This window comes from Xiphias gladius, chromosome 6, assembly GCF_016859285.1.
Source record: "Xiphias gladius isolate SHS-SW01 ecotype Sanya breed wild chromosome 6, ASM1685928v1, whole genome shotgun sequence".
In the NCBI taxonomy this organism is placed as follows: domain Eukaryota; kingdom Metazoa; phylum Chordata; class Actinopteri; order Istiophoriformes; family Xiphiidae; genus Xiphias; species Xiphias gladius.
The window spans coordinates 15,963,827-16,033,667 of record NC_053405.1 but is presented as its reverse complement, the minus strand read 5'-3'; the positions used below and the strand labels follow the sequence as shown (position 1 = coordinate 16,033,667).

Below are 69,841 nucleotides of genomic sequence, written 5' to 3'. Positions count from 1 at the left end.
GTGCCCTCACTATAACCACTGGCAAAAAACACTGGCACGATTTCGTGTGAGAGATTGCATTTAGAATGAGTGGGCCCATCTGTATTAAACTGGTACAAATGACTAATCTGCGAGTTGTCTTTTATGCTATTTTTGGTGCAATTCCTTGTTCTGTAATGGCCTTTCTTCTATGTCTCTGACAAGATCAACTCAGTCCTCCAGACAGCGCTGGACCAGACAGCCAAACCAGCTCTTCCATCAGCACCTCCCACCCTCCAAATGTTCAGAAGCCCCCCATACCCCTTGCACAGTCCCATCCTCAGCCCTCCATACAGCCTCCCAGCGTGCCTCCCCACTCACAGAGCACCGGATTTCTCCAGTTCCAGTCCCACGTGCAGCCGCAGGGCCTCAGTCTGAATGCGCAGGCCCATGTCCAGGTAAATCACGGGCGCAGCCACAGCCCCAGCATGCCGCCAACATACAAGATCTCCACAGAAGACCTCAACAAGGAGGACGTCATCTTTTTCTAAATTCCAGACCTCTGCCCTCAGATCAAGCACTGATCACAAAAACAAAAAAAGAAAACAATTATGGGATGGTTACTTATCCCCAATCTACCACAAGGTCCGTTTTAAGGAGCCACTTAGATGCGATAGTGTGACGTTGACTGTATGTTCAGTGCGGGCAGGTGTGTTGTTATTGACTGTTAAGGTCAGGTAGTGTAAATATCTGTACAAAGCTGCAGCAGTCTATTGCAGAGAGCAGAGCCTTTGTCAGAGCTACAGTGACTCGCATAGAGAGGAAAAAATCCCAACATTTTATTCGAAAAAGAGGACTTGCTTTTAAACGGTTTCTTTTTTTATTAAATTTTTAGTTTTTTTCTTTGTCTTTTTTTAAACAGTAAGTACGAAGAAGGAAACTTTGCCAAAACAAAGGCTTCTTGTAACACGTATGAAAATGTTTAAATGAAGTTATAACAATTCAAAGACATTAGCTGCAACAGCTGAAGGTAATTTGACTGAAAGGAACAAATAAAAGCAAAACGGTTGGGTGCATTTCAGGAGACTCCGGTCAGGCTGGTTTGTGAAGCATGTATGAAGTAAGAGGTGCAGCAATGGAGCCCCGGCCTTAACCATCTGCTTCTAATGGACCTGGAACCACAAGAAATGATTCAACAGGAACTCAGAAGAACTCTTAAGACATGAACACTCTCTGCTCGATGTTTCATTTGCACAGTGTAAATACTCCATTCCAGACTTATGAATGAACTTTTCCGGACGAAATGTATGTTGTTTGGTTGTACACTTGTGAAGGTTCATTTAATTTAGTTTTTTCTTGTTCTCCTTAATCGTGCTTATTGCAGAAGGCTAACATTGTTGATTAAAGCTTTAGTGTTGCCGGTGGTTGTGAAACCTAACTTGGATTTGGTCAGCAGGCAATTTTTTTTTTCCACACTCTTGTGTAATAATGCTTAATTTCAATTAAGGGAGAGTTTGGCTTCTGGCAAGTTGTACTGTTTTTCCAGCACATGCAGAGTGAGAAAAACTCAGGGATGCCTTTCCTGTGTCTCTGTATAATATTTGAATTAATATCTGTATAGGCTACTCTAGGTCTGTTCCTGCATCTCATACCAGTAGCTCTCCTCAAAAACACTGAGGGTTAATCATTGATCATTTGTACTTAACCTAGCATTTCTAAACAGCATTTTCACAAATTGCCTCTTTGTTTCTGCAACTATTGCTGTTGGTCAGCTGTCTGATAAAAGGTCACTTTTTAATACAGAAATTTGCGACAGATTTATGGAAATTTGAGTATGTACTTTATTTAAATTAGCCTTCAACCTTTAAAATTTAAAGTTAAATGTTCCAGACTTGTATCTGAGCTGATATTTCTCCCGTTAGACACCCAAGAAATGAGCTAAACTTGGCTAAATTTGGCACCATTCAGTATACCTTGTAGACATCAAAAAGGCCTCAACGAGTTTGTCTCACCCTGGGTTACAATTCCGAAAAAACTCCCTTTAAGTGACCCTTCTTTTAGAAACGTATTTTTTTTGGCATTTTAGTGGAGCTGTAGTGTATTCGACGATTCATGACATTTCATGCTGTATGATGTTTTATGGGTAAAATTGACTTTGAACTGCTTCATGTTTCTGGTCAGTGGCAAAGAGGCGAGAAAATGGGGTAATAGGCCTAAAAGCGCACATAAATAATAATCACAACAATTACATTTTAGTTGATATGCCCTGAAAATATTGAAATCCACCATCATACTAATAGAAAATAAAACTTCACAATTTTGCACTAGTTGCTCCAGTAGAGTAAAGGCTTGCTTGTGTTATTCCTAAATGTAAACAGCTAAGATTATACAGGTCAGTCAGACAATGACAGCAAGGCCTAAAAGTTTATAATGGAGCAGAGTTTTATATCCCTCAGTCTTGTTGTTCTAAAATGGCTTCTGTATACATGTACAGAGTCTTCTAGAGAATCACAGGACAACCATAAAAGCTAGGAGTGTACAGTGATGAAGCATTTTAAAGTTAATAACTCCCCTGCTCAATCATCTTTGGCCCTAATTTTTCACCCAAGTCAGGAAATGGAAAGTTAATGTGATTCTTAAGTGTTTTTTTTTTTTCTTTTTTCTTTTTTGAAAGCTTTTGTCTCTGAAGATCATTTTGCTGAGTTGACAGTGTGTAAAATTGTCAGACCGGATTAATTTTAGCTAATCCGTCAAATCTCTGCGATAAATATGACAACGTCAGTTTTCATTGAGGCCCTCAGGTCTCATTGACAGTGTGTTTTATTGATTGCTGATGACATTTCATTAGCTGGGTCTTAAATCTCTGTGCCTAGAAAAACGGTACTGTGACGGGTGCAGTGGTGCTGCAGGACTATCGGCTGTTGTCCAAGATTTCAATGTTTATCTTTCTTCACAGGTGAAATATGGCGATGTCCATCCCATTTTTTTTTTTTCCCCCCTCTTTATGTACGTGAGATTCCTATAAATCCTGAAGCAGTTGACACATTAATGTGTCATGTGGCTCTGGAGGGGAAAATATCAGGAGAGCCTTTTGTCTTTGTATAAATAAGATTCTCTCTGAAGGTGTGATCACTAGCTGGAGTTTAAACAAGTTTACTGAGTGTTGATGTATATTATGTATATAAGTGTACATACAGTACCTGATCTCTTCTGCACCAGCTGCCCCCCTCCTACACATTCTTGTATTAGAAACAGATATTTGACATGAATCAAAATGCAAAAGTCAGCCAAAAGTCTGTTTGTGCATATGTGTATATAACCTTAAAATACACACATGGGTGTGTATGTACAATACGGTACGCCTTGCTTGGATAAACTCGTGGCAGTTTATGAAACCACCATCAGTCATTGCTGTTGTATAAATCAACTACAATTGAAGGTGTGTATATTTAATCTCCTGATGTGTGCTGATGTTGTAGCTTTGAAGTCGGGGTGCACTGTGTGTTGTCTTTGTCCAGCGTATCATGAGTGATGTTTCACCAGGATTATGTAGCAGTCAAAAAACTAAACCATCTCCTTGTTTCAGTTGGTTAAACCAAAGAGACATTCGGCTGACTGGGCTCCTTTCTGTGCTTGTGTATGAAGGAAAAAATGACACTGTTCTGGTTGGATGGTTGTCCACAAAGTGTTATTACTTGTAAAGAACATCCTCCAGGGAGTGTCCACAGCAAGTGTGTTTGCAGCACATTGTAGTCCAGTTCATATCCTGCTTCAGGTCTAATTTTTGGATTTCCTGTTTCTTTTGCAGCCTCATATCCAGATCACAAATGTCTCTTTATACAAAGGTGGACGTAATGTTTTGAGATGGTCTTGAAACTACTCAAACAATAAACTATAATGGAAACAATCAATCAAATAGGTACACCAGTATACTGGCTTAGAGTGGCACATCCTATGTCTGATTTATTTATTTTTTTCCTCCATGATCAGTATATGAGCTCACCTAACACTTGATCATCACAACGAACCATGGGCTGTTAATGTTCATGTGAACGTACTTTTGGTGGTTTTCACTGGGTGGAACCCTATAAAAAGAGACTTTCCAGACTTTGACAAAACAATCCCAAATAAAGGCCCCCTTACTAGCTTTGTTCACCAGAGCTTTCAACCATTTTACCAGGTCTTCAGCCAGTGCTTAAAAACTTAAAAGGCAACATGAGCGAAAAGTCTTAAAAGGGCTATTGATACCATCATGACAGCATATAGCTTGCATGTCATGAAAACTGAGCAAACTCCATCCACAGATAAAGACCATATGATTCGGTTAAAAATTCTAGAGAAAGCCAGTGAGTCAACCTTGAGTTGGGGTTGTTTTTTTAAAGAGTTCAAGAATTAACTTTTATTTCCATGTTTGTCCATTTTCCTGTATTTCCATGTCTCTCTTTAATTCTGAATGAGAGATGTTAGACAGCAGGAAAACTGGGCTGAGAGCACTTAAATTGTGCTCCAGGTACGAGAGTTTTATCTGTGGACTAATGGACCTCGACAGGAGAGGTGGATGCAGCCTGTCGGTGTCACCGTTTGGATCAACTCAAGTCTTAAGTGTTGTTTTGCTGTACTGAACTGCTTAACCTTTTTGCTCTGTTTTAAAACTTCAAAGCCAGTCAGTCACATCACTGTGTGTGTGTCTGTGTCTGCATGTCTGTGTGTGTATCTCTCTGTGTTTGTGCGCATGCTCGCTACCAAAAACACAGCGGAAACATTTCTAACCGAGTTGTTTTCGGTCATGTTTTTTATATCCACACACACTCGTACACACACATTGGACCTGTAACATGTAAATAATCATGAACATATTTTATTTCCTCAGCCAATTTTACACTAGTCACTTTGGATAGTAGAATACTTGAAGGGGAAAATGAATGTTTATAATGCTTATTATTATTGTCTGTCGAGTTTCATTTACCAAGAGCTGTCTAATGACATTTGTAGCACATAGCAAAACTGATTTTTGTATTGTTTTATTTTATTCACTGCAAGATGTTAGAACGACCTGTGGACACATACTGATGCCTTAGAGAGAGTTTAGTAATAAAAAGTCTTGAAATTATTTTTCTCTTTCTTTTTATTGTATTTTGAGTTTTTAAACAGTCAGCAGTCACAGTCAGCAAAAACTTTGGTTTGGTTTTCTGCATATTTGGACCATTGCTGTTTAGGCAAAAGTCAAACAAACAATGAATGATTCCCTTTTGTGTAAATTTGTAAATACAAAGATTGGCCCCCCCGCCCCCACCACACACACACACACACACACACACACACACAAACACACAGACACCCCACCAGAAACTACCACCATATAATTAAATTTCTACTCACTGCTCGTCAAAATAATCCTGACCACCCAATTAGCTAGCACTGTAGCTATTCCTCAGTGTCTAGGAGGTGCAGTAACAGTGTTATTGACCCTGTGTTTAGACGAACTAATAACAGTCTATTCGGAGACAAAGCTCTATTTTCAGGTGGTGTGGTTGTGGCTGGTCAATCCCTCTGCAGACCTTACTAACAGGAGGACTGCCGGTGCCTGCGTTATTGTCATTCTGGCAGGGAAGACGCTACAGTACTGGCCGGTTTTTATTGTCTGCTGTCATTAGTGGCTTTTCTCTGTCTCCTCTCAACAATTATTTTTCCAGGCTGCTTCCCTTGTGAAGGGAAGCTGCATTTGACTCCGTCTTTGTTTTTGTCTCGTTCCTTCCACTGCTCTGCCCACTGCATGTCTCCCTGTCTGTTCCCCTCTCATCTGATGCCTCGAGTCCATTTCAACTCAACCGCCTCACAGCTCAGAGGCTTTTTATGTGATGCAGTTTGCAGGAAATCAGGAGTCTTGGCTGTTGTTATTCTGTGACAGAGGCTCTTCTCACCACAGAGTTAAACAAATAAATGCTCCGTGGAGACAGACGTGCAGACGAACCTCCCCACAAGCTCATAAAATGCTGAGACAATCTTAGTTTGATAGACTCCGTCTCAGCAGTTGGGTTTCTTTTGTTTTTGTACCTCCTCTCAGATCTAACAGTTTCCTTGTACTTTGACGCCATGCAGGTTGGAATGAGCCATGAGGCTGTTAAAAGAGTCTAGCTTGGCTACTGAGTGACACCAGAAACCAAATTCAGGGTTCTCAAATTTTTTAGCTTGTGACCCCTCAAGATGAAGCAATGTCTCCTTGTGACCCTTGTCAACGGGTGCATGTGTTTTATGGGTTGTGAACAGTTCAGCCATGATGAATAATTTTTTCTCTCTTGTTTGAGTAATTTTAAGAAATCTGAAGAGGTAACATTATCCAGCAATTCACAAGAAACGAGACTAATAGTCAACAGCAGTGCTAGAGTCTCTGTGAGGCTGCACTTAAAAGATCAGTCTGGTGATATTCTGTATGTTTCTTTTTATCAAGTCCGATGAAAAGACTAAAACCACCAATGAACTGATCCTACTAGCCAGTATTCCCGTCGACCTCAGTTGTTCAAAAACTGTCAGAAACACATCAACGAGCCACACTGATGCACTGGGCATCATTGTTCCTTCATTATGATGAATACGAGCACTGTATGTTTGCTTTTTAGTCAATCCCACATACTCCGACCTGCTGCCGTAAGTACTCACAATAGCACTGAATGTGTACGGCTGAAAATAATCCCCCAAAGTACACTTGATATTTCTGTTTGAGTAACATTTCATAACTAAGTACATTGCCCAGCTGTTTTAGGAAATTATCAAGCCTTTTTTTAAAAGAAAAAAAAAAAGAAACTATACTATTTGTAACCCATTTTTAAAGATTTATGTCTTCAGTAGCAACAAATGAGCTTGGGGCTGAGTGCCACAGACAGGCATGTTGATATTGTTGGTTTTGGTCTTTTCATTGGATACGTTGACAATAACAAAGATATAGAATTTTGCCAGCCTTATCTTAGCATAGTGGTGCCTTGAGCTAAATGATAATGTCAACATGCTATTGTCCAAACGTCATATAAATCCGACCAATAGTTGTTGAGACATTTCCATTCAAGCCACAAATGGTGGAGCTTGTGGAGTCAGGGGATCACCACAGTCAGTAAGATACCAGGTCTGGGTGAATGGCTGTTCGAGATTTCATCGCTATCCATCAAATAGCTGTGGAGCTATTTCAGTCTGGAGAAAAGTTGTGGACTGACCGACTGACAATGTCATGGACCCACACTGCTAGCATGGCTAAAAAAGCAAAAATTAGAGAAATGTCTAAAAGGAAAGAAAAAAAGGATTATGTGCGACAAAAATATTTTTTTTCTGTTTTGGTATCTTGTTAATCTTCTTGCAAACTCTTGTGTGGACCTCTAGGTTGGGAACAACTACTTGTAACCTACGCCAGCAATGTTTCTAAACCAGACTTCATGCTTGGCAACCTAAAGCTTGCTGTTATTGCAAGTGATGTTATGAAGGAATGCGATTGATGGCTGCTTATCTGAGTGTTGTTTCATTGCTCCTGGCTGACACAAAGATCCTCTTGTTGAAAAGACACAAAGCGGACTCTATCTGTCCCCTTTTCTGACACCCAAGTTAATTTCAGAAAGATAGCGGGCAGTAAAACATGTCTCTCGGCCAAGGCTGCGTTAAAACTCAGTTTACATAAGCCCCTGGGCAGGCTGTGGTATATGCCAGAAAAGATAAAGCATTTTGATTTTTCTTCAGGTTGTAGCTGTTATCAGTGATAGATAAAGAGCAGTAAAGGTTCGGGGCCTGCAACAACTTTGTGTATTTACATCAGTGTATGTCTCCTTGGACACTAGATATTTCTCAAGGCTTGTAAAGTCTGAAATGTAAACTCGGAGTGATTTCATGCTGCCTGGCTCAGAGTTTTGCTTTGGATGAATGAGAATCATTGTTCCCCCCACCTGCTCAACTGATCTTCCATCTTGCATCAACAAAGGAAGTCCCTGTGAGGGAGGCAACAGTGAAAAGGTCTCCACAGAGAAATGGTTATGCCAGGTAGAAATCAGATCAGGTGGATGGCTATTGTTCTGCCAGAAGAGATGCCCCAGGTGAATTGAAAGGGGTAGACGGATTAGAAAGGAAGTGTGCTCTGTGCTGACTTGCCCCTTGTGCTCACAGAATTAGCACTCTGTAGTCAGCAGTAGCCCGGTGACTGACCAGTTTTATTCCCATGTGCCCGTGTGCTGATTACACTGCGTCAGGAAGTGATGAATGGCACCATTGTGATAGATCGCCATGCTCCCGAGAAGATTAAACACATTTGGTTCTCATTGAGTTTCACTGAGACAAATCTATTTTTGATTGCAAAACAATATTTAGTCCAAGATTAAAGGAATAGTTTGATATTTTGGGAAATATGTGTGAGTGTATTTCCCAAAATGTTGACTGTTTCTTTAAGAAAGTGTTAAAAAAAATGAAGAATTCACTGCTCTTGAACTCACAGGATATACCATTTATATAAAGCCCATAGTCAGTCCGGTTATTTAACCACCAATAATGACCCCCTCAACATTTGATGAGGTGATTCTCTGTCTGTATAATAATTAGCAATATCAGTTAAATTCAAGTCCTGTCCACAGCTTTAAGCACTTTCAATCTGTGTTTCAGGATGCAGTATTGTTCAGGGCAGATGCAGTGTGGGAGGTCTCTGTGGCATTTTCAGAGAAGTAGAAAGAACTTCTCTAATACACACACAACCGCACACTCACACACATTTCTGGTACCTAAATTCAAACTCTAGTTGTGCCACTACAAATAGCTTCCTGGCAGCTGGCACGGAAAACCCTCTTCCAAATCCACTGTGAAGACACGGGCAATTCAATTTCCTCAGTTTCGCACTGGAAAGACTCAACAGGAGCTTTGTGTAAAAGTTACTTTATCATCATCAAAGATGTTTCTGAAAGTCTGTGCCAAACATTGGGGAATATGTGTACTGCTTTCAAGAAAATGGAAATGCAAAGTGGAAAAAATGTTCAAATACATGTATATCAAATGTATAAGGGGACAAAAAAGCCTGCAGGAAGCCCTTAAATCCAGATAGTGATAATGAAGTGAATCTAAAGCTAGTAAAATGGAGCTTTAGGTAAAGCAGATGCACTTTTGTTGATGGTGCACTTAAACTTCTCTGTATTATGTTGAATAGCTCTCTGTGAGGATTTGTTGTCCCTTGCAAAGAATGTAGCTTGAGGTGGTGCACTTCAGTCCAGTCCAAGCCTTTCAACATCATCAAAAGAAAAGGAAAGTTGCCGTCTTTGTCTAAATTAGATGGGTTTGTGTTCTATATCTGTGTGCTTTGATATTTTCCTTGAGTGCTTCTGCTTCTTCAAAACCACCACAACATTATTTGTCCCTGATAGTCTTTTTATAATGTAACATCAGCTGATGGAGGAGAAAGGGGGAGAATTTAGGCAGGCTGCTAAACCAGAAAGATCCTAACTCAGCTCTAAATGGACAAACTGGGGTGAGTATAAGTGCGTGAAGCTTCTTCAACGCTTCCTTCTTTCATCTTGGAAGAGCGGAGCGCAGCAGAGCTCATCACAAGCGCCGCTCTACAGGGGAGATCTAAACACAGTCTCTGATTTAGGAGCTGGAACGGAGCAGTCGCCAGCCTCCCCCCAGAGCTGGCAGGGTTGGATGGCTGTCTGGCCACTGTTGATGAGGGGAGGAGGGAGGAGGGAGGAGTGGGGGAGTGGAGACCAGAAGACGCTGCCAAAAGCCCAAAAGGCCACTAACTGCTGTGACACCAAATACCAGAATAACACAAAGCTTGGTGGGTTTGTGTGCCAGTGTGCAGAAAGAAAGAAATTGAAATGAATAGAAGTTGAAAATTTGTTCATCTTATTTCACAAGGGTAAAAACAGACATGTCTTTATTGTTCACTAAAGACAACAGCATAAACCCAACACAAATGCAAAAAGAAAGGCAGGGCAGAAACACTTCAGAAGCCCAAAATTAGACTTCCATCATAACCGCTGCACGTAAGACTCGACCCAAAGGTCTCAAAAAGCAAGCCTGTGATCTAAAACACTGCAAAAATCAGTGTAAACTCTCAACATGTGAGTAAAAATGCCCCCCCCCGACTTTGATCCAAGTGTGCCATGGGTCATTTGTAACTATTTCCCTGTGTACCCAACCCTGTCTCCTACAAACTATGTGGATTTATTACTCATTTGTTTTGCCAAAGTTGTTGTGCAAGAAACAAAACTGCTATTGGACTGGGTCACCCAACAATGTTTTTCTCTATATTAAACAAAGTGGTATGTTCATGTACCACACACGGGTCGAATTGATGGTGGTCAGGGTGGATGGTTGGTGGTTAGGTTTAGGCAACAAAGGCACTTTGGTTAAAGTTAGAAGATCGTGGTTCGAGTTAAATATTAATAAAGAAAACACAATATGTCTCATGCCTCAACCCAGGGCTGACTTTTTCTATATTTAATTAAGAAAAAACATCCGTACCCAACCTTAAACAAGTGCTTTGGGTGCTAAAAACCAACAATAAACAAACGTTATTAATGCTTTTAACCAAATGAAACACTACTGGATCATCACTTCCAACGTATTAATGTGTAGTTTTAGTGTCGTAACTGGTTAAGTTGGAGCTCATTTTAACTACTTTTTATACAATGCATCAAATTTTAATGTTAATTTAAGTTGATATTAAGTTGATCTTTGTATGTAAAATCTTATTATCCAAAAATAACCAGTAACTAAAACTGAGAAATAAATGTAGTTGAATAAAAAGTCCAACACATCACTCTAAATTTAATTGTAGTGGAGTCGCGGTATAAAGTAGCATGTAATGGTAAGTGTATGAAATTTGTAAATAAGTACAGCGCTTGAGTAAATGTACTTGGGTACATTCCACCACTGGCACCAGTTGGTAGCATATGAGAGCAGCTGAAAGAATGTAAAGACAGGTAGAAAGAAGGTTGTGTAGCGAGGATTTAAAATTTAATGTGGTGTGTTTCTTTCTTGCCAGATAACAATGAGCTCCAGTATTACAGACAGAGATCTCTAATAACCCACACATACACACACACACACACACACACACACACACACACACACACACACACACACACACACACACGTGCATAGTGCCTCTGATTCACTGTTAAAAGCCTTCAGTCATCTGCCAAGGTTCTCATCACCTCTGAGGAAGAAACTTAACTTATGCAAAGGAGGAGAAACTATTTGCCAACCCAGTGAAATCACTCTTGGGTGCGCATACACATGCACAGCATACTGTAAATACACCCACCCAAGCACACATACAGTATGTATTTCTTTTTCTTTTTTTATCCGTGGCTCTTATTTCAGACCATTAACATGTCAAAGATTCTTGGCAGAGTGTTTAAGTGCATTAAGTAGGATAATATGATAATGCGACACGAGCTCCAATTAAAGCTCAGTCATCTTCTGATGTTGCACAAGAGCCTGTTCCACCACAAACAAAGGAAGACTGCCCTATTGTTCAAACACAGCAAATCTCTTCCTGTCTCATTTCCTTCTCCTCTATCTCTGTTTTTTTAAGATATATCTGTTACTCCTCCTCTCTTTCTGTCTTTCTTTTAATTATCCTTCCCTGGGCTCTCGGGGAAACGGCATCTGTCAGCCAATCAGAGCACAGCGGTCCGGCATTTGCCTTCTTTGATAGGACCAAACAGTTACAATCCTGAGCAATACACCTTGCGTGGAATCAGCTTCTCACTACTGTTTTATCATAAATCATTCAGTGTTTTGCTCTTGCTTGCAAGTGTTTGCAGTGACCCACCTCTGCTGAGCCTTTCCTCTGGACTGGGGTCTCATTTTCTGTGTATCAAAAGCAGAGTGAGGCTCTTGGGGGAATAAGAGGAATCTGAAATGAGATGCTGGTCACGGTGCAGCCACATGGCACCGTCCCCCCTACGTTCAATCAGAGCACTACACTCCCTTGTCTGTCTTTATATGTGTGCGTGCATGCATGAGTGTGTGTGTTAATACAGCGTGCGTCTGCTTCATTAGTTTTGTATAAGCCACAGTGCTCTGGTCTGAATGAGGAGGGAGGACGACACACGTCAGCCCCAGACAGAGACAGATGCTGCTGACACGTCCGAGTATCTCTCTATTGTACTTTTCATCCTCAGTGTCACATCTCATCTGAAGTGGTCAGCCAGACACGGTGCAACAGAAGGGGTCGCCTCAAACACACACACACACGTGCATAGTGCCTCTGATTCACTGTTAAAAGCCTTCAGTCATCTGCCAAGGTTCTCATCACCTCTGAGGAAGAAACTTAACTTATGCAAAGGAGGAGAAACTATTTGCCAACCCAGTGAAATCACTCTTGGGTGCGCATACACATGCACAGCATACTGTAAATACACCCACCCAAGCACACATACAGTATGTATTTCTTTTTCTTTTTTTATCCGTGGCTCTTATTTCAGACCATTAACATGTCAAAGATTCTTGGCAGAGTGTTTAAGTGCATTAAGTAGGATAATATGATAATGCGACACGAGCTCCAATTAAAGCTCAGTCATCTTCTGATGTTGCACAAGAGCCTGTTCCACCACAAACAAAGGAAGACTGCCCTATTGTTCAAACACAGCAAATCTCTTCCTGTCTCATTTCCTTCTCCTCTATCTCTGTTTTTTTAAGATATATCTGTTACTCCTCCTCTCTTTCTGCCTTTCTTTTAATTATCCTTCCCTGGGCTCTCGGGGAAACGGCATCTGTCAGCCAATCAGAGCACAGCGGTCCGGCATTTGCCTTCTTTGATAGGACCAAACAGTTACAATCCTGAGCAATACACCTTGCGTGGAATCAGCTTCTCACTACTGTTTTATCATAAATCATTCAGTGTTTTGCTCTTGCTTGCAAGTGTTTGCAGTGACCCACCTCTGCTGAGCCTTTCCTCTGTACTGGGGTCTCATTTTCTGTGTATCAAAAGCAGAGTGAGGCTCTTGGGGGAATAAGAGGAATCTGAGATGAGATGCTGGTCACGGTGCAGCCACATGGCACCGTCCCCCCTACGTTCAATCAGAGCACTACACTCCCTTGTCTGTCTTTATATGTGTGCGTGCATGCATGAGTGTGTGTGTTAATACAGCATGCGTCTGCTTCATTAGTTTTGTATAAGCCACAGTGCTCTGGTCTGAATGAGGAGGGAGGACGACACACGTCAGCCCCAGACAGAGACAGATGCTGCTGACACGTCCGAGTATCTCTCTATTGTACTTTTCATCCTCAGTGTCACATCTCATCTGAAGTGGTCAGCCAGACACGGTGCAACAGAAGGGGTCGCCTCAAACACACACACACACACGCGCGCGCGTGCGCATTTGGCTTATTTTCATAATTCTGTTTGGTTTGTCTATCGGCAAGTGTGTATATGTGCCATAGGGCGGGTTCACATCTGCCACACTCCAGCTCAGAGGCCTTCTCATCAGGCTGTAGACGATGCTTTTGAAGTTTTTTTTTTCCTCCATGCAGAAAGAAGCTTTTGATTGGAGAGGCAAGGGGGCTTTGTAACAGTGTGTGTGTGTGTGTGTGTGTGTGTACGTGAGTGTTTGTGTAAATGTGTCATCTCTGGCAACATGTGAAACCCCACCATGCCACCCCAAGCTATAGCAACCCCCCATCTTTGAGCCTCACCCCAACCCAACTGGGAATTAATCTCTGTTTTATTAATGAGAGTCAGAGGAAGTGGCAATTAAATGAAAAAAAAAAAAATCTCAGCTCCTTTGATAGAACAAAGGGCGCAGACACAGACAAAGAGAAATGTATCTTTTTGCACCACATGAATCCAAGTATGCCAGGCTTGCCTGGAATGTCCGCTAGGTCATGTCTGCTCTGCCCACAGTCGCTGCTCATTGGCTACGGTCAGTGGACGAAGCCTTTGTGTACTTTTCCGGTGAATGAAACTGTCCTTGAGTTGACTTTGTGACGTGATGGGAGATCACAAAGGATCTTCTGCCAAAGTGCATATTTCAGATGGTCCTCCCACCTCTGTTTGTAAGAGGGAGAAAACATGGGAGGGGAGAGGCATCTTAAAAATGCCATTTGTCAGTCAAGCATTCAACTACAGCATCTATTGTGGGCGTTGATGGAAGAAGTACTCAGATCCTTTGTTTGACTAAAACAATGCAGAAATATTCCATTATAAGTCAAAGTCCTGCATTCATTATCTAACCTATAGCAGTATTATCAGCAGAATATATGTAAGTATCAGACGTTTGTTAAGGTGCAGCTATTTTTATCTCCCTTAGAGTTAGGTAGTTTAGTCCAGTGATTCCCAACCTAGGGTTCGGGGAAGTAGACATGGAAAGTACCCGAAATTTAAAATTCTGATTGTGGGCTTGTTCCATCAACAGGAAAAGAAAACAAGCTTTCCTGTTCTCATTATGGGCAACTTGGAATTGGAATCTGTGGGCAAATAGCAGTAAAATGGCTGGATGTGTTTGAGCTTGAGTGTGAGTGCAATGCAGCAAACACATAGAAACTGAACTCATTAAAGGCCTGAATGCTGAATAATCAACTCTTTGACTGTCAGATCCATTGTTTGCCTGCCAGAACCAGAAAGTTTGTCTCCTCTCCTCTCCTCTCCTCTCCTCTCCTCCCCTCTCCTCTCTCCTTTTCTTCCCCCCTGTAATTTACTGGGTAATTATTCCATTGTGTAAACAGCTATTACTGTGGCCGAATCCTGGCAAGTCTGAAAGCGCTCTCCTGTCACAATGCTCACATTTCTCTCTCTCTCTCTCCCTTTGTCGAAGCCACAGGTCTTCACTGCACAGACGCTAAAAAATAGAAGCCGTGAAATTAATCCGGTGGAGAGAGAGAAAGAGAGAGACAACAGAGAGAGACTCAAATGTTGTTGGAGCAAGTCTGCAGAAAATGTAATCCACACTGATTGCAATTTCACACCTCTGTGTCAGGTTATAATGGCAACACAGTATTTTTATAGTAAGGCCTCTTGTAATAACGGAGCTTAGTTTTGAGAGGGATTTAACTCAGCTATTCATCATCTATTTGCCCATATTTTAAGTTATTGCGGCGTAAAGGTTTTGCCTCTGTATTCGTGCAGAGCTTAGCAGGGAAACTACACAAATACTGTCGAGGGTATACAGTGGGTACTACAATAGGTGTACAGTTACACTCAGTGGCCAGTTTTTGGGTACACCTATACAAAGCAATCTACTGCAATCCAATACAACAGCCCTGCCATAAGGCCTGACCTTAAGAAGTTTATAATGTGCAGTTAGAGAAACACCTCTCAATATAATGCAGTCCAGTGCAACACATCCCTAACGATGACCTCAAGGCTACAACATACAAATGAATTAACAATTCTATGACAACGTACACAAAACCTGAACAGTATAGGCATCATAAAAATAGACTTTATGGCAATTGTATTGGACTGGTTTAAACTGCACAGGTGCACTTAATAAAATCAACACTGAGTGTATAATAATATACAGAAATTAACATATTAACATACAGAGCCAGAGCGTCGCTTTCCCGTGAAAACAATATATCTCCAATTTTGTTGATTCGGAATTTTTCAGATAAATTGAGGGATTAGGGTTAAAGAAATTTCGTACCTCATAAACTAAATAAACCGTTTAAAAACCACCGGATTGTCTGAAAACACAACTGCTTTTCATGAGAAGTTTACACTTAAGAAGTACATGGTTTTCATAGAAGAGTGATGATAGTTGCTATGTCACATAACAGACTGTGTTTGAAATCAAAGCAAAATCAAACGACTAACAAGCATAATGTGATGGCTCTTACGTGTTTAATGTTAAGATAACTGCAGTTTATAGTCTTGCTTGTTTGTGAAGACTCTTTGAGGATTTCTTTAGGTCTGTAACATAACAGTATCTCACAGTGGCACTATACTATGATAGAAAATCCAATTCCAGGGTCACAACACTGTGCAAAGCTCAGTCTGCAGAGAAGGCTTTGATTATAGGTGCAGATTTAATGCGAGAGTTTTCAGGTCACTCTTTCCTCTTGGTGTTAGCCGACCTGTCAAGCTCCTGAGTCCCCCTCACACACACACACACACACACTTCCTGCTCAGCCAGCAGAGAGGAGACAACTCCTGCATTCGCTCCAGTGGTTAGGCTGTCTCTCTGGCTGTCTGTCTGTCTGTCTCACACTCTGTTTACTCCTTATTTGCTTACCCAGTCAGCTCTGAAACCTCAGAGCTGCTGCCAGCAACGATGCCAACAGCCAAAGCGGGGGGGGTGCAGAGACACATTCAACTCCACCCCCAGCATAGACACAGAGAGAAGGGGGACAACATTGTTCAGTAATTATTTATTCTTGAAGACTTGGACATGCTTGTGGTGATTTTCTATGTATTCATGCCAATAAAGTACAATGAAACTAACTTAATTTGAAAGTGGGACAGAGAGAGAAAGACAATATATGAGGGGAAGGCTGGTGTTTGCTTACAGAGTTTTGCAACCGGGGAGACTTATGTAAGAGCAGGAAGAAGTGAAGACGTGAAGGAGTGAAGTCTCCTCTCAGACAGTTTTTAAGATGTTGCTCCTGGTGGTATTTCAACTCTAGAACACACACACTCAAGCCTGTACCATACACACACTCCTCATCCGTCTGCCACAGATACCTACACAACATAAATGTTACAGCTCATCTTCATACCTGGTGGTGGCAATTCAAATATTTTCTTAATTATTACCCGGAAAAGAAAATGATGCTTTAGCATTAATACAATTTGATGAATGCTTCTACAGTAGAGTAAAAAACAAAAGACTATGTTACCAGATTTAGCTGACTTTATTTATCTTGATATAGTGTTTTAAGATTCAGAAGTAATTGCAGGTTTGTGCAGATCTGTCAGATCAAATCTGATTTGGCCAGAAGGTAAATATTGATCTGGCCGTCCACTTTGAGGTTTCCCTAACCAGCTTGCAGGGCCATCCTCCAGACCCCCTGGGGAAGGTGAGAGGAGGTCGATTCTGGCCTCAACAAGGCGTCTTTGTCCTCGCCCAGGGCAGGCAGAGGCCCCCGCTGGGGGTCTCAGGCCAGCAGACACACGCCGATATTTGGGTGGAGCGGCAGAGTGCAACGTCCCTGTCCGTTCCACCTCGCTGCCTCCTTTCTTATGGGTTAACAAGAAGCCGCAAGTGCTCCTCCCCCACCTCGTGCATACACACACACACACACACACACACACACACACACACACACACACACACACACACACACACACACACACACAAAACAAACACACCAACACAGACACAAATACACATTAAGCATAACTTAATATTCACACAAAAGCACACAGACACACCCACATGCACAGACACCCTAAATATCCTTCAGTCCAGGATCCAGATCGTTATGGCAGTTTGTCCTCTTTCTCTCCCTTTATTCTCCTCCCTCCCTCCCTCCATTTTTTTTTTTTTTTTTTGATTTGGCAGCCTCTGAGGTTCTTTTGTCTCCAACCGACTTTCAAATGTCTATTTATTCACCGTAGTTTAATTGTGTCGTTGGCAAGATCTGTTTGAAATTGCCCGGTTTGCACATTTTGCATCACAATAGGAGCCATTGACCGTCCTGCTCATCCTGCTGTCCAGTGCCAGGTCTCCTTTTCAGAGAAGGGTGTTTCATCTTTTTATGCACGTCTGCATTGTATTAAAAAATCCATAAATTAACCTTTGATGAATCCCTGTACCCACACTGGCACAAACATGTCCACATGCTTGACTGGACACAGCTTGTTTACGTCCAATTAAGAGCTTGCTTTGAAGTTTTTTCGATTGGCTTTGAAAAGATTTAACAATGCTGCGGCACAATTTCATTGAACTGTTTGTTTAAGGGCATCCCTTAAAGCTTTTATTCAATTTATCAAACAAGTCATGTGATTTTTGCAGGGAAACAAGTTTGTGTATATGGGGCACAGAGAATTTTGTCTGGAAAATTTTCTGTCAATTAAACTTGTAGACATTTAGAACATTGCACCCTTTCTTAAAATATTTAGGACATGATGTTACAGCACTCAACATATCTGAGGATGTGTTAATTTGATATTCAAATCACTTAGAGCACAACTTGCAAACAACTTGCAAAACATTCAGTAGGCTCTTTCCCTCGTGACTTGTCATCCTTCTGTTTTCCTCACTCTCGCTTTCTCGCTATCCGACACACAGACGTGCACACGCACACACGCACGCACGACACACTGATATATGTGTTGATCCATCAATATTCCTCTGACATCATCAAGGCAACTCATATCATCTCCACCAAGACAGAGTGGTAAGTGGAAATGGAGACGGCTGCTGAGTGTGCAAGGACTGAACAGAAGGATAACAAAGGTGAGGAAGAAGAGAGTTATTGTGTGAGTCCGCAAATGAGCTTTATTTTTTATTTCTGCCATCAAGGCCAAGTTTACATCTATCTGGGCAGGTGTTAGTGTTTCATGAGCCTTCAGGTGTACTGTCAGTCAGCATTGTTCAAACCATATTTTGTCCACAAAACAGCCATGTAACATGTTCTCAAATACAGCAATATTAATTTTTCAGCCATTACACTACCATGGGTAGTAGCACTGTGGAGTCCATTTGGCGTGAGCCAATTTAACTCAAGGTCCACTTACAGGCTTTTTCGACAGTGTTTAATGAAGTCACCAAGTCTTGGATAGTTCACCCCATAATAAGGAACATGATCATGGTTGTGAGATCATGGTTAGTTTTACCCTACTAATGATCTGCTGTTGTCAGTTTACTGTTTCCAAGGTCAAGGACAGAATTCAAAGAACAGGTGGTGTTTAAATCATCGGTTGCCCCATCTTCTGAGTGGCAGATGCTCTGACAACCAAGACATCACTTTGCTTTGAAATGAATAGATGAAGAATTTGGAAGTTGAAGTATTCCACAAGCTACTGAAATCCAAAGAAACAGGCAACATTTGATGTCTGATTTCAAAATGGAGGAGGATCGTTTAAACACCGCAGCAATAATGGCTCAGTAGCAAAGACGTCACCAACATCTTCAAACTTCGAGCCTCCAGGAAGCACATTAAGAGCCACCTCCCAGAATCTGAGTGTGGGTACATTCCTCTCTGGTTCTCCTCCCTGCCACTCTGCAAAAGCGTGCCAACCACACATATTCCCACACAACGCCCACCCTGGACGGCGCTGTCTTCTCACGTAGACTCTGCCGCTGCAGAATGAGAGGTATGGAGGAGCATCACCTGACTGACGCTGAGCATAATTAGCACATTCCTCAGGCTTTGAGGGTTATAATGTGTGTGCACATTTTACATGGTGAGTGCCAGGGCATCAGAGGCTTCACAAGCACTTCACATACCACATCACCAGAATGTGTGATATCGCTCTGACAAGGGGGCTTTATAAGACAGAGACTGCATGGACACACAGGAGGAAGGAGATGGGTGTTCCTGGTAAATACCAAAACCACTCCTAACCTGCATTTGGAAACTATTCGAGGCACGTGAAGAGTACCTGTGTGATTATCTGGCTGACCACGCTGTTTTAATGACACAGCTGACAAATTCCAGTCCTTCCCTGCAAAACAGAGGACAAACAACGAAATCTCTTTTCAACAAGATGACATTTATTGACAAGTTAGGAGCTGTAGAACATGAAGTAATAGATGGTGTATCAGTAATAGCTTAATATACCAGTATATTTGATATATTGGAAAACTGCACAGAAATATAGATTGTTGAGAGAGACATGACTCAATTATGTGCTACAAAAAGGATTTGATTATTCACACTAACCAAGCTGGCTTAAGACCAAATACAAAAATTAAGACCATTAAGAGATTTCTTTGTACAAACTGTGCAAATCAAAAGCTTCTACGAATTAAATACAAAGAAAATATACAAAGTAGACACACAAAAGACTTCCATTAAAGATACTCAAATATTATAGCTACAGAGTTACCTACTGTGGAAACACCTAGCTTTCGTTATTTAAATCCAAAATAACACTAAGGTTAGCTATTCAGGTTTTGGCAATATTTATGTTTTAAGTATGACCACTGCTATTAAGAGTGATCATATATTTTCACAATGTAAGAATGTATTCTAAAATGAGAGAGTTCTGTAAAATTGTTTATCACAAAACTAGTACATTCACAAGAAAAGTATTCAGAACAGAAAAGACATAAAACAAAAAGGTTACTCTTCCTTGCACACATACAGGCAAAACCATACATAACCCTGAGACACAAAACAAAAAAAAATGACAAAATCATAGTTTGAAATAACAACTTGAAACAGAAAAGTATCTTCTTCAGCCGTAATGGGACACATTCTGTCTTGCGAGCTTGTATATGAGGAGGAAGATACAAATTTAGCTCACCAAAATTGAGGGAAGCCCAAGTCCAACATCTAAAAATACAGACAGGAAGATTGTTTCTGTGCACAAAATCATACACTTCCCCAAATGTCTTCTCTAGTTCCCCATATGCCTGGCAGAGCGAAGGTCTAATTCAGTCTATCAGCAGTCCAAATAAATTACACCTGAGTAAATGCCCAGTGCCAGGAGGGGAGAAGAACCACAACAAAGGACAGCTGACTTTCCTCTTTAGTTCACTGTGAAACAACACGTCAGTGAGAGACACTAATGAGTCCTTTCAGAGTCTGTTAAACTGGTAATCTACCGGTGAGATGATGGAGTTTGATGATGGAGTGAGTTAGTTGAGCAGTGCAGGGCTGATACAGTCACAGTAGCTTATTTGACCCAGGAGTCTGGAAATCTGAGGCAGATGCCCAGAGCACACATCTGTGCTATCGGTCTGTGAAGTCCCTGCAGTATACATGGCAACGAGTCCAGCTCAGGCTTGTGGCTACATGGGAAAGTTACACAAGAACGGCGAGTAAACAGATCAGGTGGAAAGAAGCTGCAGACTTCCAGTCTCTTGGCCGTTTCCAGGGCTCAGGCCTTCGCTCCTCTGCAGATGAAGATAATGTGAATCAGGCTGGATGGAGCCACGGCAGGAATACACAAAACCTTCCTCTTCCTCCACCTCCTCCTCCTCTCTGCAGCCAGCGACGCGAGACTGCATACCAGGCACCACAGCCGATCTGGGGAAAGAGACAGAGGGAGATTAATGATTAGGTCCTGTGAACTCGGAGGAGCTGCTGTTGTCTGAGGACCGACCCCATGACCAGAGGGGCGGCCTGGACATTCCCTGGGAGCGCAGTGGAATGCAGAGACTTGGGTCCTCCGAGCTACACATCAGCTTATCACCATGCCATTCTATCAGGGTTAGCAACGTAGCGTTAATAATGCCTCAGGACGGGGCGTTATTTCACCAAAGTCCTCCTGGCATGTGGGATTAAGCTGCTCAAGCCATTTATGTCGCTAGGTAATAAATATCTGAGGGTGGCAGTGGAGAGGACCCCGCTCTGTAAAGATAAGCTTCTCTGGACTCAGATAAAATACATATTCCAAAACCCTCTGCCCATCTGCTTTGTCCAGACACAATTCATACTGCATGAGGCCTTCTTATGGTTCAATGTTCAAATTCCTGCATGTGTTAAGCACCATTTTTACTACAAACACTGAGATGGATTCTTTGAAATCACTCATCTCTGGCTCCCTCTGCAACCTCAGATACTTGAGCGTTTAGTTTTCCTCCCCTGCTGTTATGAAGGAATGTTCCACTGGATATTATTGGGGGAGGGGGGGGCCCAACGTGATGTTTACATCTAATTTGCATATTTTTGATGATAACTCAGCTGGAGCAGATGAAGAATGTGTGTGCTCTCTCTATTCTAGCAGCTGACAGTTACAGGCAGGCTCTGCTGGGGGCTTGTTTGGATAACCTAATGAGCTCTCATTTCCATGGCCGACAAAGCCGGCTGATAATACAGAAGCCTCCACTGAGCCGTACACATCTGTAACTGTTGTGAATACATTGCCTGGAGCATAACAGTACACAGGCAGAGCACTGTGCTACTGGAACAACAACATGGAGGCAAAAAGAGGTTACAAAAAGGCTTCAGATTAACCAGAAGTAGGAAAACTATCTGATTGTACATTAAACCCTCTAGAGGAATTACCGTGTACACAAATAAAAATAAATACAAAAAACATTGCTCCTTCCCCCATGTCAAACGGCCTCTAGGCAGAAACCAACTAGGACTGAGTTTCGACACCTTACTTTGAGAAACATGAACATTTTTTCCAAAAAAAATGTATGTAAAGCCATGCTTCAACATTTTTGGAAATATTTCCTTTCTGCCAAGAGTTATATAAGAAGATGGAAACATTCTCATATTTCTCGGTTAAATATAAAACTACAGCCAACAGCCGGTTACCTTAGCTTAGCATAAAGACTTGAAACAAGGGGAAAAAGCTAGCCTGGCTCTGTCTAACCGTAACAAAATCCACCTACAAGCACTTCTAAAGCCAATTTATTAACATATATCATTTGGTTAATCTGTAGAGTAATCTGTGTTTTTTTTTTTTTTGGGGGGGGGGGTACTTGACAGTACATTTGATCTTTACTGACAAACTACTGAAGTTCAATACCCAACTCTAACTCTGCTCACCCTTCCTGACCAAAGCCTGAGTAATGCACCGGTAGCAAGGCTTACTCTATCACATGCAACTGCAGGCCTGATGGAAGTTTCCATTGCTGCTCTCTCTGTGTGTACAGTACATGTACGTGGATCAAGGGCTGCCCTTCTTGAGACTCAGAGCACGCCTCTGAATCCTAAATCCTTTGATACAGATCAAAAAGGTCTCTCTGTTTTTTTTTCCCTCTGAGTTCTCTGAGGGCATTACTGAACTTCTTTTTTTTTTAAATTATCAACAGTCCAGAGGGGAATGAAAAACTTAGATTGTACTGTCAAAATGTATTCCACAGAGGTTATATGTCTGTCATCATCAGTACATCCATCAAACAACACCATCTATGTCCCACATTGCCAAACTTCAGCTCCCTCAGCTGCAACAAGGGCCCTGCTGTCATCAGAAATGAGCTCCAGACTGTCTCAGAGTCTCCTCATTATTACCTGTCATGTCAAGGTCAATTATATGCAACACTGAGCTGTACCGGCCACGCTGTTCACCTCTGACGCATATGTAAAACTACCATATTTATACTTATTATACTACCATACCATATTTATCCTGGTTTGCATTCAAACTTTGTGTTTTTAGTTTCTCGGTGTACCAAACTAGTCAAATTGACCTTCACAGATATGACCTCCCCCCTGCCAATAGGGAGTAAGATGTCTCGAGTGAAGAAGTGTGGGATGCCAACAGGTGGCGAGGTTATTAACCATAACCCAGAAAGTGCCCAGATGCCCCGTGTGTGCATCTTCAGTCTGTTCCACCGCAGTAATCAGAGTGTGCTGCTGTGAGGGATGGAGGGAGTCCATGTGCCCTTCAGCTGACCAAACAGATGGGCGGGGACTATATGAAGTGATTGGATCTGGCAGTCAGAGGTTTAACCTGACTTGGTCTGTCTGCTCCCATCACTTCTCCTCCATATGGGAATAATGCCAGATTGAGTTTGACAAAAGAAAATAAAGATCAAATCTCAAGATTTTCTGTGGTTTTAAAATGTCACAGTGTCTAGTGAAAGAATACATACACACCCACCCACCCACACACACACACACACAAACACACACACACAAACACACACACACACACACACACACAACGGGACTAGGTCACAATTAGCAAATGGACGACATTTGCATCATGACATTCATCTCCAGTTTTTTGTTTTTTTGTTTTTTTTTGTTTTATTGCACCTTGGACTCCATCTGCGAATTCTAGAGGCCCAATTACCCACAACACACTAAACCAAGGCTGAGTCCTCTTTCTTTATCTGTCCCTTGTGTCCAACAAGGCCTGTGCCATGTTTACTAATGACCACCTAGAATTCCACTGTATTGACCATCCTATGAATCACAGTCACTTCATTTACATGAGTTTGCATTGTTTTGAGGGACAAATAAAGGACTCCAGGATGAGCTGCAAGCATCTTGGTATTGAACCACATTTTGATGAATCCTCGAAGAAACTCCAGTTAAAGGCTGGAACAAAGAGCATCTCTGTGACTGAATACGTCCCACTTTGGTACTACTTCAGGGGCACAAATATTACATAATTCAGATTAATTACCAGGCAGATACCCTCTGTCCCATCCCAGCTGGCTCTCTGAAGAGGCCCCTGTAACTGTATGACAGCTCATCTCTTTTTAAGGGCGTAATCAAATTAGTCTGGGTGATTATACAGCCATTTTAAGCATCTTTTTCCCTTTTGCTTTTTGTTAGTCGCAGCGTGGAGAAAAGGCCAATAAAAACTCCATTAGGTTTATGCAAATTTAAGCAGCCGTGCCGAGAGCAGTAATGTGGAAGATTGATTACTCAAGGGACCGGAGACGAAGTGTGGGTGTGCACGTGCTAACTTTAACTGTGTATGTGTGTGTCTGAGAGAACGGCGGTGGGATCGTTGTTGTACACAGATGCCACAATAAAAGCCTCATTCAGCTTGTGTTCCTGGTGGCCCTCACAGCAAGGCATTAATAAAACATTAGTACTGAGTGGCTGGGGCCTCTGCACTCCTCCTCCCTGATCCCACCGTGACCTTTCCATTTTACAGCAGCTGTCTGGGGATGCAGAGAGCCCGCCGACGTCTCCCTCTGTGGCCCCCTGACCTCTCCAGGTGTACCCTATCACACAGAGCCGTGCCCACCTAATAAGTGCTTCAGTTGAAGCCGTTAAAAAGGAGAATGCTTCTTATGTCTGTGACTTTTTGGAGCAGAGAGGGGCGATGAGGAGGGAGGGATGGTGAAGGAGAGAGGGGGCAGAGAAAACAAAGGCTCAAGTGTAGATAACAGTCATTTCTGGGGCCGTTATAGTTCGGTGAACTTTGTGCAGGGATCTCCGGTTACATCCTGTCTGCCTGTAGTCTGGCACCAACAACAGTCCAGATTACACCCTGATGCTCTTCGACGTACTACCTCCAAAATATACATTAAAATTTACCATTTAAAACCTAGTTGCCAACTGCCAAGATTGCACAGAAAAAAGTCAAAATAACAAAATTAAATCTCTTTAGTTATTTATGTTTTAATTTAGAGAATGTTAAAAAGCTATTTACTTCTCCTGTCTAGACCATAACAAATAGGATCCATAATAATTTAACGTTTACAAATATTTTTCCATCAACACTGGGTTCTGGTTTGGCCTCGGGGTCTGTGGTTAGTCACATCTGGTGGAAAAATGCACAAGGCTACAAACTAGAGTAGGTGGTGACAAAAAGAGCAGGAAGGCTGGTAATCCCATACAGGCCACGCAAAGTGCCAGGACAACTGAAAGGCCTCCACCACAAGGCAACATTAACAAATCTTTATTAATGTGAATGCAGGCCACACCTTCATTCCTCCCAAATTAGAGTAAGGATGGCTGGTTTTTTAAAGGCCAGGCAATGCCAGCAATGTGACTGCCCCTGTGTGTGTGGGAGTGTGTGTGTGTGTGTGTGTGTGTGTGTGTGTGTGTGTGTGTGTGTGTGAGTGAGTGAGAGAGAGAAGTATGAGTAGAAAACGAGTGGTTTCACAACTGCGTAAAAGCTTACAATACTACTAGTGAATACTTGAACTGCTGACTGGTGGTTTTTAGACCCATCATAAACATGAAAGGAGGGACACACACACACACACACACTAACACAAACACAAACACAAACAAACACACACACACAAAATTATTTTCCTCTCTGATCCCAGCTGAAAGTTGACAGCCTCGGGAGCAAAGTATTTTTAGGAAGGCGTTAGTCTCAGCTGCCAAAAGGTGCAAAATATAGCTTTGCTTCTCCTGGTCTTATCCACTTAATCGCCTCATCTCTTTGTGTACATATCTGCGTGTACGTGTGTGTGAATGTGTCCTGCTCTGTGTCACTTTGTTGTTCCCTGAATTTCTGCCACTTCGCTCCTCCTCTCAAGCCGCCCCAAGTCAACCAGCGTCCGGGTAGTACGCCTGCTTAACAAGTTGGAAATCTGAGCTTTTTCCATGTCAGCTGTAATTAAAGGCAGTTGGCAGCGGGATGGTAGCTACCGTAACTGCTTAACTGAGTTCATAAGGATGCGGTGCCTTGATCTTTCATAGCCATCCTGTCTGCCTCCATCAGGCCGGAAAACCCTTGAGTACCACTGAGACAGTGGTTCATACCAGCAGCCTTTTCATGCTAGGCCCCCAGCTCCATCATATTCAGCTGTTTACTGTAGACAAATCACACATAAGCCTTCTGCTTCTCACTCGCAGCCGCTTAACTTTACTTTCAAACCTTTTGGCAGCATAGAAAGGAGCTTGTTTGGAGTCACTCTCACGTTTTCATGACAGGAAAAAGCAGCTGTTTGGCAGAACAGAGGGGAATAATTTAACTAAACTTCAGTCACAGAAACCGACCAATATACCAAAGATATTCTATTTATTTAGTCACACTGAAGGATTTTTTTTCTTGGTAACAACTAAGAAGACCTTTTTACTTTAAATTAAGCTGGCAAGGCGGCAATGAAAAAGATGCAATCCACAGAAATTTTCATACTATGATCATGAATTCCCTATATATTTACAATCTTCGCATCTAACTCTCAGCAAGAAAGTGAATAAGTGTAAGTGCTGCATAAGCCCACATTTGCTTTTAGTGACAGTGTTTGTGATCCTTCATATAAGACAGCAGCTTTGTGGCAAACAGGCTGCAATCAACCAGTGAACATACAGCACAAATTTATTACATAAGGACAGATATGTGCTTTGTGAGGCCCAGTGAATGTAGTCAACAAAATAAAACCCGGCCGTGGTTTTACTTTGAAATATTGTTATTCCGCTAAAGTTTAAACCACAAAAACATCAATAAAAGATGCAGGCGTCTGAGCTTTTTAAAATGCAAATCCAATGACTGGTGTAGCAATGAACTGTTATCATGCTACATTGCTATCACAGGACAGGCCTTTCATCATGAAACTTAAAACTAGCCCCCAAACCTCCGGGCACATGTAAGAACAACCCATAAATCTTCAAAATATCACTGTACTTCCTTCTCTTATTTCATCCACAACCCCCTCCATCCCTCCTGCCTCACCGGAAAAAGTGCGTTAAAGTGAAAACACTTCAGGAAAAATTAATCATCTCTTATCTCACATGAAGCTGTGAAAACTGCCACCTGTCCTTCCTTCAGGCAGTTTATGTCGAGCAATTCTTCACCAATATAGTATGTTACGTTCCAGTCGATCATATTTTCGTACCTTTGACATGGATCCTTCCTTTTTTCCCCACCTCGCCCCCCTCCTGAATTCCTGATAAGATTACTGATCCGAGCAGAACAGATTGCCCTGTCTTCTGTAACCACATTTGGTGCTAAAGTACATTTTTGTTAGTTTTCCTGTAAAGCTGTATCCTGTAAAGCACTTTATTAACATCATTTAAGCAAAGTTCTCTATGAATAAAGTTGTATTATTTTAATTAAAATAAGTCCTTGTATCCATAAGTCTACCCTGGAATGTATCTTTTTGAGGACATGTGTGAGGATAATGTGATCATGAAAGGTTGATACAAGCTACGTTTAGGCTCTCCTGTACAGCTCACCATAACCTTGTGTTCCTCTGGCTCCAAGCCCTCTATATGTTTAAACACCATGCGTCATATCACCTTTTATAACTTACAACTGTTCTAAAGGTACTGACTCATAATAGGCAGTCAGTTAGCACCCAGAGAGCTGGCCCTGCAGAGCACCCTGTCCACTTGCCTGACCCCCGCCTCCCCACCTTGCTCCTGTCACTGACACAGGTCTTGTGTCGTAGCTCTCCCTCTGTAATTACCAGCACCGCTGACATTCCTCCTGCTCTCTAAATCAGGACTTCCACCATGTTTATCCAACACCCAGCCATCATAGTAGCTAGATAATGTGTAACTGTAACCACTAGCAACCCTGACAACAGCGAGGGGTTTTAAACTGGCCTCATCCGGTTCAAACTGACATTCATGTGGCTCTGTTAAATAAGTGACGGTGTGGGTTAAACTGATTAAAGATATTCCTGTTTCTATGAAGCCGGTTCCCATTTATTGTGTGACAATAGAGACACTATGAATAGCACATATAATTGACCTCTTGTTTGTTTGTGTCAGTTTAAGGAAACTACAATTACTCACCGTAGAAACCTCAGACAGCGCGTCCCTCTATGCCGAGAGGTACTTCCATGTGCTGACGAAGGCAGTGGGAATGAGTGAGTAGGGCACACTGGTCACGCTGTCCCAAGAGTCTGACGATGGATCATAACAGTCTAGTGTCTTACACCTCTGAGCCCCAAAGTATCCCCCAACCACATATAGTCTGTTTCCTGACGCCACGGCGTGGCAGCTGATCCGTTTGGCTGTCACGTCACCAAACTTTGACCACTGGTACGTCTCACTGTTGAACCGGTAAGCAGAGCTGGCGGAGAATTCAGTGTCGCCGCCGATCACTACAACATGGTTGCCAACTACAGCTGCGGCTGTGTATCGCCACAGCTGCGGACAGGCGGCCGGTACAGACCACCGGTTCTGGCAAGGGTCAAAGCACTGCACCTTGGGATACTTGTCTCTGTTGACACTGGTCCCCCCGAAGGCAAAAAGTTTGTTTTTGGCACCAACGACGGCAGCGTTGCTCACCCCTTCTCTGAGAGGAGCCACCAGGGTCCATTTATTGGTCTGAGGGTCGTACTGTTCCACCTGTTTGAGAGACACAGATGGAGAGGCGGGGAAGGATCCTGCAAGAGAAGTGTGTCCTCCCACAACATACAGCATGTGGTCGAGCTCCGCAGAACCATGTCCGAATCTGGCTACCAACATTGGGGCTGCTTTGGACCACTCGTCATGTAATGTGTCATAGACCCAGACATCTTTGGAGGCTCCGTTCTCAGAGCCTCGCCCTCCGGTAACGTACACCTGAGGGACAGGCAGAGAAATCGCACTTTGAGTACAACTATTTAACGTCAAATGAAAATGCAGATATTGAAGCATATCTCACATACATACCTTGCAACCAATAGCACAGGCACTGCATTCTTTCCTGGGGCTGGGGATGTCCGTTTTGGGGGTGATCTCCTTGGTCTTGTTGTCGATCATGTAGACTTTATCACACATGAAGGTCTGTCCTCCCAGCAGCAGCAGCGCCTGGCTGACCTTTCTTGGCCGGGCACAGAACCCTGTTACAATACCGTCGTTCTGGAGGATCCTCATCTTACACCGCACGGCATCTTCAACAATCTCCCGGCCCACCTTGTGACACATCACCAGCTCCTCTGAAGCCACGTTCTTCAGCAGGTACGTTTCAGGGAGCAGCGCCAGGCGGACACAGCGCAGCAGCTCGGGCAGCTCGCTGTCCCTCCGCTCCATGTCTGCCTTAACCCAGTCAATAACGGCCTCGTACACAAGGCTCTCATCCTCCACCTCCAGTTCCTCGCTGAGAATTAGCTCCTGGACTTTGTCTCTGGGCAGACTGAGGAAGTCCTCTGTCCTGAATAGAGTAGCAAAGTTGGCCAGGCACATCCTCCACGACAGCTCATACAGTCTCTGACACTGATGGGCGTCTGACAGCAGCATCATCCCCAGACAGTTTGACTGGTGGAGGTTCTTTTCTAGAAACTCCGCTGCTGCGTCCCTGATGTCGTGGAACTGAAGCATGTCTCCGGCTTCTAGGAGTGACTCTGCGTTTTCCTCGTTGATTATGACGCGGGCCGAGTACGCGTAGTCAAGCAAGAGCTCCAGCACCTCCGGATGGAGAGAGTCGTGGAAGTTGACTTCGGCGTCGCGACTCTCCCTGAGCCCACCGCTGAACATGGCCTCAAAGTAACGGCTACAGGACGCCAGGACGGCCCGGTGACAGGGGAAGGAGCGGTTTCCGGCCTTCAGGACAACATCTGTGAAGACTTTCCGTTTGCGCAGCAGGTTGAGTTGAGTCAACAGGCTGTCGGCATGGGACGTCTTGTGGAAGAGTTGGATATTCATGGAGCCGGAACTCGAGCGCGACTTTCTGTTTTCGTGGTTACTGACAGACATCTTGACGTGGACCTGGAGAAGGATATAAAGAAGAAAAATATAAGCACACATGGAGAGAGCCATTTGCATTTGATTAATTCAACAGTTTATGATAGTTGGACAGGATAAAGGGATTTTATGAAAGTGCGCTCCTTTTGATGTGAACACGTAAACATTCCTCCCATAAACAAGACTCACTGTTTAACCCAGCACACTGTTACCGGAAATGAACTTCTGACTTTAGGGAGATGAAAGGAGATCAGATAAGAAGCACTCCCACAGAAAACCAGTGTGTGTACACTGTGTGCCACGAAGATTTACACTGCTAAACATAGTGTATATCAATGTCAAGACTCAGTTCTCAAACCTGTGACGACAAATGAGCTATGTTAACTTGCTCCCAATACAACCGTCTCAAATTAATGTTAGGTAAAGAAGCAACACCTGGGTTGTGTTGCCCTGTATTGCATCTTTCTGCCCCTATAAACATTTCAGGGCCATGAGTCACCTCCAGCCACAGCAAGAGCGAATAAATTCCTGCCAGCCTGTTCTGTTTCTCCGCCGGCTCCCATATAGGAGGGTGCAAAAGGCAAATCGTTCAAGCCCACATAAGATGTGACACCTATGACCAGCTCCTTAAAGGATAAGATTATGTAACCACTGTGCAACAGATAAAAACCCAATCTTTCTTTTGATCATCTTGCAGGGGGTTTAAAACGGCTTGCAGCTTTTGCATCAAGTGGGAGGATATTCTGAAGTGGAAATGTTCAAGCTGAATTTTAAATGTGATTCACTTTATTGCATTCTGTACTCAATTTCTAGTAAACGTGATTATGTAATAACAAGCTATTACTAACGCATTTCAATTTATCGTCAATGTTACTAGTTTGTAATAATCATGGCGTGGCCCGGTGGGTTCATAAAGACTGCGCAGAACTTGAAAACGACAAAATAAATATTTTCCGCTGAAGTTCCTCCATTGTTTCATAGCAGATAAATTTAAGTCGGCTATTCAGCCCCGCTGAAAGAGGGGGACGGCGGACTTCCGCGGAGGGACTCAGCGTGAAATCCAATTCGTTTTGTGCAGCAAATGTGAAACTCCGGTCAGCACTTCAGCGTGCGCTCAACTTTCCTCCCAAGTTAGCAGCAGCGGCAGCCTGCAGACCTCCAGCCCGCTACACGCAGCCGACATCAAACGGGGTCCGATGTTACACCCTGTAACTAAACTCCTCGCGTTTCGGACGCTGGAGAAAAGTCCGACAAGCACGGATCTTGGCGGTCGATGCTTCGGGAGGACTGGGCGTCTAGATGCTTACCTCCGCGGGAGCGAGGCTGATCCGGATTCCTTTATCTCGCTTACAACTTGTTCCGTCGTCGACCTGTACGGAGCCCCGGCTCAGTTCAGACGAATCCGCTTCCCGAGTTTGAAACTGCACCGCGTCCTGAAGTGCCGGGAAACGGTCGAGCCATCGGCGCGCGTCGCGAGCTTTGAGTTCGACGGCGGAAAAGGGGGGGAAAGAAAAGAAAAGAAAACAATGTGGGGGGGAAAAAAGTTAGTAGCACGGTTTGTCCTCAGAGAGCCACGCAGCCTGCAGCGGAGCAACGAGCGGAGCGAGGAGGAAGAGCGGAGGCAGGGGTAGTGTTCACTCTGGCCCCTCCTATTCCTGCCGCTGTTGTCCAATGGGCAGAAACACCACAGAGAAAAGGTTGCTCTATTCTTTACCCAAGAATCGATCGAGGATAAGACCCGAAAAATTCAAAAACACCTGCCCCTGTATGTTTTAACCAGCCGGCTCTGCTCCGCGCTCTCACTTGGATCCGCACACGGAAAAGAAAAACCTCTGATGCGTCACCGGTATCAGGGCAAAGCGAGTGTATTTGTATAGGCACATTTCAACAGCAAGGCAATTCAAGACATGAAAGGGGCATTGGGGAAAAATGTAAAAGAAACACAAGTAGCCGATGCATAGTACATTTGTATTTGTGTAGTAGCCTATATATATATATATATATGTGTGTGTGTGTGTGTGTGTGTGTGTGTGTGTGTGTGTGTGTGTACTGTATATACTATATGGTATTTGATTTTTACTATTCGATCTAAATTTTTCAATTTCACTTTCATTACTTTATTGCTTTATGTCTGCGCTTTGTAAAGCACTTTGTAATCGCTGATTTTGATAGGTCTATATGGCTAACCTAATTATTATTATCATTATTATTAAAAGGCGAGATAAAGGGACATGTATAAACATTATAAAAACAAACAGAAGATAAAAATCAGTTAAATTTGGACTAAAACTGAGTAAAAAGAAGGATGGTAAATTACAGCGCCATTAGACTACAGTTATAGATATGAATGAATATGCCCAAATTATATTTAATAAAAGGCTGTGGCAAAAATAAAATGAGCCTTAATTTGAGCCTTAATTCTAAAAGAACTGAGAGTTGGAGCAGACCTCAGGTTTTCTGGAAGCTTGTTCCAAATATGTGATGCATGGAAGCTGAGCTGCTTCTTCATGTTATCAGAAACAATGCTGGTATCACAGCCGAGTACATTTCCTTAGACTCAGAATACATAACGCTGTCACAACCCGGGTCCAAGCACTACATGTACAGCAGACAAGCCCTGCTGAAGGGCCTTTGAGTAAAAAACACCGGCCGAATCCCCAATAGTGTGCTCCGCATTTTAGGAATACTCAGGTTGTGACTTCCTCCAGCACAACCAACGGTTCAGAAATGCCTACTGTAAATTTTATTGAACAATATGGAGGGCTGAATGTTGTTTCAAAGCAATTTCCACACTACCAGGAATAAAACTTGGGGGAGAAATGAAGCCCGAAGCCTTGATTCATTTATCATTTTGTTGCCCTAAAAGTACTGAAATACAAAAAATAATCGTCAATAATCATCTTAAAAAATACCCACCATGTGTAAGTTTTTAAGTGTAGAATGTAAACTCCCCCCAAAGTCAACAAATTCACAAAAAAAATAAAGGAAAAAAATTTAATATTAACCCTCTTACAAATGTCCTAGTTGGTAGCTGTCGTCCAGGCTTTGTACCTCTGACTTTTAGCAAGTGAAAAAAGAGAATATTCTTCTATGATACAAAGTCCAGATACTAATGCTGACAATAATCATTAAGAATGTTGACCAGCATCCCCCCTCGCTATGAAAGCACCAGGCAAAGCGTTGCCCTTGCTCCCGAGTGCCAGCTCTACATAACCAGCGCTCTTAATGATCATATGATGGCAGGTTAAAGTCCTGCTGAGGACCATGAGATCGTTTCTCCAGCTGAATTCCTGGCATTCTCTGAAGGATTTAGGTACTCGTGGGGTTTATAGGAATTTATCAAGAATGTCCGTCAGTTCAAGGCAGGCTATCAGGACAAGAATCAGCTCAGTCAAGAATCAGCCAACTCAGCCTGCACATACAAGGAATTTCATGGTCTGCTTAAAACATGATACAGACATTATAGTAAAAAGTAAAAGTAAGTGGCATCCAAATACTAATTACATTTAAATCTAAAAGTATACTTTAAAGAAATGCAACACAAAAGCCCCTTTTTCTGTGCAACAAACAAATAGTTCTTTGTTGGGACACGTCCCAACATGTTTGCAGGTGTAATTAATGACATAATAATGGCTCGATTCCATTTCAGGAGTAGTACGAGGGCCCTGCTGCTGTGCGTTCTGGCTCTACGGTTTACGGCAACACTTAAAAGCAACAGAGGCATTTTTAAATTTAAATTAGTTGCTGCTTTGCTTTTAATGCTTTAACAGTCCAATTAAAGTCAGCAAAGGAGAAAGAGTGATAGTCAGAAAAATAAATCAACATTTATTTTAGGGTTTAAAATGAGCTAATTTTTACTCCAAGAATAGAGGCTCTGAGCATGATTACTCCCTCTTAGAACTCACAGACTGGGAGAGACTCTCCAACACCGGAGTCAGTGCCTGCACTGCTGAGGTTCTACTGCGTCTCTGTCTTCCTGTTTCTCACTCCCTCTTACTGTCACTCAACAGCTGCTTTTGAAGATTAAAAGCTGCTGCTGTTTCTTGACTGTTAAGTGTGTGCGCGCGTGTGTGTGTGTGTGTGTGTGTGTGCATGCGTGCATGTGTGCGTGTGTTTAAGAAAAAAAGAGAGACAGCCATCTTTCCTTTTACCCCCTATTTCCAATTGTTCCCTTGAAAGGGACTTAAATTTGAGTGCCACTCATATCTCAAGTTTCCAAATGTCTTTTTTTTTTATACACTTTGAAGTCCCAAAGTAACCACTGGTGGTCTTGTGTAACCTCAGAGTTTCACACCAATAAACACACACATTAGTAATTGACATTCTCATAAGCAATTGTTGCTGGTGCTTTTTGAAGCCTCGCAGCTTACTGGGCCAAATGCTTTCATACACACAAGTGTGCCTACAGGAGATTTAGAATTTAAGAAGATTAGATTAATGAACTCATGACGGTAATCTAGGGTTAATTCGTTTTGCTGCACTTTAACCCAACCCTCTCCTCCCCCCATGCAGCCCCATGGCTTGAAGCCAAACTGGTCTGACGGCATATGTGTGGGTGTGTGTGTTTGCATGTGCATTGTGTAACTGGTCATTAATTACTCTTAGGCAGGCACGCCACTAATAAGACCCCCCACATTTACTCCTCAGTCCCCCCAGCATTGCCATAAACCATTCACAGTGTTGGCTTAGATGACAGTAACCGTCACTGCATTGTTGCCCGCAGACTCACTGTACCACGTGTTTGTTCACTCAGGGCAGGTGGTCGCCTCAGTGAGGTCATCCTGTCTGTAACATAAGGAGTGGAGTCCTGGGATGGGGTCATCCTCACGCTCAGGCCATTACACCAAACAATGCAGAGGTTCTTATCACTTTCTATTTATGTAGTTGGCTCCTGCTTCCCGTGTAGTTTTAGTTTGAAGTGGCTTGGTTTATCTACCCAGGCAAGTTGACAGGCTTAGTCAAGTTGGCGGAGCAGTTTACAGTAACAGCCTTGGAATGATTGACTCATATTGAGTGAACACAATATACATATGCAATGTATAAAAAGAATATGGCCATTAAAATTATGCACAGTTGTATGTGCATTATTGTATTTTTAAAAATAAATATAATTTTCCACCACAATTTATATATGAATTATATCATAAAAAACATTCAGCTGAAACACAAAAAACAAATCCAAACAAAATAAAAATAGTATCATACTCATTGCATTATTCTTTATGAATAAGAGTAATTGACTATAAAATTGTATATATTCAATTATTTATTTACTGGATCAAATAAGACATAACCTCCACATTGCTGGACTTCACCAACCCTTACTCATGATACAATGCAATGACTGGATAAGCTATACTTGGTACAAACAGTATATGGAGGATAGATCTTGTATGTTAGAACTTTAAATTTAAAAAAAACCCTCAACATCTAAATCCAACAACATATGCATTAAATATCATGACGTCGTTTTCTAACGATTGGTACCTTTGGGTATCATAATTCACTCCGTGGGAGACTCGACACTCATTCAGTGGAGTGTATCTCCCCCGTGTGGCAAACATGCATGCGTTTGCGTGTGGGATTTTGTCGCCAAATGTGAGGAAGCTGATTTTGGGGTCAGTGGTGAAGTCGAGACAATTAGTGGTTATAGTTTTGGATTTGGGGCGAGCCTCCAGAAAATGAATGCAAGTCAAATTAATGTCACCAAAAGGGACCGAGGCCAACATGTGTTGTGTGTGTGTGTGTGTGTGTGTGTGTTTGGGGGACGGGCTCTATGTGTATATTTGTTGCATAAATGTGTCTATTAAATACTATAAACACATGTGTTTAAATATACCTCACAGAAAGTGTTTTTTGGAAGCCGGTAACGCAACCGTGACCGCAGACCAAAAACTACATTTCCCATGATTCGGGAATTGCCCCACTCGGAAATGACGTATCCAGTCTTCCATCGCTGTCAAGGGCATCGAAAACTAACGTTAGCTAACCCTAGCAGCGGCTGTCCACACGTGCATTTAACGAAGGTCGATCAAAGCCACCGTTTTCGGTATCGACTGCCGTGGAAATGGACGGGTTCGGTTCAGACTTCTCGGCTGGAGGATCAGGCGGTAAAATGGACACCGGCGTCATCATGGAGCAGGTGAAGGTCCAGATCGCGGTGGCTAACGCTCAGGAGCTGCTGCAGGTAAATCCGTGGGGCTAAGCTAGCAAGACTAACCTGAAACTTCCTACATGGAAGAGCAATGGCAACTGCAGTAAAGTTTGATAGGGATGGTATGAGAAACTTTATTAATCCCGTCATAACGTTACATAGAGATTTGATAGCAAGTTAATGAAATATAACCTATAGAAACACGTCTGCAAATACTGTGGACACAATGTAACGTTCAAGAACCTTGACGCTTCAACCAGATCTATCTTTAACCCAGTTTAATTCTAAATGTCTCAGGGTTTTTTTTCACAGCTGTCAGTAGTAAGCTAAGTGTAATAACTAGCAATATCTCCATTGTGTTTCAGAGAATGACAGACAAATGCTTCAAGAAGTGTATAGGTAAACCTGGGAGCACGCTGGACAACTCTGAGCAGGTATGTGTCGGACCATGAAAGATGAGCAGGTTTCCTTGCAGAAGCTCGAACATTATATCGAAAAAAAACAGAAGAACATTAATCTGCAACACTTTTCATTATGGAACAGACATTAGTCTTTTTTTTCCCCCTTAACCAAAATTCACTGGTTCCAGCATCTCAGAAGTGAGGATTTGCTAAATTTTTCGAAAGAAAATATGTTAGTTGAAGCATTGGAAAAAAATCCCACACTATTTAACAATTTGAGGGTTAATGCTTAAAGGCGTTAACCTCGCTGTTCTTCTCCTTGCAGAAATGTATTGCCATGTGCATGGACCGGTATATGGATGCCTGGAACACTGTGTCCCGAACATACAACTCAAGGTTACAGAGGGAAAGGGCTCGCATGTGAACATCCCTCTCTTCACCCTTCCTCAGACTGCTGCTTACAGTGAGGGGGAGCATAGGGCACCGTCGGAGGTCACGAGCTGTGCACAGGTGTGTTGTGGCAGCAGCACACCGTCAACGTCTGTCATCATACCTCACAAACAGGCAAGGAAAGCCTGTGGACTCTAGCCATAACAATGTCTCTGTGGACATTTTGATTTTGCTCTGAGGAACAGTTCAGTAACCAACTTTGATTAATTATGTTTTTTTGTTATAAATAACTAATTTTCTGGTTAACAAGTAAACATGCATTGTTAAAAGCTGCAACGTGCACAGATAAATTGGGATCTCTGATTTGCTGATCGAAGTGGATGTGAGTGTGAATGTGTTAGCCTGTACATGTCAGCCCTGCGTCTTGTGCAGGCACATTGCATGCTGGGATATGCTCTAGCCCCCAGTGCTCCTGAATAGAATAAGCAGTTAAAGAAATAAATGTATTGTTGCAACATGTCATTTATAAATTAGTAAACTTCAGCACTATGGCCTTTTTTTTTTTTTTTTGGACATATTTATGTAATATTATGTATTCACTAATATTTGGCTTCAATAGAAACGCTTATTCAGCCTGAGATCTTCCTGCCATCAAACTTAGACTGAATGCTACTTGTTTTCAATAGCCTGTATACCAACAACTGTAAACAGGACTGAGATCTCTTGTCACTACAATTTCCCTGTCAGGATTGTGCCCAGATTTGTTTTCCATTCTTTTCATTGTGATCTGCTCAGAGGGAGACTCAGTATTTGTGCCTAGAGAATAAGCAGCACGACTGGAACCCTTAAGGGACAACACAGGCTTTCCTTAACATGCTGTTACTCTAAAAGATTTACGTAAAATAGCCAGGAAGGATAGAGGAGCACCTTGGTGTTTTCACAACCGTGAACCTGACATTAACAAGCCTCTTAACAGTCCGATATCAAAGTACGCCTGGAGAACAAAACTGTTTTGTCTGACACTGTTTTCTAGTTGTCACTCTATATGCCGCCCTCTACAGTAGTGGGCTTTTTTCAGCAGGGTGTACCTTGCTGTAGACAGGTTTTTTGTGTGCAGTTTGTCAGATGTCTGTGTACCAGAATCCCTTTTTTCTGTCCTGCTGACTTTGTGTAGGAAAGTAAGAACCAGAAAAACACATGAACATTATTTGCAGTGTGATTGGAGGTTTGACTGTGAGCAAATGGAATGATTTTCATGAGAATAAAGCTTGTCAATCAGGTTCTTCTCTTGTGTTTCTCCTCAAGAAGAGTGTCTGTCAGGTATATCAATGAAACTCATGAGTTGCCTATATCAAATTTAAGTCAGAAGGTGAATTGCTTAAAGCTGATTCCAATTCCACTTTTTTATACAAAACTTTTTTCCCCCAGAAAAATCCACCTTACACTAGCAATAATTATATTGAACCTTTGTCTTATTTTCTAAGAATAGTTTAAAAAAAAAAAAAAGATGAGGAAATTTACTCATAAATGACCCACATATGTTTTGAACCCAACACCAAAAAAAAAAAAACTCCCAACACGAAAAACCAAAAAAACTCCCAACACAACACCATGTACAGTAAGTTTAGCGGTAAGGAAAATAAATACCTGAAATAAATACTTTCAATCATGCATATTTCTAGCATTTTGTCTATAATCCACAGTTCAGGATTCTCCTTACTTCTTCGGTACATGTTGAAGGAGACTGGTCCCAGTTCAGATGATTGCACAATATTACAAACAGCACCCATGACCAATAGATCACACAGGTCAATACTGTGGTAACTGAGTATATGTGTGTGGCTTTTAGCATGACTTAAGTCCTTGTACAGTACAACTTTCTGAAGATGTATCAAGAAAATCCACATGGTTTGTCATTTCTTTGCAGGTTCAAATGCTCTTTTAGCCTCTTCAGTAAGGCAGGTATGTAGATATCCATTTCCTGACAGATGTCACTCGAGTGTAAACCCCTGGAAAACCTATTCGCCCACATCCATGTCCCCAGCTGGTCACTCCAGCAATAAACCACTGGCCAGAGCGCTGACGACAAGTCAGTGGCCCTCCAGAGTCTCCCTGGATGATGGAGAAGGAAGGATAAAAGGGGAGAGAGAGAAACAGTCCTGTTTTTGTTTCCAGTATATACAAGAGAATAAAATAACGGATTAAGGAGGAGTGTGGGAGAGAAAGAGCAAGAAATACACAGCAGGTACTAAGAGAATGTCACTTGGATTGCTGCTGAGGTGCCAGGTGCTTTGACCGAGATAGGAATGCATGTGGTTTTCCTTACATAAGAAGATTACAGAGAGGGAGTGGTTGAGAAGGGGGGCTCAGTATTTTTAGGAAAGTAAAGTCTACTCTCTCCCATCAGATAAGCATCTCTCACAGAAATGCTGGAGTGTTCCCGAACAAGCAACACTTGGTTTTCTCCATCATGTTTGAACCATAATTTTAATATCCGACAAGTATTTTTAAACCACAGTTTATTCATATGCTTTTACTTTTTCAAAGAAAAGTCCTAGAAATCTCTGAAGAGTGAAGGGCAACACTTACGTTGCTCTGAGCTGGTTAACCATCCACTGTAAAAAGATTTATTTGAGCCATGGCCGTATTTCCCAGAGCCCCTGAGCACTAGTGTAATCTTGGTCAACAGTCTTACCACTTGATTTATGCCAAGACTGGACCAGCCAGATGTCTGGCCCATTTCAAGGTTGGGAAAAAGGTATTTGTGTCACAAAGTGTAATGTACAGCATCTTACCAAACAGGTGTCCCTGCCTCCCTCCATGTAACCAGCACACATCATGTTAGGAGTCAGCACGTTCCCGTAAGACTGCTGGCAGTCTGCCTGGTCAATGATGTTCACTGCAGCTTTCTGCAGCAGGTTGGTCAATGAACCTGGTGAAAAGAATAATAATTTTTTAAGTTGGTTATGCATTTTCACAAAATCTCACAAGTCTGTTTGCCTTAGTCTGTAGAGTCATATCAATGTGGCAGCTTTTTTGGTCCTCCGGTGTTCCCTTGCATTTACCCAGGTTTCTCAACTGAAACACTTTTTGAAATTTCACGTGGACAATGGTTTCCAGTCATCCAGTTTGTTTACAACATTATGCAGTTGTATGATGCTTTCTCGATAACTGTGTCTCATGCCAGTGTCTTCTTCTCTCACCTCCTTCCCTCATGGATCCCCAGCCTGTGATGTAGCACTCTGCATCCTTAAGGAAGTGGTGCACCGGTGAGGGGAGACAGACAGACTGGATGGTATAGGAGACGGGGGCCGGGACCGCCAGTTCCAACAGAGCCACGTCATGGTCCATGTTGGTGCCATTGAAAGCTGGGTGAATGATGACCCTCTGGATGGGGATGACCAGGGCTCCTACCCCAGAGCGCAGCACAGATCCCAGGCTCACAGCCCAGTTGGTGGGGCTAGGATCACTGTTGTTATAAATGTTATAAATGTAAATGTGCGGTTTAAGTTCACTTGACATTTTCAGTTACTGTCATGCAGTAATTTTAGAAGTGGGTTATGTGATTTTTAACTTGCTGCTTTGCTAAAGCATGTAGTTTCAGTATGTTTGTGTAGGGTGATACTCAGTGTTGAGATCTAGCTAAATACACAGTACCTTTTGAAGCAGTGTGCTGCAGTCAGTAACCATTTGTAATGAATGAGTGTGGCGCCACAGCGGTGAAGTCTCTGGTGCTGTAGACTACCAATCCAAGGCCACTCCCCTCTTCGAGCGGTTACTCCCCCCACGATCCTGTGGGGGCCCAACGCAGGACGCACACCACAGTCTGAAACATAAAAAACACCTCAGAAGCGTTTCCTTTTAGTTATGTGTGTAGTCTTCTTTATGCATTCGATATAAACCTACCACAGTTTCTCTCATCTGCCTGGTTGGGGCAGTCAGGGATTCCATCACACTCTGGGTTTACCTTGCTGATGCAGGAGGTGGCGCTACACTGGAAGTTTCCACTGCAGTTCAAGACTGGAAGACATGATGGAAAAGGTGGCTTGGATATTAGGATAAAAACAAATGAGTGGGTTCCATATTTGTGATATTGTATCTATAACGGACTTCATTCCATTTCTCTAATAAGAAGTTGCTTTCAGTATGACATTACCATTTAGTGTTGGTGCAGGCGACACGTCCATGGCTATGGTCGCGGGTACTGGCGGTTGATTAAAGCTCAGTTCTGTCACAGTAACTGGCATTGAGGAAACATACTGGGAGTAATAATGGACCAAGCTGGGATTTGTGTGGCTTAGAATCCAGTTGAGGAGCCTGGTAACACGGGAATAAACCCCAGGCCGGTTGATCTGGGCACAGCCCACACCCCAGCTCACCACCCCAGCCAGGAAGAACCGCCCCGGTTGCCCCTCACACACCAGGGGCCCTCCAGAGTCACCCTGCAGGGAAAAAAAAAAGCCCCCTGATTTTTTGATGCAGGATGCAGCATGTCCCGTACTAACCTTTTTTTTTTTTTCTTTAGGAAAATTTTTTAATTCCATTCTATGATGTTCAAACTAAAAACAAGTGGGACAAAGGTTCAAATTTCCATTTAGGCAGACCTGACATTTATACTAGAAGGGATCCAAAGTCACCACCAGATTCATAGTTACTGTGCGAGGGAAGGAAATATTTCTGTACCGAGATCAATTATGTGTATGAATGTTATACTTTCTCATTGTGTTATTTGGTAAGTAAACAGTCCAGGTGAATTTAACTGATCAAGCTGTATTGAGAGGTCAGGATGGGGCCTTCACTGGGGAAGAACGTCATGCTTTCTCCTCCTTATAGTACCAGCACACATCATCATGTTATGCTGATATGCAAATGACAAACAACCTACAGACCTCTATTTTTAGGGTGGGACCAGTGTTAACACACAGTTTTAGCCCTACTTATAGTTTCAAGGTAGAACAGGAAGAACAGATCACCAGTGTATGTATACAAACTCTGCCCCAAGACAAGAAAATATTGTAAGAAAATGTAAGTTGATAGCTCACGCTATTGGAGCTATCTTATGTGAACTGTTTTCATATAGTTGCAGAAAAAGCACTGACCTGACACGAGTCCACCTTGCCCTGCAGGAATCCGGCACACATCATGTTGTGAGTTATGGATCCCCTGTACACAGACGACTTATTGCATACCTTGGAGTCGATGATTTTCACCACCGCCTTCTGCAGCGTCGGAGGCACCTCAGCTAAACAATAGCACAGCACAGGACAGCTGAATTACATGCAGTCCAGCTGCACTGCCATGGAAATGGTTGAGATTAACAAACGTGTTATATCATTATTTCTTAAAGGAAAATAAACAATGTCTTTCGAGAATATAAGGATGTGCTGTAAATCTAGAATAACTACAGTACATGTAGAGCCGGCTGATCTAATAATATAATACTGTGATGACCAGATGTCATATGAGACTTAAGTTGTTGTAATACAGTTTAAATGTTATCTTTTCCTTTAAAAGCTTGTCTAATAGTCAATGCAGTTTCTGATTGTTGTAGCAAAGTGAAATAAACATAAAATGTCTTGCCTTCTTTGGTTGTTGTATCCATATTAGTAATGATCTTAGGCTCGGAATGTCTGAAAGCTTCAATAGTCATCCCCCAGATATCAACATATTATTGATGCCATGGCATCAGATCTGTCAGTTAATTCCTTTTCACTCTAAATTCCGCATCTAATGTTGTGTTAAAGGTGTACTCCTGCGTGCAGTCTCACCGTTAAACTGGTTTAATGCACCCCACCCAGACACCACGCAGCTCTGGCCTGGAGCAAAGACGTGAGATGGAGAGGGCAAGCAGACAGGCTGGATGAAAGAGCTGTAGGTGAGAGGGGTCTCCAGCTCCAGCACAGTTACATCATTGTCAGTGGTCATGGGGTTGTAGTCCGGAGACACAACCAGTGTCTTGATATTAATTGTCTTGGACTCTGACTCCTCACCGCTAACCAGGCTGGCCCCTACCAAGGCCGTCCAATCTCTGGGGTCATTGTCCCTAAAAACAGAAGAGAGAGAGAGACAACAAAACTTTTAAAATATACATGCAAGTCACTTCATGGCGCAATTTACGGATATTTAAACTTGCTTTGCTGATTGACCAATTAAAATGAACAAGTCAAATTCTCCCTTAAATTTTGAATGCTGCTGTTATGCCACTGCTTGGGAGATTCATAAATAACTCTTCACTGACTTGGAAAGGATGATTGCTGCCTACCTCTCAAAGCAGTGTGCTGCACTGACCAGCCAGCGCTCGCTGATGATGGAGGCTCCACAGGTGTGGTGTCCAAAGAGCCTCAGACTGACCTGCCATGGCAGCTCCCCCTGCCGAGCATCCTCACCGCCCACCACCCGACTCCCCATAGCTGGACGTGTACCGCAGGCTGAGGGGGGAGGCGCAACCATATGGGTAAGACGGAGAGGAAGCAGTAAGGGTTTTTCTTAGGGGAGCAGTATGTCAGTAACCTCAGATATGACCAGTATGTTGTGTTGCAGTTGGTAGTAACCATGCATGCTTTTTTTTTTTTTAGTAATATCACTCAAAAGGACAGAAATAAAATTTGTAGTTTGAAGAGTCATTAACCACAACGAGCTTCATCAGATCCATCTGCACAGTCAGGGATGAAGTCACACTCTGGATTTAATTTGGTGACACATTCTCCATTGTCACAAGTGAAAGTGTTGTCAGGACACCTGGCTGGAGAAACCAGATGACAGAAAAATGGTGAGATGAGAGTTAGACTAGAAGGTATAATATGAACAGGTGAATCAAAAGAATGAAAAAGAAATGAGAACAATCTTTAGAGAGGAAACCCCAGATCTGTATCAAACAGTATGTAATATTGACGATTACTTGATTTAACATAAGGTTGCTTTCCAAAACAAAAACTACTACTACAGAAATACTCCTACATCTTAAGCTAAGTATAAACGCATAGTTACAAAACTTAAAAAAATAAGTCTGTTTTTCTTATCTCATGAAAAGTTAATGTTTTGGAGAAACATGGTTTTAATAGGAAGATGATAAGGTATTTAGGTAGAAAATGGATGGCTGTATTTCAGTGCAATTCAACTAATACCAGAGTGGTTTAGGAGTCACAGAAAATTACATTTAGCACATTTGTACACAGTTAATAAGTCGTCTAACAACGATTGCCCTAATATGAAAAACACAATCCATGTACTGTTCTAAGCAGCTGTAAAAAGTTCCTGATTACCATTTGATGTGGGGTAACTCACCAATCATCTCATCTCCAATAGCATAAAATGACTTCCCACTGGCACCTAGGAAGGAGGAGAAAACAAAGCCTTAGATCCTACGAAGACCGCGGAGGACTTATGACAATGTTTGTCACTCCCACTACACACATCTTGTAGGGTCACAGACAACTGATGGCAGTGTAGTTTTACTACCCAGTAAGATGATAGTGTCGATCTGTCCAAATTCTGGCAATTCTAGCGGTTTCCCGTGCATTACTGAGCTGAGCCCTGCTCTCAGCAAGTCCTGAACGAATTTGTCTGAATACTGCTGGGCCTTTGAGACCCTGAAGACCAGTCTGAAAGTCACCATCACGCCACCGTTAATGTTACTGGGAAGGAAGAGCAAGAGCACAGTGTTTTTGTTTAATCTCCTTGACTCTTTTTCACTTGGAATAAATGATCTACCTTAGTTTAGCTCTTACCTACCCAAAGGCAACAATACTACAGTCAACATAGTGATGTGATATTGACGAGGCAGTGAAGACATTTTTAATCTGCAAGAAAGTGAAAATAAAAAATTTAGCACATTTTAAAGGAAATATTGGCCTCTCGTCAGGATGACAGGGAGGACTAACCTTAGACTTTAGAACTGAGGACAGTACTATGGAGAAACTAGAGTTCTCATCCTGCAAAACAGGATCATACTTCAGGCCCCTCAGCTCCACTGTCTCCATAAAGTAATGCTGCTCCTGCACCAGGTATCCTGGAAACAACAGAGGAGAAATGGTTAATACTTAAAAAAATGGCATCTGTAATTAAAGAATATGCATGCTTCATAAAGCTTAGGAGATAATAGCTGATCAGTTTAAAAACAGTGGACTGTCGCTTTACAGAGTAGTCTAAATGATTCACAAAGTATTACACCTACAAGTATTACAAATGAAAAGTATAGTCTGTGATTGTGTGGTGACAGTACTGCTTGCGGACCCACCAATAAGCAGGCCTACAAAGACTCCAATAACGAGGAAGAAGAGGAGCAAGGCTATGAGGGTGCTCCTGCAGCAGGCAGGGGACGAAGACCACGGCCCTCCTCCTTCATCCCTCTTCACCTCCATGTTCGATTCACAGCACCAACCTCACGACTCACATTCCACTGTCTCCAGTATCATCACGCCTGACAGATAAAATGATCCGGGCCTGGCAAGAATACAGTAACAACATCTGTACTGGGTATGTCCTAAAACACACTATAATATAAAAATTAGAATGAAATGTCATTGATGCTGGCACATAATACAATCGTGCAGTAGAGGCTGAGCTGGACAAAAGGACTGAAATCAATTTCACAATGTAAATAAATATTTTACGATATTGATATATGGTATATCATAATATGAAAGATGTATGCAAAAATCACATTTATACACTGCTGCGCATTACATCAGACAAACTGTTCGAATCAGTAAAGCAAAATCTTAGATGATCAATTTTCAATTTTTCAAGTAGCGTTGAAGCATTAAAAGACTTGTTAGAAACGGTAGCAAAATGCCTAATGCCTATAATCATCCTCTGAAAACCGATGAATCCTGTACTGAATAATACAGAATCTTTGCCCACTCCTTGTGATATTTAGTATATCGATAGGCTACTCCATTTAACGATCCGCACACACGACTTTGTTATTCACATGAGGAATATTCTACAGTAACGGGTATGGTGTTCCTAAAGATAAAAGGAATTAGGTCCCACTGGTTTGTGAAATTATCACAACAATGCAGTTGTAGCCAACTGGGGAGACACATTAAATGGACGTAAATCCAGTTGTGCGTGTCAATCAAAAGAAAAAGAAAAAGTAAACACACGCATCAGAGAAAAGCTTATAAATATTAAGCAGTAATTCTGTTGTGGAGGAATTGGCTGAGATTGTAGCTACGGGTGTGCGTAAAAGAGACAAGAGTGGCCATGTTGTAAGTCAGATGTGGAAAAAGATCAGTCAGGCAAACACACACACAAAGAACAAAATAAGAACAAGAAAAAGGTTCCTTCACGTTTACAGGTGACGAGATTCAAATGCATCGACGCATGCCGTGAGGACATTCACTGCACCAGCACCTGGAGTCACGCACGGGGACTCTAGGTGCTTCTCGCGGTGGGGCATCTAACAATACAGGCTTTATGTTCGGAAGCAAACTCACTCACCTCTTCCCTCTCTCATTCCTCCGAACACCGCTATTCGCGATGCGCCGCAGTCCTCAGCGCATGATTGAGTGCGCGCAAGAACAGACACATGGATGGAAGAGGACGGAGGACCGGACCGAGGCGCCAACTATTTGTTCCACCTGCCCAGGGGCGTGCCGTGTCCGTCCCGCAGGTAACTCACCTTTTCAGTTTGCTTTAGGAAGTCGATTCGCCTTCAGAAATCCCCGGCCGACCCCCCTCCCATCGATCTTGATCCCTTTGGTTACACCCCGATGTGCAAAGGCATTTCTACTGTCACCTCAGAGCGTCCATGATCGCTGGGTAAATAACAAGCATCCCGTACTAATTTGCTGGCTGGAGAAAAGTAAATCCAGGAAAAAAAAAAAAGAGATTAAAAAAATTTACATGCTCTTCAGTGGAGCTCAGTTTCTCCCTGTAGTTGCTGCCAGTCTGTGATCCGCTGACACGGAGACTGAGCAGTAGAGGAGGGGCGAAGACTCCTGGAATTCTGCCTTTTTTACTTTTGGCTGCAGGTCCCGAGCTCACAACACCTGGCAAACCACTAGGATCGTTTTACCAAGATTACAGCCTCTCTAATAAGTTCAGGTGCCTTTACTGTGACTTTATTAACCTACAGCACGTAGGCTGACAGTGCGAGAGGAAATGATATTAAATAAAAGCATATTTAAGGCTTTTAATTCACAATGACATGATACTGTAGAAATAATTAATTTATACTCACATATCTGAATAATAATAAGTGAAATCTGGAGCCCAGCTCAGGATGTATTGTTCCTAAGAAAAATAGTCTTCAGAAATAAATTAACCTGTAATTATTTGTTTAGTAACAGCCTCTCATTTCAAATTACTCAGTGAATTTCAATTTCAATTTTAACAAAAGTACATTTACATGTCCTTGGTCTGATGTAACAGCCTATCCTAACAAAGATATATCAGTTTACTTACATTATTCCCCCACCCTGCTTAAAAACACTTCCACCTCAAAGCAGTTAATACCACAAATGTCTCTTTGTCGGTGTGCAGACAGGCTTGAATGGCTTATCTACACACACACACACACACACACACACACACACACACACACACACACACACACACACACACAAAAACACTCCCTTTATTCCTCTAAACACTTTTAAAGATCAAGAGCTACTACAATTGCAATACATTCAAAATTTCCCCAATCTTTCACTGACTCTGGCCTCAAGAAATGGAAGGTCATGGGGCTGGTGAACATTGGCCAGTTATTCAAAGGACAAATACTAAAATCCTTTCAACAACTTCCAAGTCCAGAATTTTCCTGCAGAGGATTATATAGATATCTACAAATCAGACATTATCCTCAGATGAGTAAAGAATGGGAAATACATATTAAAGGAACCATCTGATGTAGAATAGCTTTTTATAAAATGTGACAACAAAAAGTTGAAAAAAGGAATTGTTTCAATTTTTCATAGGGTATTGAACATGATTTCAAACAATAAAGGTTGAGAAAGTATAGAATCCTAGGAACCTGAATTAAATACTGCTGATTCTTAAAATGAAGGGGAAAAAAAGAAGGTATTGGAAGGTCAAAACCAGATAGTTCAGAACTCCTGCCGTAACTGCTAAATATGGAAACCCTTCAGGATTAATGTGGAGAGGTTGTGGCCAGCACATAAACCTTTCACACATATTATAGGGCTGTCCAAAACTGCAGGGATTCTGGCAGAATGTTAATAAGGGAAACTGAACTACTTTTGGATATAAATTTAAATTCTGATCCATAGCTATTCATCCTTAATATCCCCTTGGCAAATCAAATTATGAAAGACAATTTATTCATTATCATTATTATTAATATTATAAGGTCCATATGGGTGTTTTTTTTTTCTGGCCAAGTTAGGCAGGAATGACACTGAGCTGCAGAGTAATATATGACAGAGTGGACAGTGGACGCACAGCTGGGATGTTTGACTAGAGACTGCAGGTGAGTTATGCAGAACTTGTGCAACTGTCAGGGTTCTCTGAATCACATTTAAATAAAATCACTGTTTCTTTAATCTAGTTAAAGAATCTTTAATCTAGTTCCCAATCCACTCATGCTAATTGTACAAGAACAAGGGAGAACAAAACTTACGAGACCCAAGATACATTTTCATTTTATTTTCTTATCAAAAAACAAAGAATAGTAAAAAGTTTACTTTTTCTGGATAAAAAGAAAACAGTACTGTTAACACTTCCCAAACTCGTGGGCTCTTTACAACTCAAATCTTTGAAAATTTGCACACCAGACAGAAACAAAAATGAAGTGCTTCTAAGTGGCAACAGAAAATAGCTTTGTTGTATGCATAATTACTGTTATGATTAAAACAAATTAAAACAACGAAAACCTCACAAAATATTCAAGTGTGTGCATGGTTGTGTGTGTACATTTGTGTCTGTAACACAGCAGGCAACCGACTGTGTGTGTTAGCCGTCCTGCTGCTGTATGAAAGGGTTTGGTATGGCCTCCATGCCGTCCTGAGGACAGATAAGCACTACGGAGGTTCCTCTGCAGACCACCAGCCCCAGCTGCCTGGTGTCTTCTGTCAGCTTCAGCTGGTCGTCTGGATCTGGATACACAAGGGTTCAAGTTAAAAGTGTTTTTCTTTAAATCAGTATTGAATTTCACTTGGAATGCAGAGCCAAAGACATTTCCTATTAAGCCACTTGTGCAACCTGATTCAAAACTTGGCTTCAAAGAAAATCATCTAACCTTGTATGAGCCACTATGCTGCATGTGCCTCTCCTCGTTTCACCCTTAATAAACAATAATCATGTTGCTGTTTGTGTTGATTATTTAAAGTTCGAGGGCCACAATGGACTTTATAGTGAATCTGGTAGCACAGTGTTGCCTTACGTATAAGCAAACATACCGCACATACTGTACCTTATAGGAAGTGACCTAAAATACAATTTTCTACCAGATCTGGTGCACATATGAGGCCTGTTGACCAAAGACAATACAGTTTGATATAATCTCAATTTTTGTGTTTATGTAAAAAAAATAAATATTAAAAAAGTAGCGATTACATGTAAATGAAGGACTGCAAATATAGTTATGTACCTTACTTAGAAGCATTTGTTTTATTTTTTGATTTTAATTAATTCTCCATTCTTTCTGAAATAAAGGTGATGAGAAGAATCATTCACATCTCATAATCTGATCAATTTCAGCCAGCAGCATTTTTCCAAAGTAGACACATTGCATTGTGAACATAAGCCCTTTATATAGGCCAGCGGACGACAACAATTTAAGATTTCAAGGTCCACAAGCTGACAGCATTCAATACCCATCACGTTTTGGAATTGAAAGTGCCATTTTCCTCAACATACATGGAAAATAGACACCATCATGTACCCACGTCTTATTTTGACTGGCAGAGCCGACACAGCAATGGCACATAACTGCCATACTCAGCACAGACATCAGTGCCGTTGTTGTTACCGTAGTCGTTTCAGTCATGTGTCAAAGTCTGTTTCCTCTTTCAAATTGTGTTTCCCGTAGTGCTGAATTCGGTGGCTACGATTAGGGCATAATTTAAGGTTAATGACAGGGTTATGGTTCGCCACTGCTGAGCTTGCTTGTTTGTTTGGGTAAGGCTTAAGGTTGGGTTCAGGTTATGGGAAAAACAATATGAGGGCGACAGAGACTAAAACATAACACTAGGTTTCACATGCTGGTAGAGTTTGGAACTGTGTATGAAACTTTGTTTTCTCCCAGATGGAACCTGTGACATCCTTCCATACAGTTTCTTTATTTTCAGTGTGTCTTTCTCACAGCCAGCCCAGTCCCGAGCCCAAATTGCTCCAGTCCTCATCGCATGGATAAAGTTCACACTGACCGCGAGGGAGGGTTTGTATCCACTTACCGCGCATATACTCGATTGTGCCGTCCAGCACCAGGTTCAACAGAGGATCAAAACCTTTCAGGACACCGCTGGCTAAGAGGGAGATATACATCGTTAAGCTTGCATTAGTCAAGAACAAATAACTGGCTTCAAGGTAAACAAAGCGCACACATGTAACTTTGGCTTCTCTTTTTACTGGCTAGATTGGTTAGCATTAGACTATTAGCAGGATTAATCCTCCTACCCTCTCGTCCTCCTTGAAACTTCACACGAATCGGCTTGTCGATGTATTTTGACAAGTCGAAGATGCTCTCCTTTTTCTTCTTTTCTTTATCCTACACAATGCAAAAAGACAACGTTGTGAATCACACATGCGCTAACCGCACACAAACACTACCACAACCCGAGATTAGCTTCGCTTGGCTAGCCAGGTTAGCAAATGCCAGAGAAACGCCATATGTTATACATGGAAGAGCGGTTCCACATCTCAGGCCAAGTTCGCAATAAACAATTACTGGCTAAGAATAAACCCGAGAATGTTTATGGGAGGACGGCTGGAAAGATGTTTGAATGAAAGCGAAAACCATACGAACTCACCGCCATGTTAGCCGTGCGACACGGAAGTTAAACTTTGACCTCAGAAATGTTTCCCCCAATCAAATCGTTGAGCGCCTGTAGCTGACGTCATTGGTTTGTTGACTGTTAATTTACCGAGAAAGAAAATGAGATAATGATCAGAGTTTAACAATAAAAAATAAATAATGATAATAGTTATATTATAAGTCCTTGGTCTGTCTATGTTATAATTAGCATCTGTTTTCAAACTGACCTCCTTTCCCTTGTGTTCAGCCAATAGTCAGTCAGGGGGAAAGTCTATTAATACCACCAGCTGCTGTGTTGTAAACCAGAAGGAGGCCGAGCCACTGTGCAAACTACGGCTGGCGTGGCTGTTTGTTGTGTCATGGCCTGCAGAGCTGACACTGAGCCGACACTTCAGAGCTTTAGATTGACAGTATTCTCTGAGCAGATGAACCAACTGGAGGAGGATAAATCAGCTTTACATGTGAAAGACTCTGAGCCTGATATCCCTGATGCTACTCTACAGGTAGAAGGTGAGAGTTTTTATGTCAACCGTCAATGTCTGGCCCACCAGAGTCCCTACTTCAGGGCTCTGTTCTTTGGCTTTGGTGTAGAGAACAGCAAAAGGAAAGTTGAAATCAAAGGTGTGGGCGTGCAGCCTTTCAGGGTCTTGATGGAACATAGCAGGACATTCAGGCTGGCTTTGGACAGAGAAAATGTTCTTGGGATCCTTGAGACTGCAGACTTCCTCCAGCTTGAGCGAGCCAGGCTTTTGTGCTGCAAGTTCCTGGAGCGTGAGCTGCACCTCAGTAATTGTTTGGGAATGATGGCTTACGCCTGGCAGCTGGGCTGCATACAGCTCTACACCGTAGCACGACAGGTGGTACTCACGCACTTTTCTGCTATCGTCGCTGAAGAGGACTTCCTGTCCCTATCTAAGGAGACCGTAGCAGATCTTCTCGCCAGTGATGACCTGGCCATCCAGACGGACGATCTGGCCCTGGAGGCCATCCTACGCTGGGTGTCATTTGACCCTAAACGAGAAGAACACTTTCTGGACCTCATTGAGCTGATTAGACCTGAGTCTCTCTCTTTACCATTTATCACTGAACTTTTGACCCAAATGAAAAGCTCTGACCCAAGGGCCAAGCTCATCTGCATGCTGAATGAACATTTCCCAGCAACTTGGTCAATGGGCAGGTCAATGAAGAGGACCAGGGCCAGAGAGACCCTGTTTGTTCTGGGTGGACCTCACGATCAGGAGCAACAGGCACTGTACCAATTTCACCCTCTCAGTGGTAGATGGCAGAGCTGCGCACCTCTGCAGAGGAAGAACCTCACACAGTACTCGGTAGCTGCAGTAGGTAATGTTTTGGTAATGAGAATAATGATGCTCACGATAAAGGAGATGAGGATAGTAATGAAACTGATGATGAGTGAGGGACTGAATGTGTATTTCTTGTCTATGTACAATATGTAAATACAGGGTATCATCAGTCATCTGTTTTTAATCTTACATTAAAAGGCAAGTAAGCTATTATAACACATACACACTGAAATCGTCATGTATTTTTAGGCATTAAATTTTGCATATTTTCTCATTATGTAGGAGACAATGTGGTTGTGACAGGTGGTTACTTCCGGGAAGTGCTGTGGTTCAGCGTGGACTGGGTCAGGATATACGAATGTGGGAACCAGTGCTGGGTGGATGCACCAGCCCTGCAGAAGTCCAGGCACAGCCACTGCTCCATGGGGCTGGACTCAGTACTGTATGTCCTGGGTGGAAGTACGGATGAAGGGCTTTTGGCCGATGTCGAAAGGCTGGTCCTAGGGTCAGTGGAGGGTTGGGAGGAGGTCAGCCCCATGGTTAGGGCTGTGGAGAGGGCAGCCACTGTGGCTCTGGGGTTGTGCATCTACGTGGCGTGTGGCCTGGATGAAAACGGAGAGGTGTATAATGGAATTCAGAGGTATATGGTGAAAGAGGATCAGTGGGATGTGGTCTCCTATTCTCCATTTCCACGGTAAGTGAATTTCCAATGAAGCAATGACTTCTCTGCCCTTCTGTCTGATATTTTCAAATTGAAGTTTCTTTATCAGTATATTGTTTCAAAATAAAAGAATTTAATGAGCAGAATAATTGGTCGAACCCCCCCCCCCCCCCCATAAAACTTCTTTTTTAACCTATTACTAGATATGACCTGGTTGCAACTGAGCTCAACAGTGCCCTCTACCTGTTCGGAGACCAAACCTTGCGTTTTGACGTGGAGACAGATGAGTGGACTGTGCTGGAGGAGAAATATCTGGACAGGAAGTTTTTCTGTGGCTGCACCACTGCCAGCGGCCAGATATATCTGGTCAGTGAGAGGAAGTGTAACAAAGCATCCTCAAACATGGTACTGATAGACCCTTACATAGACACTTGCATTGAGGTAGATGATGCCATACCCTGCCCTGTGCCCCTCAGAGGGTGTGTGACCATGAGAATGCTCACGTGATGGTGTGTGATGTGACTGACTTAAATGCATTAATCTACTCTACATAACACTATATGTATTTAGGCATACCAGAAATGTCATTCTTGTCTTGAAAAGCACTTGTCTAATAGATTTTTATGTAAGAGGTTGTGATTTCTGGGTGAATAAATTCAGAAATGAAAAGCTGTTTCATAAAAGCTTCAATACAAAAATGGACTGAATTAACACATTCAAAACTAGTAAAGCAGACAAAATAAGGTATCAGTGCTATCATCTTCAATAGAAGTAATTTATTAAAACTTTTCAACTTCCCACACAATCAACAAAGCATCCATGTACACTCATAAGAGAACAGTCAAGTGTAACTTAAGTGGAAACATGACATTTGCTTTTTGCTAGTTATGTACTTTATATCTATCTTTAATAAAAAAATAATATCGTCGGGATCACAGGTGTGTAATTCAGTGGATCAGCCCTTTAAGTGCTTTACAACTTCATCATTTTAAATCCCTATTAAGTCCCTCTTCACAGTCAGACACAGCTCCTATCACACTTGTCTTAATCTAAAATTAGAAGCAGTATGTGGAGACATCAACCACTTAAAGAGTTGCCCTTACTAACCTATGTAACACCAGTTTTCGGTAGTGAATGACATACTGTGTATGAGTTTAATGCATACTATGAACAATATCTCTGTGTTGCACTGTACTGATGTTCAAGAACCTACAAACACTGAGCCACACAACATTACAGACAATGACTCATGTCAGATCTGGTTTCCAGTATGTTGGATAAATACATGTTAAATCCACTGACCTCTAGTATTAGTCATATCAAATTATGCGCTCAATGTTTTAAAAAATGATTAAATCTCTACATTTAACAAAGACTTTTCTTCATCTGAGCCTTGTAGACAACGTCACTATTTAAAATATCTCACATTTCACTAATGCCTATTTGATACCCATACTCCTCATGGCTTACCCAGATGCTACCAGCCTCACCAACAGTCCAAGCGAAACATTAAAATAAGTCACAGTAAGGCCTGGTTCATGTGTTTGTCCAGTAAAGATAATCCTACTAACACACAGAGCATAATATCAAGTGCTTGTCACAGAATAGCGTAAAAAAAGCAGCAAAGGCACAAAACAAAGTACAGTAGAGCAAACCTTTACAAATACCTCGTTGAGAAGTCATGAACAATGAAACAGAAACACACACACATGCAGTGGGGTCCTAGGAAAGTGGTCTCAGACTTTTGGACCCCACTGCACATCTGATTTAAGCCCATATGTCTAGGAGCAGTAGATTTTTCTTCTAAAGGCATCATTTTATCAGACTCGGGGAGTGTCTTCTCTACAAGGATTTGTTCTTCTTTTTTGCACCGGGGGGCGCCACATCTCTTCTAACAATTGAGCTTAAATCTAACAGACTAAATCAGATCCTATCACAGAAAAATATAACCTTTTAATTCCTAAGGAACTTTGATGTATTCTACCACAGATTAAAAGAATATAAAAATTGCCTGTTGAGTAAATGGTTCATAAAAATAGTCTATAAAGTGATTTGTCAACAGGTTTACTACAATCAATGTTTTTAATAGTCTCTGTACAATCAATTATACTGTGTATGTGGATACAAAGCTGGGGGAGTGATTTACTACCTCATTTTAGCTTCAGTTTGCTCTGTTTAAAACATATTATTACACATATTAGATAACAGCTTGATTTTGTATAAAACATTTCGTTTGTCCTGTTGACCAAACAAAGGATAACTGAATTATAGCACATATTCTATCCTAAGGTATTTACAAACAAATTATTATAATACAATGAAAACAAACAGCATAAATACAAAATCTAGAAAAAAACAACACGTGTGATTAGATGTAAAGGAATTTTTTACTGTCTCCTTGTTTTGCCAATTAATTTCTCCAATATGCAGTACTATGGGTGGCAGTAATGATGGCGTTTCTTCCTAATCTCACACTGGGTGTGCAGATTTACAATCATCTGTGCTTCTTCGTCCTGTTTTTTTGAAGAAAAGTAGGATGCAGACCTACCCTGATCTGAAATCATCAATGGACCTTGCTGGATGTACACAAGCCATATGTATGTATCATGTCAGAAATAAATTCATCTCCATATTTTTCCAGTGAGGCTTTGTAAACGAGACAGGGCTCCACTATCTGGCTTTGGGCAGTCTGCTGTTTATATTCCTCTGGTTGGTCAAGTTGTTCAGGACGCAGTTGTTAGCCAGTGATACCAATTTTGAGTTGATTGCACCCTTCCTTTGCTCCCAGCTGCATTCGTCCCCTTCTTCCTCAGGCTCCTCCTCTTCCTCGTCATCATCCACCTCACTCTCCTCATCACTGCGTTCATCACGCTCAACCTATGGAGAAAAAATAAAAGATGATGAACAGTTTTGTAACCCCTGCCCCATAATTTACTGGTTTAACAATGTACTACTCTTACCTTGCCCAAGAACACAAACTTGTAGACCATGCGCAGAATGAGATATGCCCAGAAGATGTGCAGGGCTTGCAGCACTAACAGCAGGGCGTTGAAGAAATAATAACCAAAGAAGGGCTGGAAGAATTCTAGAGACACCACCAGGGTTGTGTGGACCACTCTGTAAAACAAACACAATAACACACAGTCAGTTTTGACAACAACAAAAATAACTTTCAAAAAGGAGGCGGTTGGTGATGCAATACAAAAAATTAATTTTGACTTGCTACATTATTGCTAGGACACAGATTTCCAAACCAAATGACCACTGCATAAAAATTTTGCAAGTTTGAAGAACAATGTGATATGACGTTATCACATTCCAAAAAAATAGCCCAACTTATTCTGGATTGAGGCTGATTGAGGCTGATACGGATGTCAATATAAAACATAACAATATAAATAAGATAGTATTTGTTTCAAAACATAAACACATATCATAAACAAACATCCTAATAAGGATCCCTTAGATTTTGTCTTCAAACTACTGTGTCCAACATACACACTCCGATGGACATTTTACTGTAGACAAATCAACTTGTCAATGCTCAATGGTGGACAAACTATGTACTGGTCACACTGTTTCTAGACTACCTCAATCTTGGTTTGACATTTCTGCACTGTAATTTCTTGTTACTTATCAGCTGACACATTCACCGTCACGAAAATAGTTGCAATAAACTGAGATCAGTTGATGTAGTCTCCTACCTGCCAGGAAACACCACCAGCCTCGTGACGAGGAAGACAAGAGCGAAGATGACAAACAGTGTGTCACATGTCCTTGTCCAGCCGGCATAGTGAAACATCTTAGCAGACTTTTGTAAGAAAATGAAAGATAAAAAGTCCTTGTTAGTTATTACTAATAGAGCTTATATCTATTTGAAGTACTATCCACAATGAGTCTCTACATATGACCAACACTGACCGATGCTGTTCCCAGAGCAATTTAAGGTGGGTGGGCAACAAAAGCTTCTGTGTTTTATTAAAAGAGATTATGGCAGAATTCAGTGGATGGTTATACAAATAACCTTTTAGATGCAGGATAGTCTCCCGGTCTGCTTACAGTACCTACCCTTGACAATCCAATCAATCTTGATTTGGCATTCACTCCACTACCTAAATGTTCAAATGTTTAATGGAAAAATTTAAGCAATGGAATAGTTTATATTCTAAATATAAAAAAAGAAAACATACTTTAAATGGTGCCTGCTGTCTAACCTGAGGTGGAAATTCTAGTAGTGAAAAAAAAAGCTACAAAAGGAAATTTAAAGCTTTTTCTCCAAAATTAGTTGCTCATCATTGGAATGTGATACCAATTATAAAATCAATGCCAGGACAGAGATGAATGAATTCAGGCAATTGGATCCAGAATAGACTTTCAAAGGCCACAGCGTGATTAATATAGACTAATCATTAAATAAATTAAGGTCACCAGTTGCTAATCTACCAAACAGTACGCTTCTCATTAACATATACCTGGCTGTACGGAGTAACTGGCTGAGTACGACATCCACATTATTGTCCCTTTATGACTTACCAGAGGCCGGATGACACCCAGTCACGGCTGAGGTCACTGCCTAACTCTACATATTTCCTCAGCTCTGAGATGACACTGACAATCTCGATTTTCAGATGTTATCGGTGAAATGTGACACCCTAAAAAATCAGTGTCATAAAATTAAGAACAATGGACCTGTTTTATCACTGACGGACTAGCAGGTAAGAATTATTTCACAGGGTATTTTTATTTTTAGCATAGACCATAATGCTTTTCTGTGACAGCTCTGTTCATACCAGATGCATGGGCATAATGTGTTTGGGTTTAAGGATAGGAAAACGTCTGCAATAAATACACAATGGCTGTATTCAAGTCAGGTTCCCTTTGTGCAATTGTTTTGGCATGTCAAAGCACTGCGTGAATTCATTCAACTTTCAGTTTATTTTAAATATGTATTTCCTCCTTCCCTTTGCTCCATTTAAAAAAGGACACGATTATGATTTTCTGCCTTATTTTCTCCCCAAATATATTATTGACAATCGAATGAGGGAGGTGCAGGATGGAAAAGAGATGTCTTTCCCAGGATGCAAGTATTATTAAACTTATCAGTTCCTACAGATTGAAATTCAGGTGTAGTGTTTTACCTCAAGAAGGAAGTCAGAAGAGTCATGCACCAGCATCACCAGAGTGCCAACTCTCACATAGTTGGCACAGTAGGAGAAACCAATGAGGAATATGGTGGCAATGTGATGAATTACCTGCTCCTTGAAATCCTGGAAGACACACATGAACACACATAGACCACACAGCATGAAAAGGACGTACAGTAGCCTGACCACGACCTCACCAGCTCTCCATCTGTGGTCTTGTTCATCAGTTGTGCCCCAGTGTTGGACAGCCAGATTTGAACGTTGTCTCCAGCAATTTGTTTCTGCATTTGAAGCTCAAATATCTCCTAAAACCGCCTTATTTTTTCTTACAGGCTTAAGGAAATTGCCTATAAAAGCTGAAGCAGCAGCAGCTGTAACAAAATGGTTTCCTTAAAAAAGAGAAACATGGAAAACAGCTGAATTACAGTCATTAGATATTGCAGTTTATGCATGAAAATACAGTTTAGCAATACAGCAAAGTGTAACTGAATAGTTTAGAGCAGACTCAAATGTTTGTTGAGTTCCTTTGGATGGGTCAGGGGTAAATCAAGTTCTTCTGTTTTTATTTCAGGGAATTTTACAGTATGTGCTGAATCTGTCACGAAAGATTTTAAATCCTGCAAAACTCAGTTTTAAAATGAGAGCAAATGCGAAGCAAAGTTATGATGTAATAGCAGATAATCCAGTGCATAATCAGAATTAAATATAATCATGCAAGAGAAAAACAAGGTTTGGATTAAACTGCAAAACAAAGGACCATGTGTGAGTGATGACATTTAGCTTTTTGGTTTTGACCATTTGACTAAAAGTTCCGATCTCAGGCACAAATTTAGAGGAAAGGCAGAATAAACCATCTGAAAAGCAGCAGGATGTTGCTTTGAGGGTATAAGTTTGTGTGTGTGTGTGTGTGTGTGTGTGTGTGTGTGTGTGTGTGTGTGTGTGTGTGTGTGTGTGTGTGTGTGTGTGTGTGTGTGTGAAAGTGGGAAGGTACATCCTTGAAAATCACACTCACTTTTCGCTTGACATCCACAGAGACACACATAAGCAGTGACAAATAGAAACCCATTTCCAGGATATAATACCAGTAATGAGCCTTGGCCACGGGCTAAAGAATGAGAGAAAGAGAGAAACAAGTCAAAATTTATATGCAGTGCTATTTGGCTGCAGCAGAAGCATTTCCACCATCCTGCTTATCTGTGTAGCCTCAGGAAAACATACTGTAGATCTAGTCTGAAACTTTTTACAGGCACCAAAGCAGAACACTCAATAGTTTGCTTCAGTTTTGCAAAAATGCATGTTCTGTTCACTATATGCTGGTTCAAAAGCTGAAAGAGTAGAATGAACTGACAATGCAGGCTGACTTTGGCCCCTTCTGCATGTGCAGTAGTGGTGAATTTGAGCAAGTATCCGGTGTTTCCAAAGCTCTTGACGGTCATCTAAGAACTGCTTCACATTCCCGTAAGTGTCAACCTGCTCTGTAAAATAGCAGTGTTTTTATTCAAGGGAAATGGTGGTGTACTATCTTAAATCAAAACACCTCTTGCAGAACACAATGTAGGGAAGTTGTCTGAGGCATTTACCCCTAAAAACACATCCTTTCTGTCTGTCAGCGACCGCAAGACCTCAGAAACGGAAAAAAAAGGTCAGTGGCAGTATTGCCTGCAGGAGCTGTAATCAGTCAAACTGCAGACAGAGAGATCTGTGGCTTTGGATTTTTTCTACTGTTTTCCGTTCTTGGTCATGACCCCGCGGGGGAGGGCTGGCTTCCTATGTATGCCTGCAGGAATGCCGACCTGCAGGCATACCTAACTGTCATTAGCACAGAGAGATATTAGCTTTTATTACTCAGGGTAAAAAAAAATAAAATAAAATAAAAATAAAAATATAGAAGCATAAATGCATCATTTCAAATCATGCTGTTTCCTGCTCACCAGTTTGGGATATCCCCTCCAACACTCTCTGTGATCCCACAACCACGGAGTCTGGAACATTGAGGAAACAATAATTCACATGAAACAATCTGTAGCCTGGATATTATTTAAATCTCGCAGGCAAGCAGAAGGTAATACACAATGTAACAATGATAACAGCTAGGATTATGAAGCACTAACTGTGCATGTATGCACTTCACTAAATCCACCACACTCATGTCCAACAATAATTCCAGCATCCTCCTATTTATATTCATCCACATTGCATAAATTGTTTGCAAGTGTAACTCAGTACAAGGACGTGGTTATCTATGAAATGAAAAGCAAGTGACCAACTGACTTACATTAATTAAAGAGCCAAGCCCGGCTGTGAACGCTACCAGGTAGAAAACGAACCGCCAACTGCACAGATAAAAATGAACCCCGACCTTTGTTAGAGGCTATGGAATAAATGATCAAGAACAAACAGAAAAAATAGACAGCAACAAAGGAATGTTGTATGATCATATATTCAGTATGACACCTGACATTTGAGGACTGTATATTCCCAGAAAAATCCTTTAACCGATCAGTAAACTTCAGAGAAAGCACGAAGTTTCCTTTGCACAGATCAATCACTTGGTGCTGTTTGGCTGAGAGCAAATCTACACAAAGTGAGTTTTAATGGTGAGGTGCTCTGCTGTGTTACAGCTCCACTTGAGTGAACCCTTCCAAAACGTTTAACCTACTGCAGCTTTAATTCACATGAAAAAGTGTGTTCAGGAAAAAAAACCAAACAAACAAACAAACAATCAAAAAAAAACTCACAAGGCTTCACAGAACTTTTTGGTATTGCTGGGTCGGTCTTGATTCCTTCTGTGTCTGAACCAGGTCTGGATTTTTCTCTGTGAGAGTCCACAATGCTTCCCCAAGCTCACCAACTCGCTCTGAATACACACAAAAAAAGAAATATATTCGCACACAGGGTCTGGGTGCACACCTTTATATACAGTCATTGGTGCACATACTCAGGGTTAGACTGAATTTTGCACTGTATTTAAATTAATATTGCTTCATTACTTGTATACATGTCATACATGTATATTACGGGCCTGGGCACCTTACTGGTTACTCTGACAATTGTGTTACTACTTCATTACAGGAGGATGTATATTGTACCTGCAACATGGATGAGTCCAACAATGATAAATGTGCTTAATCTAACCACTTGTTCTGTACTAATGAGCCTGTAACAAGACTACTGTTTGTCTGATGTTCCCTGCTCTCTCTTTCTGAACCCTGATACTTTCTGGGTTCTGTTACCCTTGAAAAAATCCTTGTGCTGAGTGAAACTTAATTACAAGAGTGTGTTTTTCTGAGTTAGGACAAAAGAACAAAACACACATGTTTTCATTTAGCTACACTGGCTATGTGTAGCACTCATATTATATTAAAGGATAAAATTGGCAACAATACTGAGAGTGCAATATTTTCTCCTGACAGTGTTGTGCAGATGCCTGCATGAGCCTGTGGCCTGGCATCTGCACATGCACATGAACATACACAGACACACAACACAAAGCAGTTCTCATGGAGCTGTGCATTTTCATTTGATATGTCAAGTCAAGTCTTGTTCTGACAGGTCCACAACTCTGCTTGTCCTCAAAGGAACATTGGTGTCGCAACGCCAAATGAAACCAAGAGGAGGGGGTAGAATTTTTGACGTGAACCTAAACTTCTCTGTCACTTGTGCACACCTTTTCACTGATTACGGGAAAGGAATAAAAGTGTCTGCACAAAGAAACGATAGCAATTATCTAGCAATGACATTGTTGTTGTGGTATGCAGAAGTTAACGTGCTTTTCTAATTAGCAGTTTCACAAAAGGTAATGACAAGAAAAAGGTAATAATAGTAAGTGAAGGGAACAGACAGCATTCTGATGGTTGAGGAAATTACATTTTCTCACACGAACACAATTAACATAACACATTTAAATGTCCTGTGTAATGAGTAATTATTGTACCTTTGTAACACACCCAACCACTGAGCGTCAGTGTGACTCATGTAAATTAGCTAAGTCTCGCTGGGGATTTCCTTTTTAAACAGTTCCTTGACAGTGGACAACTCATCCAAATAAAACTGGCAAACAATCTTGCTCTTCAGTCATGACGCAACCATACCCAGCACACACTGACAACACACTTTTGTCAGTAACACCCATGCATCTTCACATCTATCTTTTCACTTTCTTTATTTTGGTATGCAAATGTATGCTAACCTCCATATGCCTGCATTGGTAGAGTGTGCATATTCCTTCAATGTTCATGACTATTACAAACACACTAAGCATTATCAGTGAGAGCCTGATGGTAAGAACTCGCATTAAGCTTTAAATCAACACTGCAGCATAAATGTGGAGACGTGACCTGGTTTGACATGGAGAACTCCTGTCAGACACAGTTTTATCTCCTCCAGTTGTAACAGAGGTTGTGCATTTGGATTCAAAGGTGGGGGGACACAATGACCACAATGAATGATCAAGAAAAACTACATTTATATTAATCTAGCAAATAACACTTTATGATGAAATTGGTTATCGTGCTTATAATGGTAATCTTAAAAAACTAGAAATGCTGCATAAACTGCTGTACCATTAGTGCACTAAAACTACTTACAATCACATTTATAATAGTATAATTCTGTCCAGTATGATTTATGCTTATTAACATTAGCATTCTGTTCTTTTTTATTATGGCTTTTGCTACAAATGATTTCAATGACTTTTTCTAATTTTGATCTTATATTGTTCTTAGAATGACTACAGAAACTACAGATGATGAATAGCCTTTAGGGTAACTCCATGAGTTAATGAATAAATGAATACATGAATGAATGAATAAATTAATACATTTGCACTGTTACTAAAAAAAGCACTTTACTGTTGTGAGCCGAAAGGCACTCGCTGCTGCTTGTAAAGCTTATTCATGTGTTAGCAAGTTAATAATTGCAGGTATAGGGGGCAAAATAGGATTTGGAAATTACTGGTTTGAGACATGACAGATTTTTCTATCATCAGCAAAAAAGGGAAGGCAGAGAGAAATACAAACTTGTGATGGTTGCCGAGTGTTCTGTTTGTAGAAGGTCTCCAGCTTTGGTACAGAAGCTGCTCGAATCCGAATCCGATCCTTCACACCTAAATGTTTGCTGAATGGGACGGCGATGAGCCTGACACGACAGAGAACAGGAGATAAAAAAGAAAAATTAAAATTTATTTTCTACATCAACTTCAGTTTTGAAAGTACAACAAATTGGGTTATATATCCAGACGAACTAGTGTGAGGTGACACTGACAGCTGTCCAATGTGATCCTACCACAGCCCAGTGCAGAGCAATGGCAACAAGATAGCTCATTCTGCGGCTCCTGACAGCCCGGAGAGCCACTCCCGTGGGCGTACTGTGACATTTGGCCAGACAGCCTTTGTCATTAGCTGATATGGCATCAAGAGACATTTGATCTGCATGTGTGTGTGTGTTTCAGAGAGACAGAGACAGACAGACCAGCACAGAAGAAGAGGGACAATGTGAGTGTATGAGTACCAGTGAGATCTTTTGATAAACGTGTGTGTGCGTGTGCTTATGTGCGTGTGTGCCACATGTGCATAATCACGTGTGTAACTCTATCTCAGAGATAATCACCCTGAAGTGGGCAGGGAGGTAGAGATCAGAGAGAATGAGAAGGTCAGGACAGCTTTACACGGAGACACACGCAGTCTCTGGTTACAGGAACCTGAACACACACACACACACACACACACTCGCACAACCCTACCTCAACACAGGAAAACAGCTGCAGCCCTGGGGTGATCAAATGAATACACACCATTTCATCTTCCAGCTGACTGACAGCTCCTCAGACGTAAGTAGCACCTTAAAACTCCCCTGTCCGCCACAATAACTAACAAACACAATGCACAGATGCCTCCCTCTACAACACACACAAGTGCATGCTGATATTCAGCATACGCTATTATCTACTCACCCCTGACTGCTACTAATTAATCTAATGTTATTACTCCAATAATCTAACTAATAAAAACTCGATGAAGGTACAAACAAGGCTTTAAGCCAGACAATGATACTATTCTTACAAAACCTGTGCCAAGCAGGCTTGCGCAGTTTTTCAATGTTTGGACAGATAATATAGTAGCTGATAAGGGAAAGCATGCAAAAACAATCTGTCCATCCATCATGCGTCTATGCATTCTGTCTTCGTCATTCCTAATTCCTGTCCTGTTACCAGCAAGTGTACAGGCAAGCTGACAGTAAAGCTGCCTTTTACAGCAGACTTCTGAGCTCACAGAGAACCTCAACATAACTGAGAGAGTTGGAAAAGCATGTGTTTTAAACAATTGATTCTACACATGAAAACACTCTAAAAGACGATAGAAATGTCATATTAATTATTTCCCACATGTAACTTCATATAGCTGGGTGATATTACTTAAAATATATAACACAATACATTTAACATAAATTTACATCAGTGCATGATATTTATTTATTGGGGCTGTCTAATTTCTGACTTGTTTGTCCTAATCGCTTACAATTTCATGGGATCCTGAAATTTTCTAAAAAGTTATGATGTAAATAAATTAAATTATGAATTAAGGTCTAATTAATAAAGAGATTCAAAATGTTGGGGGTTCAATAAATTTTGATTTATTGTCCAGTCCAATACTATCACATCATCTTTTTCTGATACACTGTTGCAGGAAAGTGGTAAAGGTGCGCACAGAAAATGTGATACCTGAAAACATCATTGAGCTGGACAGCGAACCTTTGGGTTCTCCTTCACATTGGGCAGCCCTGGATATGTGCATCACCTAAGTATTTTAACGGGAGTATTTTACAATGTAATATAAACTAGAGCTGCAACTAGCTATTATTTTCAGTTATTCTGAAAAATGCCCATCAGAATATCCTTTACCCCCAAGATGACGTCATGAAATGTCTTGTTTTACCCAACCAACAGCCCAAAACCCAGTCACTTTCAATGCAAATTCAATGCAAATTCTTACATCTGATACCCATACATTTGAAGTAGTTACAGGTGAGTTTTCTGTTGATCAGCTAATCAATTAATTGATTAAATGCTGCAACATTAATGTAAACATAGCCTTGAATGCTGTTAAGTGCCTCAAGTACTTGCTCAAATACTCAAAAACTAGACCCATTTTTCAGGTATGCCCATTGTCACTATCTCATACTGTAGATAAGATTCAATTCCCTCTTGCCATGTGTAAGTGTTTTGACCTTTTTCCACAGAGTCTCCAGATGCTTCAGCAGCAGGATTCCCATAATAGGCACTACTGGAGATTTACATTAAAGTTTTTCCATCTGTCCTTTTACCTCTTGAGCGCCCGGTGGTTGGTATATCTCTTTAAGAGGTTGCAGAGGCTGTTAGTTTTTTCCTAGCGATTAGTACCGTGAATCAACACAGCATCAGTAACCATCCAACATTAGAAAGTTTGACTTAACCCTCTCCGGGCCTACTTCAGTTATAAAGAAACCACTGCCGTCATTGCCATATCACAGATGTTATCCTCCTTTTCCTTTTCCTCAAACACACGTACACATCACATTTGGTCCCAGTCCAGTCCAGTCCCTCTGGTAGGAGAAAGGGCTTTCACACTATCAGCAGCTAAAACTGTCTGCTCATGATTCCTGCCTCCCACTGCATGTCTGATCTGAACCCTCTATTTACTGGGAGCACCAATAAAGGGTAAAGGGGCCATTATCCTGAGCCACACAAGCAGCTTTGTAGGCAGCAAACCAGCCAGTCAGCCAGGCAGCGTGACCAGAGTAAGTCGAGAAGAAATTAAGAGGAAATCAGACACAAAAATTTGCCTTCATCTGGCGACAGATCCGAGCACCATCACCATTATGCTTGACTGTTCCCTTGATACTGCTGTAACATATAAGTTCATGCTTGTGGGCCTGCCATAACTATTCACTACTTACTGCTCCGGTGAGTCAAGCACAGCAGATGACAAAATTAATGACAACAATTAAAACGTGGATCTTGCATCTGTGATGTCATGGTCCAGCTGTGATGGAGGCAGGTGTGTCTCACCTCTCAAAGACATATCGGAGGGCTATAAAGGCGATGGCCAGGGGCAAGGTGTAGATGAGATCCCTGGGTAGAGGAAAGCAGCCGTCGTCCTCCTTAATCTCAATGTCCTGCCAGCGGGTACCAGGAGGAAGCCAGTACTCCTCCTGCCATAGCCACTCATTTAACAGGGCCTCCATCCTGAGGAGAGGAGAACAGTGTTTCATGTCAGTATTTGCTGGACTCCCTAGCAGACCTGAGCTGTTGAAAAATGTATGCATGAACTGCAGCTGAGACTCTCAAGCTTGAAAATTAAAAGACACAGAGGGAACAAAGCCGTGTTTTGCATGTTCACACTTATAACCATATGGATTTAAGTGAATGACTCCAGGGTGCCTGTAAATTCCTGATTTTTTCCAACCATTTGTCCACAACCCAATGACACTCAGTTTACAATCATATATGACTTAATTTTCTGTCAGTCAGTTCATTAATCAATAGGCTAATCGTTTCAGCTCTGAACCACGCAGTGATTGGTTTTCCCAGGCCTAAAGAAAACAGTACATTACAAATTAATACAAGTCAACCAGCCAACCTTTATGGGCCCCTATCCAAGCATTAATCACTGCCTGTATCCCAACAAAACCTGAACAACTGAGCCTTGATGCACGCAAGGCTTCAAGTACAACACACACACACACACACACACACACACACACACACACACACACACACACGTTCATAAATACACAAACACAGACACAAACACATAGTCACACACCTCTTTCTGCGATTGCGAAATCACATGCTCTAAGATGGTCGGTTTCAGTCCTCGGGTCAGGTCTATTACATAAGCTGTTCCCTACAGCGTCACACTGATTGGCATATTGATTATAGCGGTAGAGCATGAGACCTTATGTCCTGGCAGGACAAACCAAAACAGCCTGCGACCAACAGCGACGCGCCGCCAGGAAACGCAGCAGACACACTACTTCTCCGCAGAGACACATAAACGAGGTTGCACGGTCAAAACACGCATCCTATGATGAATAATAGGAAGCCATCAGCTGAGGGAGAAAGCCCAGCTCTCGCATCCCGCTACAGCCTCCACCCGAACGGCCCCCTTCGACCAACCCTACCCCTACCTACCCTTAGCCTGCACGTCGCTATTTTTTATGCCGGAGACCCAGAGAAATGCCTCATCGCCGCTCGGTAGCGGGGCACAAGTGCGACATTGCGGTTACCTGTCCGCGCTCCTGTGATGGGGATGGGAAGCGCGCCGCGGCAGTAGGCAGAGGAGGAGCGTGTTTGACGCAACCGGCTCCTGCTGGGGGCGGAGAGAGGCGCCGTCGGCAACTGTCGTCGACATCACCAGCTCTCCGGGGGCTCTCTGTGTGTCAAACCCGCATGAGATGAGCGCACGCTCGTCATTTCGTGCCCTGCAAAAAACATGCCCTCTGAGCCAGTCGTTGTGATCGTGCCTCGCAGCAGACTGCCGCAAACGTCTGCGAGTAGACGCGGTTAGGATGATCATCCAAATGTGACAGCAAGCGTGCACGTGTGGGTGCCACGCTCACAGACGGAGTTGAATTAGTCTCGGGGCATCTTTCCGTGTCACTTTTAATAATTTCAAACAAGAGTAAACATTTTTATTTGCATTTATTAAAAATGTTTTAAGAAGGTAACCTGCTTTGGGAACAAGTGAAGGCATCGCAGCCAACTGGTAGATTTTTCACCCTGTTTGAAGAAAACATTTTTTTTTTTGGGGTCAGTGTTCAGTGACTCGCTAATTTGAGCCTGACCTGTCGAGAATACGGGGGCTGGTGTTTAGTGATGATGGGACTGTTGATAGAAGCAGCTTTGATGAATTCTGGAGTGTAGAGGGCTACACTGTCTGCTCAGATTCAGTGCTTCACAGTACAGATGGATAATGACCCGAAACATACTGTGAAAGTAACACAAGAGCTTCTCAAGGCAAAGAAATGGAACATTCTTCAATGGCCAAGTCTGTCACCTGACCCCAGTCCCAACTGGGCATGCTTTTCACTTCCCGAAGACAAAACTGAGGGCGGTAAGACCCACACAAACAAACAGCAACTGAAGGCCTGGCAAAGCATCTCAATGGAGGAAACTCAGCGTCTGGTGATGTCCATGGGTTCCAGACTTCAGGCAGTCATTGACTGCAAAGGATTTTCATCCAAGTATTTAAAAATATCCTCATAATTATGATTATTCTGGTTTGTCCAACTACTTTTGTATCTCTGAAGATGAGGGACTATGCATTCAAATGTCTGTAATTCCTAAACAGTTCATGTGATATTTTTTGTCAAACCCCTTGAAATAAAGCTGAAAGTCGACACTTCAATCACCTTTTGATGGCTTCGTTTCAAATCCAGTGTGGTGGTGTACAGAGGCAAAAGTATGAAAATTGCATCACTGTCCAAATACTTATTGGCTGTTAGGAATTGAGCAATGACTTGGAAATTTCTGGAAAAAAAAAACAGGAGCCTGATTTATGTACAACTTCCCTATTGTTGTATTTCCTAATGTGAGCAGAGGGCAATGAAGAGAGACACTGGAATGCAAAAGTAAATATGGGGCAGTGCTTTCATCAAGGATTTCTTTGTGTATATATATATATATATATATATATATATATATATATATATATATATATATGCATATACAGTATGTATATGTACATTTGTCATTCTAAAATGCATCTCCTTACTGCATTCCACTTATGGACATTATACAGAACTGATATAAACACAACAGAGAGGAACATAATGTATTCTGTTTGAAAGCTAATTATTTTATACATTTATCTTTATGACAACAAGGAACATTACCAGAGTATTATTAGTATTTAGCACATGGTGCTTTAAACAATCATGTTTGTCATCACCAGCAAATTCTTTGTTACTGATGCCTTTAGGATAGACTACTGGCCTATAGTTCAACAGGTAAAGGTGAAGCTTGTTTTTATATTTTAGTTTTTAACAGAGAGGAAACAAGTTTTCACTGCACAGGGTGGTTTTGGGAAACTACACCAAAGCCACCAGAGAAAGAAAACCGTATGTAAATATTTCTTGTCACTTATATCAATTCTAAATCAACAGCCACGTTAAGAAAGCTGATAAGATTTAGAACAGAGCCCACATGCCTTTCATACCAGACATACTCTAACAGTACATACAGGAAGAGAAAGGCCTCAGGAGGAAATTTCCACCCAGCAGTTGTTTATTTAGGTAGCACACACAAACCTTTCACCTTCACTTTGTATTATAAAAAACTTTAAAGATTTGAGTCATTATGTAAAGTTTGGAGGCAGATGGTGATGGGATTTAATACTGTATGTTATTAACTCAACTCAACTCAACTTTATTTCTATGGCACTTTACACGCAACATAGTTGATACAAAGTGCTTTACAGAACAGGACAGGAAAACAAAAACAAAGGAAGGAAACAAACACAACAGAAGAGAAGAAAAATCAGATTGACGATAATGATAACATTAATGGTATAAGCACACGTTCACACTAAACACATATCGACAACACAGCACCCCAGAGACGTCAGGAGAAATATTTGCGCCGGTTAAGTTAGGCACAGTTAAAGGCTAAGGGGTAAATTTGCTTTTTAAGAGGACTCTTTAAAATCTTAATAGCGGGGGAGAATCGGATGATGGGAGGAGGGTTCCATAGTTTTGGGGCAGCGATACAGAAAGCCCTGTCCTCGTAACACTTAGTCCCAGATCTCGGGACAGACAGAATTCTTTGGTCAGATCATCTCAGGTC

General features: G+C 41.8%; 7 protein-coding genes across 15 annotated transcripts in view; 3 read left to right on the top strand and 4 right to left on the bottom strand.

The window, feature by feature from the left end:
* Window positions 1–5,032, top strand: part of arhgef18b (rho/rac guanine nucleotide exchange factor (GEF) 18b) — a 47,168-nt gene extending 42,136 nt beyond the window's left edge. For 5 of the 6 annotated variants that reach the window (XM_040128411.1, XM_040128405.1, XM_040128406.1 and 2 more), the window contains one exon: window positions 184–5,032. In XM_040128411.1, the coding sequence (XP_039984345.1) occupies window positions 184–509 (326 nt within the window). In that variant the 3' untranslated portion in view covers window positions 510–5,032. Of the gene's footprint in view, window positions 94–183 lie in introns of those variants that run through there. The other variant, XM_040128410.1, reaches the window with a different exon arrangement.
* A 14,564-nt stretch (window positions 5,033–19,596) lies between these two features.
* enc3 (ectodermal-neural cortex 3) lies at window positions 19,597–31,558 on the bottom strand. The gene is made up of 4 exons (XM_040129805.1): window positions 31,335–31,558; window positions 29,017–30,051; window positions 28,153–28,926; window positions 19,597–21,063 (listed from the first exon to the last, which is right to left on the bottom strand). The coding sequence occupies exons 2-3, from the start codon at window positions 30,037–30,039 to the stop codon at window positions 28,180–28,182; spliced, it is 1,770 nt and encodes a 589-aa protein (XP_039985739.1). The 5' UTR covers window positions 30,040–30,051; window positions 31,335–31,558; the 3' UTR covers window positions 19,597–21,063; window positions 28,153–28,179.
* A 4,390-nt stretch (window positions 31,559–35,948) lies between these two features.
* Window positions 35,949–38,254, top strand: timm13 (translocase of inner mitochondrial membrane 13 homolog (yeast)). Its single transcript, XM_040127799.1, has 3 exons — window positions 35,949–36,214; window positions 36,547–36,615; window positions 36,908–38,254. The coding sequence occupies exons 1-3, from the start codon at window positions 36,095–36,097 to the stop codon at window positions 37,004–37,006; spliced, it is 288 nt and encodes a 95-aa protein (XP_039983733.1). The 5' UTR covers window positions 35,949–36,094; the 3' UTR covers window positions 37,007–38,254.
* Window positions 38,255–38,922: 668 nt separating this feature from the next.
* Window positions 38,923–45,332, bottom strand: tmprss9 (transmembrane serine protease 9). Its single transcript, XM_040129119.1, has 15 exons — window positions 45,209–45,332; window positions 44,853–44,980; window positions 44,704–44,771; window positions 44,431–44,606; window positions 44,257–44,301; window positions 43,601–43,714; window positions 43,235–43,400; window positions 42,741–43,015; window positions 42,072–42,214; window positions 41,154–41,414; window positions 40,879–41,017; window positions 40,630–40,798; window positions 40,176–40,441; window positions 39,768–39,904; window positions 38,923–39,084 (listed from the first exon to the last, which is right to left on the bottom strand). Exons 1-15 carry the CDS (start codon window positions 45,330–45,332, stop codon window positions 38,923–38,925), a joined length of 2,373 nt encoding a protein of 790 aa, XP_039985053.1.
* A 3,230-nt stretch (window positions 45,333–48,562) lies between these two features.
* Window positions 48,563–50,996, bottom strand: lsm7 (LSM7 homolog, U6 small nuclear RNA and mRNA degradation associated). Its single transcript, XM_040128784.1, has 4 exons — window positions 50,907–50,996; window positions 50,554–50,644; window positions 50,331–50,402; window positions 48,563–49,031 (listed from the first exon to the last, which is right to left on the bottom strand). Exons 1-4 carry the CDS (start codon window positions 50,910–50,912, stop codon window positions 48,889–48,891), a joined length of 312 nt encoding a protein of 103 aa, XP_039984718.1. The 5' UTR covers window positions 50,913–50,996; the 3' UTR covers window positions 48,563–48,888.
* Window positions 50,186–53,650, top strand: LOC120790849 (kelch-like protein 23). 2 transcript variants are annotated; one of them, XM_040128779.1, is made up of 4 exons: window positions 50,186–50,463; window positions 51,337–52,252; window positions 52,498–52,909; window positions 53,080–53,650. In XM_040128779.1, the coding sequence occupies exons 2-4, from the start codon at window positions 51,337–51,339 to the stop codon at window positions 53,381–53,383; spliced, it is 1,632 nt and encodes a 543-aa protein (XP_039984713.1). In that variant the 5' UTR covers window positions 50,186–50,463; the 3' UTR covers window positions 53,384–53,650. The 2 variants fall into 2 exon arrangements, with proteins under 2 accessions (XP_039984713.1, XP_039984712.1); XM_040128778.1 differs by having other exon boundaries at window positions 51,159–52,252.
* On the bottom strand, window positions 53,622–67,512 carry LOC120790850 (ceramide synthase 2-like). 3 transcript variants are annotated; one of them, XM_040128781.1, is made up of 11 exons: window positions 67,285–67,512; window positions 66,065–66,241; window positions 63,039–63,156; window positions 60,759–60,877; window positions 60,296–60,353; window positions 59,952–60,002; window positions 59,033–59,125; window positions 58,015–58,143; window positions 56,581–56,687; window positions 55,837–55,993; window positions 53,622–55,753 (listed from the first exon to the last, which is right to left on the bottom strand). In XM_040128781.1, the coding sequence occupies exons 1-11, from the start codon at window positions 67,407–67,409 to the stop codon at window positions 55,547–55,549; spliced, it is 1,341 nt and encodes a 446-aa protein (XP_039984715.1). In that variant the 5' UTR covers window positions 67,410–67,512; the 3' UTR covers window positions 53,622–55,546. The 3 variants fall into 3 exon arrangements, with proteins under 3 accessions (XP_039984715.1, XP_039984716.1, XP_039984717.1); XM_040128782.1 differs by having other exon boundaries at window positions 67,190–67,365; XM_040128783.1 differs by lacking the exon at window positions 67,285–67,512 and adding an exon at window positions 66,822–66,930.
* Window positions 67,513–69,841: the final 2,329 nt, after the last annotated feature.

Excerpts from the sequence above, each read along its gene's own strand:
- timm13 (XM_040127799.1), top strand. The coding sequence starts at position 36,095 with ATGGACGGGTTCGGTTCAGACTTCTCGGCTGGAGGATCAGGCGGTAAA. Across the intron at positions 36,215-36,546 it reads ACGCTCAGGAGCTGCTGCAG|AGAATGACAGACAAATGCTT; the intron begins GTAAATCCGTGG and ends ATTGTGTTTCAG. Across the intron at positions 36,616-36,907 it reads CGCTGGACAACTCTGAGCAG|AAATGTATTGCCATGTGCAT; the intron begins GTATGTGTCGGA and ends TTCTCCTTGCAG.
- LOC120790850 (XM_040128781.1), bottom strand. The coding sequence starts at position 67,409 with ATGTCGACGACAGTTGCCGACGGCGCCTCTCTCCGCCCCCAGCAGGAG. Across the intron at positions 63,157-66,064 it reads CTCCGATATGTCTTTGAGAG|GCTCATCGCCGTCCCATTCA; the intron begins GTGAGACACACC and ends CTGTCGTGTCAG. Across the intron at positions 60,003-60,295 it reads GGCTTGGCTCTTTAATTAAT|ACTCCGTGGTTGTGGGATCA; the intron begins GTAAGTCAGTTG and ends TCAATGTTCCAG.
- tmprss9 (XM_040129119.1), bottom strand. The coding sequence starts at position 45,332 with ATGGAGGTGAAGAGGGATGAAGGAGGAGGGCCGTGGTCTTCGTCCCCT. Across the intron at positions 44,607-44,703 it reads TGTAGTATTGTTGCCTTTGG|TAACATTAACGGTGGCGTGA; the intron begins GTAGGTAAGAGC and ends CTTCCTTCCCAG. Across the intron at positions 43,016-43,234 it reads GCAGCACACTGCTTTGAGAG|GGACAATGACCCCAGAGATT; the intron begins GTAGGCAGCAAT and ends TTCTGTTTTTAG.
- enc3 (XM_040129805.1), bottom strand. The coding sequence starts at position 30,039 with ATGTCTGTCAGTAACCACGAAAACAGAAAGTCGCGCTCGAGTTCCGGC. Across the intron at positions 28,927-29,016 it reads CCTGTGCTATTGGTTGCAAG|GTGTACGTTACCGGAGGGCG; the intron begins GTATGTATGTGA and ends CCTGTCCCTCAG.
- lsm7 (XM_040128784.1), bottom strand. Across the intron at positions 50,403-50,553 it reads GTTTCAAGGAGGACGAGAGG|CCAGCGGTGTCCTGAAAGGT; the intron begins GTAGGAGGATTA and ends TCTCCCTCTTAG. Across the intron at positions 49,032-50,330 it reads CACAATCGAGTATATGCGCG|ATCCAGACGACCAGCTGAAG; the intron begins GTAAGTGGATAC and ends TTGTGTATCCAG.
- LOC120790849 (XM_040128778.1), top strand. The coding sequence starts at position 51,271 with ATGGCCTGCAGAGCTGACACTGAGCCGACACTTCAGAGCTTTAGATTG. Across the intron at positions 52,253-52,497 it reads GTACTCGGTAGCTGCAGTAG|GAGACAATGTGGTTGTGACA; the intron begins GTAATGTTTTGG and ends CTCATTATGTAG. Across the intron at positions 52,910-53,079 it reads TCCTATTCTCCATTTCCACG|ATATGACCTGGTTGCAACTG; the intron begins GTAAGTGAATTT and ends ACCTATTACTAG.